At 40.7% G+C, this 57,264-nt stretch overlaps 2 protein-coding genes and 1 long non-coding RNA gene across 3 annotated transcripts; 1 reads left to right on the top strand and 2 right to left on the bottom strand.

The window, feature by feature from the left end:
- The first annotated feature begins 11,679 nt into the window (after window positions 1-11,679).
- LOC148364891 (transcription factor HES-5-like) lies at window positions 11,680-13,613 on the top strand. The gene is made up of 2 exons (XM_088337298.1): window positions 11,680-11,877; window positions 12,942-13,613. The coding sequence occupies exons 1-2, from the start codon at window positions 11,824-11,826 to the stop codon at window positions 13,296-13,298; spliced, it is 411 nt and encodes a 136-aa protein (XP_088193424.1). The 5' UTR covers window positions 11,680-11,823; the 3' UTR covers window positions 13,299-13,613.
- A 3,109-nt stretch (window positions 13,614-16,722) lies between these two features.
- On the bottom strand, window positions 16,723-18,913 carry LOC148364892 (uncharacterized). The gene is made up of 2 exons (XR_015850646.1): window positions 18,797-18,913; window positions 16,723-17,357 (listed from the first exon to the last, which is right to left on the bottom strand). It is a non-coding gene; the product is annotated as an uncharacterized LOC148364892 (long non-coding RNA).
- A 14,039-nt stretch (window positions 18,914-32,952) lies between these two features.
- On the bottom strand, window positions 32,953-34,467 carry LOC148364893 (transcription factor HES-5-like). Its single transcript, XM_088337300.1, has 2 exons — window positions 34,402-34,467; window positions 32,953-34,326 (listed from the first exon to the last, which is right to left on the bottom strand). Exons 1-2 carry the CDS (start codon window positions 34,450-34,452, stop codon window positions 34,009-34,011), a joined length of 369 nt encoding a protein of 122 aa, XP_088193426.1. The 5' UTR covers window positions 34,453-34,467; the 3' UTR covers window positions 32,953-34,008.
- Window positions 34,468-57,264: the final 22,797 nt, after the last annotated feature.

A 57,264-nucleotide genomic window follows, 5' to 3' on the forward strand; every position in this document is an offset into this window, starting at 1 on the left:
TAAATTCTTCTCACAATTACAGTAACAATCATAGTTTCATCTGAATGGTGCGACACAATTTTCTTCCCAATATCAAAAGTCTTGGTTAATCTTCGCATTTTGGTAAATAAATAAAATGACGTCACGCTTCTGCGGTTAAAAAAAAGCACAAAAATGCGCATCCTTCTAAATTTTCAAGCAATCCTCGTAGTTTGATATTAACGGTGCGACACTGCAACAGAGATGACTTGACCAATTACTGTTTCTCACAACACATTTCTCTTTTTCAAAAACCTTGTCGAAATCATCATCCAAACTGCAATTTTGAATTTCAACACTGAGTACAGAAGAATTATAATGCTGTTGAGCTTTTCTAAAACTGTTACAAAGTAAAGCCTGTAGATGGCGTTATCAGCCAGGCTCATCGTTTAATGAGAAAAATCATTTCATTCCATCCTCACAGGAAGACACAACTACTAGCAGCTGTAAACACTGATAGTATGAGTCCCGGTGTTATCTAGTTCCATTTTATGGTGGTGGTATATATATTAATGCTGAATGCCTGTTAACCTGAGCAACTTGCTCCTCTTATTATTGATTGTTATTCCCCTTATCAAGCAATCATAAACCTTACAAATACAACGTAGCACCTGTTTACTCACAGCGAGTTAGACTATGCAGAATAAAAACAAAGATAATTGGTGCGGACATCCATCCAATATCTGCACCCCTTATCCTCAGTAGGGTCGCAGGGGTGCTGGAGCCCCATCCCAGCTATCTTCGGGCACACAGGGACAGACAATTCACTCGCTCATTCACTCCTAGGGACAATTTGGACCAGCCAATGAACCTGAAACGCATGTTTTTGGAATGTGGGAAGAAACCGGAGTGCCTGAAGAAAACCCAAGCAAGCACAGGGAGAACATGCAAACTCCGCACGGGGAGGCTGCGATAGCTGGACAGTTAATTGAATTTACTAAATAAACACCACAAACAATTGTTTCAGCATCTTTCTAAGTTTTTACCCCACTTGCAGTAAATTCACTGTTGCTTATTATCACGGTACACGGCTCCCTTACCCCCTGGAGTCGTAGGAGCACACCTTTCAGTAGTGTGTCTTGGGAAAATACAGCTTGGTTGCCCCCAATCCCTCTCCCGGTCATTTTTCTGGGCGGGGGTTTGCTCCCCCACATGAAACAGGTAGTACTGGTTTCCATGGTAACCAGTCGCCAGAGAAGCCTCCTGATTTGACTCAGATACAGCACCTTCATAATCTAGTCGCCGTTATACGTAGTAGTATACTCTACACATTTTTAAAAAGAAATTCCAGCACAAAAATGGTTATATGGCCTACACAATTTGAAATGATGAAAAAAATGTACAAAAAAAACGGAAAAAAACGTATACGTTGACAGGTATGATATGGTGCATTGTCAATCAGACAAACTGAGAGGAATTTGTGTGGCTACTGAGAACTAAAAGTAGAAATTGGGTCTTAAGCAGACCTTATTTTGATTGAGGGACACATGAGTACCGTGTGAATTTGGTGACCTACTAGAGAATTCAACGTTAAGCAGTGTTGAGCTGTGAAAAGTGATGGGTCCCGGGGACTCGCATGCTCAAAAACCTATGGGTCCCAACAGAGATCTATGGCTCCCCAAAATTTAGTGTTATCCAGGTTGAAATTGTAAAGCGGCGACAAATATGTAATATAAATCTATATATTCATTCAGTTTTAATCATCACAGTTTATTGGTAAAACAAATCAGTTATCACTTCAAGATTTTTCAGTTCACAACAATACTGTACATTATACAAAATAATATTGCTGAAATAACTATAGTAATCTATATTTTCATTCAGTATTAATCATCACAGTTAATTGGAAATACAAAGCAGTTATCACTTCAGATTCTTCAGTTCACGATATTGTACATTATGCACAATAATATTGCTGAAATATTATTCTATATATATTCATGCAGTTTTAATCATCACAGTTCATTGGTAATACAAAGCAAGTTATCACTTCAGATTTTTCAGTTCATATATTCTTCGTGGTTTGCTGTCCTGCCACAGTTGTAATGCCTTCTCAAGGTCCAATCCATCATCATCCTCCTCATAGCGTCACCAGGAATATAATTGAGTCCATTTTGGCAGAAAAGTCCTTGCTAGGAGTATTCTTTTGTTTGTTTTTTTTCGTCAAATCGTTGGCTTCAACACACGTGTTTTCCTTGCCTCCGCGATCTTCCGAAGAATTGCTCTGCCGTTTTTTCGTGTCGGAATTATTGCCGTTGTTATCACTTTCTGCATTTGAATGTCTGTAGTTTGTGTTCTCCTTGTGCTTTGTAGCACTCTTTTTCAATTGTGCTACACAATGACATGTAGTAGTAAAATACTACGCAGTGTTCCTTAAAGGAACTTATTTAAAAAAACAAAAACCGAGTGATTTTTTTGTCACGAGACCGGACCAGATCGGAGGCAGGAGGCAGGAAGGATGAACTCATTCGCGTTAACGATCCGTACTTTTATTTATCAAAATAAAAGTCGTCCAACACTCAGGGACAAAACAAACAAAAACAGGCTTTACAGGCAAACAGGAACTCAGACTAAAAATACTCACAAAACAGGTTTTACTCAAAACGTGCAAACACAGGTTCCCTCCAGACAGACAGAACAGAATAATGCAGAACAGAAAACGCAATGAACCAACAGTCCGCAATACCCAAAACCCCCCTTAAGAAGCAAACGCGCAAATTAGGCGATCTGCTTCAGCTGGTGCCCAGGGGGCGGGACCAGCCGGTCGCCACGGCGACAAAACTCTTACACAATCAAAAATAAGTATATGGTGGTCAAATGAGTTGTTCAATGTGCTCTTTTTCCTACATAATAATCAGTCCCTTTTGTTGGCCAGACTCAAATATTGCTTTTTTTTTGCACTTTGCCTTGTAGACCAGCATATCCCTCAAGATGTTGACACTGGTGTTTTGCTGGTACCATTTCATGAAGCCTTTAGGTGAGGACTCGTAAGGTGTCTATTTCTCAAACTGGAGGCTCTAATGTACTTGTTCACTTGCTTGGTTGTGCCCATCTTTCAAGAATAGTTAGAGCCTGTTTTTGCTGTTTTCTGAAGGGAGTAGTACACACAATTGTAGGAGATCTTCAGTTTCTTGGCAATTTCTCTGTCGTGATTGCTGATTTGGAGCACCTGCGACGGCTGGTTTGGCGCCAACAGCCCGGACAGCTGATTGGTGGACACTCCCTTTTTAAACCCCCGGGTTCCTCTTGTTTGCTGTCAGATTGTTGCGAACTGTTGCATTCCGCTCAGTGAGCACTCCCGTCCGACTCCGTTTTTGCTACACCTTTTTCCTGACTGATCTTCGTTATTGACTTGTTTCTGGACCTGATTACACCCGTTCTGCCTGCCTCCTGTTACCTGACCCGTTTTGCCTCGTTACCTGCCTGCCTCCTGCCTACGACCACGCTTACGAACACGACATCGCCTTTGATCTCCAGCCCCGACCAACGACTCGCTATTCCCGCCTGTCTCCGTCCGACACGGAAGTGTCACTACCGCCTCGCTCGCTCCTGTTTTCCGTCAGTCCTCGGATCAAGCAAGCAAGCCTGACTCTCCCTCTCTTTTCAAATAAAAACTAAGAAACGTGCGCAGTTGAGTCCTGTGTCCGTTTCTGGTCTGTGAAATTCTCGCACGGAATAGCCTTCATTTAGTAGAAAAAGAATAGATTGTCATTCTCACAAATGCAATGCTCCAGATACTCGACGAGCAGTTTCACGGGTTACTCAGCTAGCTCTGTTAACATAATTGCACAATGGTTTCCTAATCATTCATTAGCCTTCGATTACGATTGGAGTGACGGTTGCTGGAAATATGCCTCTTTAGACCTATGTAGATATTGCATTAGAGAACAAACATTTGCAGCTAAAATTGTCATTCACCACGTTAACTATGTATGGAATATATTTCCAATGAGTTTGTCGTCTTTGTTGAAAAAAAAAAACCCCAACAATGTACCTTCAAAATAAGAATGTTTCTAAGTGACCCAAATTTTGTTGGTGTTATCTTGCTGAGTTAAATATTCATCAAAATACAACTGCTTATCATACTCGTAAATTGCATTTTTTGCCAAACTGAGGATAACAAACGCACCTTCTGTGATCAAGTCGAAATGGCTTGTAAGAGTAATTTGTCTTTTTAGTAGTCAAGGCACAACACTAAAATCCAAGCGTAAATAAGAGCATGCGAGTAGTAAAAGGGCGTCAACCAAATCTCCTTGTGAAGTGTGCCAAATCCCCTCTGGGATGGGAGGAGAGGCTGGATTGGGGGTGCCTTTAATGGCTGCTCATAATGTTAATCACACTGCATGCACTGTGACTCGGAGCTCCAGACGTTCCCACACTCCTCGCAGGATTGAGCCGGCGCCCGTTTCAGAGACATATGCCTCCTTAAATGCTAATTTGCCCTCATTCTGTGGCCCCCACACACACCATCCCCAATCCCCAGACCACTGCCATAGCTTTGACTTTTTTTAACTCATTTTAACGCTTGAGTTAAAACAAAGTCAACCTAAAGGATTTCCCAACAACCTTGTACTGTAAGGGCCCCTGTCCGTCTAAAATGACATTTAAAGAAGAATGACATTATGTTTTTAGAATTTCAGTTGAGAAGCCATACCCGCCTCTAAAAATAACATCTGAAGAAGAAGTGTTTTCATGTTACATAATAGTCTCACACGTCGTATCAGAAAGTGGACATTTTTACCACCCGCAAGCAAAGCGATGGTGGGGATAATCATTTCGTTTTGGATTTAAGTACCGTATTTTCCGCACTATAAGGCGCACCTGAAAGCCTTTATTTTTTTCAAAAGCTGACCATGCGCCTTATAATACAGTGCGCCTTATATATGGATCAATATTAAGTCACAAAGTTTTGCAACTAAGGCAAGCAGCCGCCGACTCGATTTTCCCCCGAAGGCGAAGTCGTCCGCGGTGTATGCTGGGATTTATATAACGGCGTTTCATTTCCTAACCAATGTGTCAATCATCATTTGAATCACTCACTATTGGCTAAAGTTATTCGGAGGTAAAGGGGGCGGATCCTTTTTATCATTGACAGGCTTGCATAGGCTAAAGGGGCGAAACAAAGCCTGCGATTGGCCGAAAAAGATGAATTTGAATCACAGGTTGGGTTGCACTACGGCATAGAGAAAACATTTTTTACTATTCTGTATTCGGAAATATTTAACTCTCCTGGATTTACTCCACTCACGGTTGTAAGAAGACCACGGTTACGTATCATTATTGAACGTGATGGCTGCGAGAGAACTTAGGTGAGCTATGCGGCTTTATATTTTCCCGGTATCTTGTTTTAGAACGATCTTGATGTTTCTGTAAGTATAAATAAATAAGTTGGACTGTTTTGTCGACGTTCCAATTGTAGCGCCTTATAATCCGGTACGCCTTATGTATGGAAAATATAGGACCAAAAACTATTTTTTGGGGGCGCGCCCTATAACCCGGTGCGCCTTATAGTGCGGGAAATACGCTATATGTTGTCACGTCTGGCTCGGTTGCCATGGCGCCCAGTCGGTTCCAGCCGGGTGGCGCCAGGTTCTGGCGCGGTTGCCTCGGTGCCCAGTTGGCCCCGCCCATGAACACCGGCTGAGACGCATTTGACTGAGTGCTTCTTAGAGTACTTAAACGCGTTCCTTTGAACTGTGCTTTGCTGGAGTGTTTCTTATACTTGTTAAACTTCTGTGAAACGTCTGTGAGACTTATGTGAGACTTCTGTTAAATCCTGTTAAATGCCTAGTTCTGTGAATCTGCCCATATTTGATCCTGTTTTATTTTTGGCCTGATCTTTTGTTTGGATTTCTAATCCACTCCGCGACCATGGATCCCCAGATCGAGTGTGCGCACCCTCCTCATCCTTCCCCAATAAATTGTGAGTACGTCTACGCAAATAGGTCCTTATTTCCTATTCCCCGCTCTACTACGTGACAATATGTATCTGTTTGTTTGTCTGTTTGTGTGTCCACCCAAGAAACGTGGGAATGAGTTTAGATATGACAACCATCTTTTACAGGCAGTCAGGTACGTTACCTAAGGAGTGAAACATGAAAATTGTATTGTTGACTCAGCATTTTTTCCCAGAAAGACATTCCTCTCTCCCAGGCAGAATAACATTGAATATTATCACCTCCTTTTACTCGCTGTCCACTGCAAATGGCATCAATGTTGCCTAAGACTTAGGTCGGCGAATTCAACCGTACCCCTTGTGATTTTGTTCAACTCATGATAGCTAAAATCACAACCGACATTGAAAGACATGAACTGATCTGGTTGGTTCTATGCTGTCCCAATCAGATGCAGAGGTTTTAATTTTGCGTTTATTACTTCTCTGTCAAGAGGAGGCCGGACCAGAACGGAGCCAGGAGGCAGGAAGGAAGAACTCATTTGCGTTAACGATTAGTACTTTTATTTAGCAAAATAAAAGTCGTCCAACTCTCAGGGACAAACAAAACAAAAACAGGCTTACAGGCAAACATGAACTAAGAGCAGGGAATACTCACAAAACAGGTTTTAACACAGGTTTCTTCCGACTCAAACAAAACAGGACAGAGCAAAACAGAACAGAAAATGTAATGAACCAGCCCCCGCAATACCCACAACCCACCCTTAAGTAGCACACGCAAATTAGCTGATTTACTACAGCCGGTGCCCAGGGGGCGGGGCCAGCCGGTCACCACGGCGACCATGCTGGACACAACATTCTCAGCTTGATTACTGTAATGTTTTGCTTTCTGGTCTCCCGATGTCTAGCATCGAAAGTTTGCAGCTGGTTCAGAACGCGGCAGCTAGACTTTTGACGAAGACCAAAAAGTTTGAGCTAGTACTCCTGTATTGGCCCTGCTCTCCCTCTTTATCAATAAAACTGAGTGAACGAACGCTACTGGGTCCTGTCTCTTTTTTTGGTACGTGACAAGGCGCACCTAAAATAGTAACCAGAAATGAAACATTTTACTCTGGCGGGCTTTATAGACCAGAACTACAGTGTATGTAAAAGGGTCTTAGCATTTGAGCGTACATAAGTATGCACACAGCCTTGTGAAAGGATAAGCAGGATTTCCTACGCACAGGTGATTGTAGTAAAACACCATGTTGACCATATTTTTACTATTTAATTTATATTGTTAAATGGCCAAAAGCTCCAGAAAGCTATTCAGCGACCATATTGCGATTTTACAAACTGCATCTTGACAAGCGACCAAGCAACTTGTGGTCTGGTGGACAAATGAGACCAAACTTGATTTGTCTATAACATTAGGGGGGGTTATGAAAAAAAAAAGGTTTGGGTGCGCATAATACACTGGGATTTACGGTAGTATATTAGCACATTTTCTCTGATCACTATCGCAAACCATTGGATGCAACAGGAATCAAACCTGGGTCCTGGCGGTAGGCGTGCATGCACAGTGGTACTTCATGTAGGTGTTAGATCAGGGGATAGAGCAATAATAGTCTGTAGTTTGCAATAGGCTATGATCTTTGCAGCCCTTTGAGACTCTTTGTGATTGAGGAATATACAAAACAACATGACTTGACTTGATGTGACTTCAATAAAATCAGAAATGCTTCAAAATACAGTAACCAAGATTTCCCGATATGTATGTTTCTTGATATACGTTTTTTATATGAAACCCTGTACTTTTATCCTCATGTGCCTTATAGTTAGGTGCGCCTTATACAGTATGTGAATGGAATAGCTCACAGAGGAATATTTTTAGGGTAGCCCTGTAATCAGGTGCGCCTTATTGTCTGAAAAACTACAATAAGTTAAATTGTTAACAAAGGAAATAAACGTACAAATGTAATAAAATAAGAATGATATTGAACAATATTTTTGACTCGTGTAAAGTTTAGTAGGCTCTCAAAATAAGAAGAGAAGACAGCAATTGATTTTAAACTTGCAAGGAAAAAAGGAGAGAGGAAAAACTTCAGCGAAGGAATTCCAACCTGTTTTTAAGGCCCGCCTTTTTATTAAACCACCTCGCTTACAAAAGCAGATCCACCCTATAGGGTTTCGGAATCAAATAACAGAAACATGATTGGCCAAAAGAAACAATGATGGAAATACAGTGGAACCTCTCTAGTTCGCGGTTCCACTTTTGCGGGTTCAGAGCTTCGCGTGTCTAAAAAAATATACCTTACCTTCTCAATAAAAGCATTTATTGACTTGAGCAAGCGCAAGATTATGTCACCTGATGACACAGTGTGGACACTCTTATTGTGAAGGGGAGGGGGAGGCCCTGACACAATGCTTAGTCATTGTCGCTTCCTGTATACGTTTTTTAAGCATTTTGAAGGGGCGATTTTCAGTTTTCGCGGGTGGTCTCGGTCCCCATTAACCGCGATAACTGAGGGATTACAGTAGTTTATAACAGTCAAAACAACAAACAACAGTGCGCAATCAAAATAAAGTAATAGAATCCTGTACAATTTGTTTGGCAGGTGTCAAATATTAAAACCAGACTAAACTATTCAATTGTCTTCCGAAAAGATTTTTTTTCACTCCACATAAAATTAATATCAGTAATAAAAGTCTTCCTTAGGGGTCACGGTGAATCGCTGTTATAGAACAGAAATGAGGTCTTACGCCCCCTGGCCTCCATTTTTTACATGCCGCTGGAAAAAACTGTCAGTATTGTAGGTTTCCTTGTTGTTATTGCAAAGAGGGACGCAAAGCAAAAGTATTAAAGCATGCGTCGGCGGGGAATGCGGATTATAAGGAAGGATGGGCTCGATGTAAACATCTAAAAGGGACCCCCAGACAGCCCTCCCGTTTTGTCTATTGTGCCAGGGGGGGTCTGTGAGTCTCTCTCCTGGGCTTTCCCACACTGGCTTCAATTCAGCGCACTTGTGCGGGACAAAAGAAGTGTGTCTGCTTGCACATCACATTGATGACACACAGACTCACTTTACAGCTTGACTGCCACCGTTCCTCAATGGGAGCTCCCTATTTTTTCCCCCTTTTATTGTTCGGGGCCGGCAGGAACGCAGACGTGCACGGGATTCCCAGGACTCGGCTAGCAATCCTGACCAGCGTTTACGTATTCACCCTTTCATTTACTACGAATGAGACGGCCGTCACTCCGTGTGGTTAATCATACTTTGTCATGTGTGACAAATGGCTTTTTATGATATGCACTTTCACGAGGAAATTGGTTCATTCATCTATAGGACACCAAATCCAAATTCATAGTTGAACAGGGTTGGGTAGGGTTACTTGAACTGGATTACTTTCAATGACTTTTGGATGACTCCAATACCAAATCTGCTAATAAAAGACAAAAGAAACTAAATAGGAATCAACTGATGACTCACAACACGTGGTAAGCTCTCTCTCCTGGCTTTGATCTCCGGCAAAACGTACATAAAATGCGACAGAAACAAAATAAAAATAAATCCAACATCATTTTTGCCATTCCATGTGTTCCGTTACTCCCCAAGCCTGCACAAAATGGAGTCATTTGATTCATATTTAGTTTCTTTGGTCTTTTATTAGCATATTTGGTATTGGAGTCATCCAAAAGTCATTGAAAGTAAACAAGTTAAAGTAACCCTACCCAACCCTTGTAGATGAAATATTAGATTCAGATTCAGATCTACTTTATTGTCATTCTTGTACACATGTATACAGAACAAAAAGTCAATACATCTGACCCGCACAGTTTCCTTAAATATAATGAATTAATAATGATATAAATATGTAGTATTGAGTTGGAGTATTGAAGTACTAATAATATACTAATAATTATAGCTATGTATAGTATAATACAGTAGTGCAAAGAGTGCAAGAGGAGCAGCTAACCAGATGTGCAAAATGGGCAGTCGGGTAAACAAGTCACTATACAATAACAATAACACTGGAGTACGAACAGATGTGCAAAGGAGTGGCTAGTGGAAATGTTGATACATCTGACCTGCACAGTTTCCTCAAATATCCAGATATAAATATGTAGTATTGAGTTGGAGTATTGAAAAGGGATTTCTTGTACAACAGTGCAAAAAAAAGTGAAACACGCAAGTGGGGGGTCATATAATGTCCCCAAAAAACAAAAACAAAAAACAAAAAAAATGGATGTGCAATGGTAAGTTAATAATCAAGACCAAAATTTCTATGTTAAAAACATTCCCAAACTTGTTTCTTAGTTGCTAATTTAATCCATAAAAGAAAATGATTAATGCATACTTCAGCCAATTGCTCCCCTTGTTAATGATCCCAATTCCCCTTATTATGCGATAATAAACTCTACCTTGAAAATAGCCTAACTTTATTCATGTGTAACGATATGTATGGACAGAGGTGCCTCTTTATTTGAGCACCTCTAAAGTCAAGTCAAGTCATTTTTCTTTGTGACGCCCTTAATCACAAAGAGTCTCAAAGGGCTGCACAGGTTATTACAAAGACAATTATTATGACACCATCCCCTGATCTGAAACCAACATGAGGGCAAGGAAAAACTAAAAAACCTCAACATGAGGAAAATGAAGAAACCTTGAGAAGGGACATGTGGTCATCCCCCTTTCAGGATGACCAGGCCAAAATGGATGTTGCAATTACAAATAATACAGAGATATTGTCAACAAAAATATAGATTATTCATATGCTACAGAGTAGAAGTGTGTTTTAAGCTTAGATTGAAACATTTCCACTGAGGTTGCAGATCCAATCTCAGGGGGAAGAGCATTCCACAGCCCTGGTGCCCGGATGGAGAACGCTCTCGATCCTGTGGAACTGTCAGGGCACTGGACCAGATCGAAGGCAGTAGGCAGGAAGGGAGAACTCATTCGCGTTAATGATCAGATACTTTTATTTAACAAAATAAAAGTCGTCCAACACTCTGGGACAAAACAAAACAAAAACAGGCTTACAGGCAGACAGGAACTCAGACTAGAAATACTCACAAAACAGGCTTTTACTAAGAACGGGCAAACACAGGTTTCCTCTGAATCAAACAAAACAGGACAGAGCAAAACAGAATAGACTAATGCAGAACAGAAAATTCAATGAACCATTTTTCTCTTCCTTTTGTTTCTTTTTTTCTCAGCTTTTCACTACTTTTTCATTTTGGTATTTTTTTCTTTTTTGTTCTATTCCCCACTTCTTTTAGGTCATTTTGTGCATCATTTTACATCATATTTGGTCATGTTGCGATTAAAGAAGCAAAAACAACCTGAAGAGCCGTCCAGAACCCGAAAGAAGCCGGTTCTCGAAAAACCCTACTGACATTCTACTTCGACATTGACTTCAAAATACCGCATTTACAACACAGCGTCAGGGAAGCCCGTGTATTTTTACCTTCATGCACTGTAACTTTGACTTCATTGGCTCCTTAATTAGCAATTTTGAGCCCTGATTTTTGTGAGCCGGCTAGATTTTCTTGTGCGCGGAAAAGCTATGACCAGAGCCAGACCCTCAAACTAGTGTGAATGTATGATACAGTCGGTCGATTGTAAACGGAGCCACCCGTAAGCGTGCCTAACCGCCCAAAGCAATCGATGAGAGCAGATGTGCACTCGACAGGATCACCGCTTTCCCACATTCACATCCGATGCTGCGAGACCCCCGCTTTTCAACCCCCACCCTTTAGTCCAGCTGCTCCCTTGAGATTTAGCTATTGTCTGCAAACGCTGCACACCGATTGGCCGCAAGTGTGAGAAAGTCCCGAGGCCAACGCTGACACGGAGACGCGGGACTATAAAAAGGAGACGAGAAGGTCCAGAGGAGATGGGATCGTGCTTGGACAGCACCGGCATCAAGAAATGGCACCTGTTATCTCGCTGCAGCAAGACGCTCAAGTGAATCTCACACACAAGGTATGCTCGGCGTGCTCTTCGTGTTTTTTTTAGGAATAATTTATTCCTGTGCAAACTTCGAGTTAAGCTACTTTTCTTTGGAACTGACGATTTTTCAGCTCTCTGTATTATCATATGACCTGAACCCTGTTTATCGGGACTGTTTGGTTTCAAAAATAACCTGTGAAAGGAAAATCCATAAATCGATAAACCTTTATACATATTTTTTTTACACTTATCATAGAATAAAATATTCTATAATACACTAAAACCAAAGAACACACTCTTTCTACAGGCATTTGCTTAACATTTTTATTTTTCTTATTTTTTTTCCTTTTTTACACATAACTACCAGTACTGTATCCTCAAATAATGATAATAAGGAGACTGTTTAGCCAATCATAACGCAGAACACAATGAACGATGTATTGTAAATCCGTAAAGTAAGAGAAACCATGAAAATTAATCTGGGTGATAGTGAAGGATTGCGATAGGTTTTTTTTTCTTTTGTTGGTTTTTTGTTGTTGTATTAAACTTGTTCACCTTATTTGTGCTTGTATATTAACTTTTAGGTTTGGGCTTTAAGTCACTTTTGTTTGTAGTTCCATTTTGCTCCACTTTTGTGAAAAAAAACACATTTTTTACAGGATTATATTGTATAATAATTGGAAAAATATCAAGGTTTCTAATTCGGGGATTTCGCATATTACGGGTTCTTTTTGGAACCCCACAATATATGAGGAATTACTGTACTATTATTAAATTTCCGTTTAATCCCTTCTCTCACCATCTCTACCCGGGTTCCATTACCTTTGATTACAAATGCTTTGCGACTATGGCCAGCAATGTCATCAATCAGTGCAGAAATACGGTCCACTGTAGTATGAATTTAGAATTTTAGCCACCGTATTTCGCATTATTTAAGGTGCATCTTAAATGGTGTACTTTCAAATTTCTGGCTATTTTAGCTTATTTTAGGTCTACCTTATAATCCTTCAAATATGGCAATTGTTCATTTAAAGGAATCTTGTAGGAAAAAAAAACCCTCAATTCCACACTCTCACCCCGATCTATTTCTTTTGCAGATTCGAAAGCCTCTGGTGGAAAAATTCCGTCGAGAGCGAATCAACAGCAGCATCGAGCAGCTGAAATCTTTGCTGGCAGCCGAGTTCCTCCAGCAGCAGCCCGACTCCAAGATGGAGAAGGCTGACGTTTTGGAGATGACCGTTTGCTTCCTTCGGAGACTGCAATCCGTCCGCCGAGGTTACGCCAAATGCGCCCGAGAGGCGGCGCTCTTTCTGTCGGAGGAGCCATCCGGTGCGCAACTGCTGCAGCGGCAACTTCTCTCCACGTCCTGTGATGAGAAAATGAGCGCTCACCAGAAAGATCCTCTCGGCACAGAAGGGAACTTAGAAAAGAGCGCCCCCTGGAGGCCATGGTAGATTTTGAGACTTGGGCTCGAGTTGATTTCGCCTTCTGTGAAGGCTTCCGTGTTGTTGTGTGGACACAACTTTTGCATTGTTCTTTTCGTTGAAAGAAAATCATTTTTCTTGCGTTCAAGTGCGCAAAACTGTTATCATTTGCCCTCACACCGTTGAAAGGTGTATTTGTAATTTTCCCTCCATGAAGGAGAAACGATGATCCTATTTCCAATTCAGGTTTTAGGGTTCTGTTTTGGATCTGATGAATGGAAGCACAGGCGTACACAAACGGCTTCATTGAATGTGTCACCATGAATGTATTGCTTTTAAACCAAGGCATTCGCATTAAAGCAATCATGAAAAAACAATTTCTTGCTCCTATTTTGTTTTGTCGAAGGGACATACTTACCATCACTAAGTGAACAAAAAAAACTCAATTCATTCCAAAAATAAATAGATTTAAATAAGAAGCAAAAATACATGAATTATCCAATTATTTATTGCATTTATTTGTGTATAAAACACATTTTTTAGACCTAAAAAAACACTTAATTGGGTGCACGTTATACTCAAAATTATATAGAAATATACTGTAAATTTGTGCAATGATTGATGAGTCGAAAAACATCAGCGACATCAAATTAGGAAGCAACTGAAGGAACTCGGATTGTAGTGATTAAAGCGTAGAATTTAACTATTAGACCACCAGATAACATATGAAAGGGCATTAGATTTGATTTCAACCAATCGCGCACTGCCCGCACATTCTCAGCGCACAAGAAAATCTAGCCAGTAAAAATACAAGGGTTCCCCTGACGCTGTGTTCTAAATGCGGTATTTGGAAGTCAAGGTCCAAAGTAGAACGAAGTTGAGTCAAGTCAGTAGAGTTTTTCGAGAACCGGCTTCTTCGGCTCGGCTCACTCAAAGGAACCGGCTCTTTCGGGTCCTAAACGGCTCTTCAGGTGGTTTTTGCTTCTTTCATCCCAACATGACCAAATATTGTGTAAAATTATGCACAACATGACTTAAAGGAAGGAGGGAATAGAGCAAAAAAGAAAAAAATACCAAAATGAAAAAGTAGTGAAAAGCTGAGAAAAAAAAGAAACAAAGGGAAGAGAAAAGAAGAAGGATTAAAAAAAAAAAAAAAAAAAAAAAAAAGCCAGAAAAAAAGAAAATAAAGAAACAAAGGAAAAAAGTAAATAGAGAACAAAAAGAAAAAAGTAACAGCTCGGAAAAAGTAAACACAATGAGATTTTTTTTAAAGGAATTTAAAAAAAAGTAGAAAAAAACACGGAAAAAGGAAGAAAAGGTTTGTGTTGCATTCAAATAATTTCCAATTATATCAAGTCAATCTTGTTGCCAACATTGTACTTCCACTGAAAAATGTGATTAAATACAGTTGTGTATAATAATAATAATAATTTCCTTGTATTGTCATTCTGTGTAACAATGTACACAGAACGAAATGTCGATTGCACCTGACCCGTTGTAGCGAGCCGATGCAGCCGCAGCCAACAGAGGGCGCCGCCGACCACTTTTTAAGTCTTAGGAATGACTCGGCCGGGGCGCGAATCACCGACCTCCCAGTCTCAAAGCGGGCGCCTTACCATCTAGGCTACTGAGCTGGTATCGTGCAACCTACTCAATAAGCCCCCAAAAATGATAATATTATGCGACAAATTATATCAGGGGAAAAAAGAAATGGAAATCTTGTGAAAGAATTGTAAAAACAAATGACGTTTGTAGGCTTGATTGGCACCATCCAGCCCGGACAGCTGATGGGTGGACACTCCCTTTTTAAACCCCCGGCTTCCTCTTGGTGGCTGTCAGATCGTTGCGAACTTTAATCTAGGCCACACTTATTCAACATTTATCACTTATTGGTTTGGGCTGAGAAAAAGTGAAAAACGATTTTTTGATCAAATATTAGGGGTGCGCGTTATAGACGAGTGTGCGTTATACACATATCAAAGTCAAAGGTCACAATAATGGTATTTATTCTAGGCAGTCTTATCTAGAGGAAGCTGTCATGAGCGTACCCCCGAAAACAAAACACCGTGTGAAAGACTGGGAAAATATGTTAATAAAAATGGTGTGATTTGGTCACTTTGCGTCTTTGTAGCATTCATTTTCAGTGTCAGTATTTATTACAGGGACATCTAGAGGGCAAATAATACACAGTGTCCCTTTAAGTTTTGTCCAAAGGCTATTATGGAGGACCTACCCAGGGTAACTGTTGGGGATTTTAATGTTTGGCAAAATACAATTCTTATAACTGATTAATCAGCTAATTAAATCAGATTTGGACTTATAATAATTTTGTACCAGTCGCCACCGATGTTCCCTGTCATTTTCCTTATGGGTCTGAGTGTTCACACAAAGTGGGTGAGCAACGCTTGAAACAACAGTGAGCAACAGCAATCCCAAGTGTGGCAACCAAGTCATTATCAAATATGTCCAAAACTTGACATCACGTTCCATTTTGCTGAGTTTCCGGCAATGCAAATGACTGAATTGACTCATGTATTATTGCAAAGGTTGTACGGCCTACAAACGTCATTTGTTTTTATTTACAATTCTTTCACAAGATTTCCATTTCTTTTTTTTCCTGGTATCTTTTGTCGCATCATACTAACATTTTTGGGTGGCTTATTGAGTCGGTTGCACGATACACAACTGTATGTAATCACATTTTTTTAGTGGAAGTACAATGCTGGCAACAAGATTGACTTGGTATCATTGGAAATTATTTGAATACAACACAAACTTTTTCTTCTTTTTCCCTGTTTTTTCTATTTTTTTTTATTCCTTTAAAAAAATCTCATTGTGTTTATTTTTTCCGAGCTGTTACTTTTTTCTTTTGTTTCTCTATTTATTTATTTTCCATTGTTTCTTTCTTTCCTATTTTTTCTGTTTTTTTTCTGAATTTTTCCTTCTTTTTTCTCTTCTTTTTGTTTCCTTTTTCTCAGCTTTTCTTTTTTGTTCTATTCCCCCTCCCTTTAAGTCATTTTGTGCATCATTTTACATCATATTTGGTGGTGTAGGGATGGAAGAAGCAAAAACAACCTGAAGAGCCGTTTAGGACCCGAAAGAGCCGGTTCCTTTTAGTGAGCCGAGCCGAAGGAGCCGGTTCTCAAAAAAGTCTACTGACTTTACTCAACTTCGTTCTACTTCGACTTTGATTTCAAAATACTGCATTTAGAACACAACGTCAGGGGAACCCGTATAATTTTTACCATCATGCACTGTAACTTTGACTTAATTCGCTTCTTAATAAGCAATTTTGAGCCCTGATTTTTGTAAACTGGCTAGATTTTCTTATGCGCGGAAAAGCTCTGGGTAGTGTGCAATTGCTTACACACGCAGCTTAGAGGGAACATTGCTGGTGACTTAAAATGACTCTAAAGATGTCAGCGTGTAACAGATGAAACATGTCAGGCAAACCTAGATTGTTCAATTTACATTTTTTATTATTTCATTAAAAAAAATTCTGCATAACAAAACTTAAACGCATACAATATATGCATAAACGAAATAACAACAGAGCCCTTTTAAAGAAAATAAAAGGTAAATAATGCAGGTTCGCCCTTGAAACAAGGCAAGACATATGAACATGCTGCATTTTCACATTTACTATACATAATGCACTTCAGGCAATCTGAAAAAAATAATGCAGTGTGCCGCCAAAAGTCAAGTTCATCGATGGGTTGCGAACTGGCAACCGTAAGACACGTTTGTGAAAAAAATAGCAGCAAAGTCATCAAAGGTTCCTCGTCACCGACCGCTCTCAAAACCGCTCGGCTGGGGTAACAAGTCTCTGGAGAGTCCACGAATCGCAAACGCTAGCAGCAAAGCGGCGCCAGGTCCTCGTCCGAGTCGGGAAAAAGTCGCAAAAGTTCCCTGGCAGGTTTGGAGTAACCCTGATAGGAAAGCAGCATCTTTCGAAGGGTAAGAAAGCACTTGGCCTTCTCCAGGAGCTCGGCCAGCGGGAGGCCACGCTGCAGTACCAGTTCCTCCAACAGGGAGCGCAGTTTCTCCACACCGTCGTTGCATTTGCGCTCCAGCATGTGCAGCTTGCACCTGAAAAAGAAAAAAAATTGCAGCTGTTCATTTCTTATTCTCAATATGTTTGGCGAGAAATATTTTAGAGGGAAATACATATATTTTTTGGTCTGTATTCTATGACCACTATTTTTGTTGACCTAAATTGGTCGAACTACTGTATTTGGAATGGTGTTTGGACCAATGTTCCCTCTAATTTTCCTCACGGGTCTGAGCGTTCACACAAAGTTGGTGAGCAGCGCTTGAAACAACAGTGAGCAACAGCAATCCCAAGTGTGGCAAGATAATTCATTATTAAACATGTCCAAAACTTGACATCACGTTACATATTGCTGAGTTTTCGGCAATGAAAAAATATTTTTCACTTTTGAATGCATTGACTCGTGTACTATAGCAAAGTTTGTACGGCCTACAAACGTCGTTTGTTCTTACAATTCTTTCACAAGATATCCATTTCTTTTGATTTCCTGATATATTTTGTCGCATAATATTAACATTTTTGGGGGCTTATTGAGTCGGTTGTAAGATACAGAACTGTACTTAATCACATTTTTGAGTGGAAGTACAATGTTGGCAACAAAATTCACTTGATAAAAGTGGAAATTATTTGAATGCAACACAAACTTTTTCTTATTTTTTCTGTGTTTTTTCTATTTTTTTTCCCACTTTTTTTTAAATTCCCTTAAAAAAAATCTCATTGTGTTTATTTTTTCCGAGCTGTTACTTTTTTCTTTTTGTTCTCTATTTACTTTTTTCCTACATTTCTATATTTTATTTTTTTCTGGCTTTTTAAAAAAAAAATTCCTTCTTATTTTCTCTTCCTTTTGTTTCTTTTTTTCTCAGCTTTTCACTACTTTTTCATTTTGGTATTTTTTCTCTTTTATTCTATTCCCCAGCCCCCTTCCTTTAAGTCATTTTCTGCATAATTTTACTTAATATTTGGTCATGTTGGGATTAAAGAAGCAAAAACAACCCGAAGAGCCGTTTAGGACCCGAAAGAGCCGGTTCCTTTTAGTGAGCCGAGCCGAAGAAGCCGGTTCCCTGACAAACTCTACTAACTTGTGGGGTAAACGTGTTACATTCTGATTGAAGCAACTACTAACTGTAACTAATTCATATTTTTTCAGTGACGCTGAATAGGAAAAGAAATTATTTATATTCACATTGGATTTGAACTCATGGACACGCGTCATATATTTCTGTTTGTTCGTCCTGAGGTGGAAAAAAGGGAAAGTTGTAATTTCCACTGTTTTAAATATTTTGACTTACACGCGTGGCAAAGAAATAAAACAGCAATTGAATTCAACTGGAAACGGCTAAATTTCCAAGACTGTAGACAAGACACCAAATATTTGTGAACAGACTTCAATAAAATGCTTTTTGAACTATCACTCAATATTAGGAAGAAATCTCACCGGGACTGCAAAATGAGGAGCGTTCCTAATAAAGTGACTTACCTAAAGAGCTGCTCCTTGATGGTTTCCTGAAGTTCCAGATCGGCGTACAGAGACATCACGCGTTATGCTTTGGACTCCGAATGAGTGCGATGAGATATTCGGGTCGAGCGTGGCTCATTTTATGCTCCATGGCGGCCAATCAGAGACATACTGCAGTCGGAGGTGGGGGTTAAGGCCTGAATAGAGTTTTTCGATAGAGTAGGTGGGCTGTTTGACTCAAGGTCAGTGGGAAAACACTTATCCTTGGGTGCACATGACCTAAACTCCCATGAGACCCCTGCGAGACAGATGAGGCCCGGGCGTGAGACTGAACGTGCAGCAGAATCTCACATGAGAACATTCAGGAGAATATTTAAGAATGGATGTGAATTTAGGAATAAGTTACTGATTCTAAACATTAAATTACATTTAGATCAAAGCATTTAGAACATTGTAATTACCCATTCTTGTCTTTCTTCTAGTCCTACTAAGTCATGTTAAGTCATGTTTTTTGTAAAGCCTTTCTAAGGGCTGCACAAACCAACATGACACCATCCCTAGATCTGAAACCCACATGAGGGAAAGGAAAAACTCAAAACCTCATTATGCAAAACCTATGATGACTATATTTGCACCAAATGCATATTACACAAACCCTTACGATACCAAACTGTATGTGACATCCTACATGCCGACATTTCTTGTTTAAATATTGTGTCAATTATAACTATAACCTTATCCTCCTTGTTTAAAAACCTTATCTTCTCTGTTCCTTATCTTCTTGGTTTTTTTACCTCACTGTGAATGTGTGATACTGGAGTCTCATTATTAGCTCATCTCATTAGCTGCACCGCTTATCCTGAGTAGGGTCGCGGGGGTGCTGGAGCCCATCCCAGCAATCATCAGGCAGTGGGCAGGGGACACCCTGAACTGCTTGCCAGCCAATCGCAGGGCACACGGGGACAGACGACTCACTCGCTCATTCACACCTAGGGACAATTTGGACCGGCCAATTCACCTGAAATGCATGTTTTTGGAATGTGCGAGGAAAATGGAGTGCCCGGAGGAAACCCACGCAAGCACGGGGAGAACATACAAACTCTGTACAGGAAGTTTGGAGCTGGATTTGAACCCACGCAGGAGGTTCCCATCACTTGAACTGTGCCGCACATGCGCTTAACCACTGCTCCGCCGTGCTGCCGTGATACTGGAGTGTCCTGCCCAATTTCGTTGTCACAATATGTTAACCCATTTTGTAACAATGACAATAAAGGTATATTCTATTCTTCTATTCTATGCAGAAATGAAGAAACCTTGAGAAGGGGCCGCATGTAGGGTTATACCCCTTCCAGGATGTCCATGTGGCAATGGATGTCGCAAGGGCATCAACATTACCGGGGACCCCTCTCACCCCCATCATGGACTGTTCACTCTGCTAGCCTCTGGGAAGAGGTTCTGCAGTGTGCGGTGCAGGACCACCAGGCTCCGCAATAGTCTAGTCCCCCTGGCCATTAGACTGTTAAATGGTCAATCTAACATATAGTTAACTTAAATCTAAACGGCTGCTAATCTGACTTTTTGCACTACTGGCAGTTTTTTATAGCTTGCCACTCATTGCACATTGCTCTCTGCACTATGGTAATTACAGCGTTATTGTTACAGTGTTAATGTTACTGTGTACCTGACTTGTTAACCTGACTGCCCATTTTGCACATCTGGTTAGCTACTCTTCTTGCACTATCGGCACTATGGTAAAATACTATACGTAGCCAATTACAATACAACTTTATTTATATCTGTACATTCAAGGAAACTGTGGGGGTCAGATGCATCGACATTTCGTTCTGTATACACGTGTACTAGAATGACAATAAAGTAGATCTGAATCTGAATCTGAACAGACAATACACAGACATTATCAACATGAAATACAGGAAATAATGTCCAATTGATTCCTGTTCCAAAATCTTGATGGATGCAGCAGTTTCTAGAGGATTCCATGCATCAAGTCCAAGCCAGTACGATGGCTCTAAATTCATGCCGCGTGCAACAACTAGGCTCATTTCCCCTCACTGACCAGAAGACAAGAGTAAGAGGTTGACATTATGCATAAGATATTGAATATACCGTAAATTCCGGACTATAAGCCGCTACTTTTTTCTCTAACTTTCAACCCTGCGGCTTATTCAGTGATGGGCCAATTTATGTCATTTTTTCTAACGGCCGCCAGCAGCGCTCGAGTGTTGCTACCATTAACTGCCCTGTCAAAGCTATATTATTATTATTATTAAAGCTTTGAAAACTCTCTCGGTGTACCCTCTTTCTTTGTAAATATGTGTAACCCATGTATAATATGTATTTGCAACTGTATATTGTTGTAAGGTATTTATTTTAGACACTTATTCTGATATGTTTTGCACGGGTGAACGAAAAATGAGGGGCGGAACAAACGCGGGGTGCCGAGTTTAAGTGGGGACCGCTAAAGGTGAGGGACAGACAAGGAAAGAAGAAGGGGGTAAAAAGTTGGTTAAAGAAAAAGGAGTTGCGTCAGTAAATGTGTACATCTGATATATTTCTCCCCACCCTTACCTTTGGAAATATACACTTTTTTCACGTGTATACAGAACGAAATGATACATCTGACCCGCACAGTTTCCTTGAATGTACAGATATAAGTAAAATGTTGTATTGAGTTGGAGTATTGAAGTACTAATAGTGTACTAAATAATTATAGCTATGTATAGTATTATACAGTAGTGCAAAGAGTGCAAGAGGAGCAGCTAACCAGATGTACAAAATGAGCGGTCGATTAAGTATTGCATATGATTTTTTTTTAATTGATGTAAATAAGGGTCCATTTTAAGGTCATTATCTAAATTGTTACATAAAGCAATACCTTTTTGGGTGGCACAATAGCTTTTCAATGTCGTGCGAGAATATTGGACCTGGAAGTTAGAGATTCCCCTTGGATAATAAGTGTTTGCTCTGCCGAGAAACAACTGTTGAATATTTGTCGGGAATTGGTGATTACGTGCTTTGTATAGGCCTACTAATAATATTGTCATGATTACCCAAGTGGAGCCACCTGGGGTAATCATGTGGCGCGCTGGAATGTGCTTCCTGATTGGTCAATGCTCCCTTTTTAAACGCGTTACGCGGAGAACTCTTGGTCGGAGGATTACTTCTGTACCCCGTAAGACTCTCCCGATTACATGTGCCTTCTTGTTTACCTGATTCTGCCTGCCTGCCTCCGATCCGACCTGCCTCCGATTCGACCTGCTTTCGTCCCACGCTACGATCTTCTCTTCAGTCCTGAACTGTACGAACGCTCTGGGGTCTCCTGCTCTGTTCTGGTCCTCCCTGACAAATATGGATTTCAATTTCACTATGAATACAAATTTTAACTTGTTGGCTTTTATAAAGAAAAGTTTCTTTGTATGTTATTTATACCCTGCATTATGCAGAATCTTAATCACTTTTTTTTTTTATAATCAAATAAGCGTTTCCATATTCCTCTTACAGTGGAAGCTCGGTTTTTGAACGCCTCTCAGCGCAAACAAATGGGAGTCTGACCCAAAATTTTGAGAAATTCTTGCTTCGCTGTTCGGTCCAAAAATCGGAGTTCGAATGCCGTGGGTGCGTACGCTAGGGTGTTTTAGCCCCTTATTATGCCTCCCAAGAAAGTCAGCTCAAGCAGCAAGTTGCTACGGGTGAAAAAAGAAAAGTAGTGCGTACAACTATTGCATTTAAGAAAGAAATCATAGCAAAATATGAAGGAGGTGTGCGAGTGTCTGATCTTGCTAGGGAATACCCCACCGTCCACCTGCGCCTTCTGCTGACCACCACAAAGGTAAGAAATCCTATTCATAATCCTTTTTTTTAATTTTTACACGTTCATGTTAGCGTCATCTTTCGCACGGAAGATTACGATAACGCGAACGTACGATTAGCCTGGGTTAGCTTTATGTTTACGTTGAACATTCAAGGTAAACATTGTGGGTGTTGGAACGGAGCCCCCTTTCCAATGAACCGCTCACCACTTGTTGTGGAGACCCGGGTGCTAAATGACTTGTAAACGACCTGTTTTTTTTTATTTTTACACGTTCATGTTAGCGTCATCTTTCGTAGGGAAGATTACGATAACGCGGACGTACGATTAGCCTGGGTTAGCTTTATGTTGACGTTAAACATTCAAGGTAAACATTCAGGCTGTTGGAATGGATTAAAACGATTTACATTATTTTTAATGGGAAAAATGATTTCGGTGTTCGAACAAATCGGTTTTCGAACAGGGTTCTGGAACGGATTATGGTCGAGAACCCAGGTTCCACTGTATTTGGCTTTTCCCAAATCTCATCCGTACCTAAATCAGACCTTCTTTCTTTCATCCTTTTCTTAAATTAAAATCAGTGCTACAAGACAGCTAGCCTCTATTTTACCTTTCATCCCTGTTTCTTATCTTGTGCTTTTGCTGAATGTTGTTGGGATAACAAAGCTCTGTGTGTGTGAATTAGGGCTGTGGCGTGTTTCCCACAAGCGGGAGTTGGGGCGCAAGGCAGATGGCGGCTGCAGGCCGGGCTTGGGAATTTGAGCGCCTCTTTTGTGGGAGTCGACACACTTGCCGGCTTTCATCGCTGTGGGAAGTCGTGTGCCACTGAGGCTCCCACATCCCAGCGTGGAGGGGAGGGGGAGCCCTGGGGCAAGAGGGGGACACCGGGGGCAAGAGGGGACGGCACTTGGGCATGTGCTGGGATGATAGATGGAAGACAGCTAAAATACCGTAGATATTTGTGTATAACGCACTTTTCTTTTTACACTCAATTTAAAAAATTCAAAGTTTAGGTGCGTGTCATCAGTGTTCATTTGAGCTGTGAAAAGGGATGGGTCCCGGGGACTCGCATGCTGAAAAATCGATGGGTCCCAACAGAGATCTATGGCTCCCCAAAATTTTGTGTTATCGGCGACATTTATATAAAATAAATCTATATATTCATTCAGTTCTGATCATCACAGTTTATTGGTAATACAAATCAGGTATCACTTCAAGATTTTTCACTTCACAACAATATTGTACATTATAACAAATAATATTGCTGAAATAATTATATATTCTTGGAGTTTTAATCATCACAGTTAATTGGTACTACAAAGCAATTATCACTTCAGATTTTTCAGTTCATATATTCTTTGTGGTTTGCTGTCCCGCCACAGTTGTAATGCCTTTTCAAGGTCCAATCCATTATCATCCTCCTCATAGCAGCACCAGGAAAATAATTGAGTCCATTTTGGCAGAAAAGTCCTTTTCTTGCTGGGAGTTTCCTTTTGTTTATTTTCTTTCGTCGAGTCATTCGCTTCAACACACGTGTTTTCCTTGCCTCCGCGATCTTTTCTCTGCCGTTTTTTCGTGCCGGAATTATTGCCGTTGTTATCACTTTCTGCGTTATGTTTCGACTTATTACCGACACTGAAAAAATTAGCAATTTTGTGTTGATTTTCACCTTATACTAACTATTTTTTTTAGGCATGCTTAACCTTCGCTCGACGACAACCACCACAACAATGATGTCATCTCGGAGCAACGAGATCTCCTTGGCCGAGATCGGCGTGCGGACGAAAACTTGAACCACGAGACCAAAACAACAATGGCGGATATGCCTGACGAAAAGTTTGGAGTGCGGTAAATCTTTGTTAAAAATAAAGAAATCGGGTAATAATGACAATATTTTTGTCAAAGAAGTTACGTCCCGGGGACGCAGGTTGATTTGACACGATGCGTCCCCAGCAAAAATCATGCGTGTAGGACGCGGGGACGCGGGCAAACCAGAACACTAGTGTCATGCACGATGTTCAACGGCATTTGTCCAATGATTGTTCAGTCAATATATAAAACATCTCATTATCACACTATTCATATTCATGGTACCAGAAAGGAATGTTAGAAAATGGAGAAGACAGAAAGCCCTCAGGAAAGACACAATGCAAAAAAGCACGATAAGGAAAACAACTCTTCGGTATACCTGATCATGAATCGGAATTTGAAGAACATTGAATAAATACATTCACCTTCAAGGATTGTTTTGTCTGTTTATGTGTTTGTTCATCCAAAAAAAGGAGGAATGAGTTTAGATAGGACTACCATCTTTCACAGGCAGTCAGGTAGGTTACCCTAGATGAGAAAAATAAATTCGACTCACTATTTTTTTCAGGAAAAAAAGCGAAACAGAATGACTGAAAAGCTTATTTCTAACTTCCGCTCTTTGTTTTTTTTCCTCTTTTCCATACAATATATACGTAGACAATTCCATATTTGGGCTTCTTGTACTCCCTATGGACACAGTCTTACTCTCTGGGTTTTGCATTCTCATTTGCCAATGACCACGCCAAAAAAGGAAATGACACCCAAAAATGGCTCTGCATCTCAACACACTGTACACAAAAACACACAAATCTGGATTTCCGAAGCAGTTTGGATAACATTGAATAACAAAAAATATAAACTACATAATGAAATTCAAACCTATTTATTAAGAAAAATTTACGTCCATGTCACTTTGAGTCTCTGTAGTTTAGAATAGAATAGAATAGAATAGAATAGAATAGAATAGAATATGCCTTTATTGTCATTATTACAACATGGGATATATTGTAACAACGAAATTGGACAACTCCAGTTACACATTTTACAGTGAGGATAATGAAACAAAGAGATAAAGGAACAAAGAACATCTTTTAACTGTCTTTGTTGTAAATAGGCTCTGCTTCCTCCGGAGGGGGGTGATGAGGGGGGTGAGGGACAAACAGAAATGGTGGATCGAACAGGATGTTTAATCTTACAGTACACACAGTCCAGTGTATTTTCTCGAATTGCTCAGTCCACGTATTAAAAGGATTTGGGGAGTACAGTCCCTAAACATGCCCGATTAAAGTCGCCAGCGACGATAAAAGCTCCGTTGGGGTGTGCAAGCTGCTGTTTATTGATAGCAGCGGGCAGGAGATTTAGCGAGGATGATTTAGATGTAGGATGTTACCTACAGTTTTGGGATCGTATTAGTGCAATATGCGTTAAGTGCAAAAATAGTCAACATTGTTCAAAAAATAGGCAAGATTGTGCTAAGTGTGCATAGGCATGAATACAATTTGACATCTGTATGAGGTCGTGTGTTTGCAAGAGTTTCAGTTTTTTGTGCGGTGTGTGTTAAGGGTGGTAATAGCTCTGGGAAAGAAACTGTCTCTGAGTCTGTTTTTGTTTTGTGTAAGCTGTAGCGCTTTCCGGAAGGGAGCGGGTCAAAGAGGTGGTGGCCGGGGTGAGAGAAGTCCTCAATGATGTTTTCTGCTCTGCTGAGGTAGCGAGAGCAGGCAATGTCCTCCAGACTGGGTAGAGAGCAACCAATGATTCTCTGGGCTGTGTTGATGACCCTCTGAAGCGTTTTCCCGTCTGCTGCCGTGCACCCAGCATGCCACACCGTAAGGCAGTATGTCAGAATGCTCTCCACTGTGGCTTTGTAAAAGGACACCAGCAGCTGCTGTTTCAGATGATTTTTCCTGAGCACTCTCGCGAAATGGAGTCGCTACCACCGCTCTGGTGTTTGCAGACTAGGAGAGCTCATCGGAGATGTGCACACCCAGGAATTTGAAAGAGTGGACTCTCTTACACAGTCTCCTTTTATAATGAGTGGTGCTGGGTTCCTGCCTTTCCTCATAAAGTCCAGTATGAGACATGAGTTTCTATTCTTCCTTGTAATTTGTATTTCTAATTTTTGGTTCCACTACACAATACAGCAACATCTAGTGGTCAATTAATAAACACTATTCATTTAACCTAAACAACCTAAACAAATTGCTTCATTTAGAATTTAGATGTGGTATATCTTTCTAAATTCCATTCATTCATTTTCCAGCCACTTATCTTCACCAGGGTGACAGGGTCATTATCAATGTATTTCTTGAAAATGATCACCAATGCGAAGTATATTTTTTATAACGGGAAAACCACATTTTGGGGAAAATGTTTCACAGTAAAGCGGTGAATTGATATAACATTTTAGGGCGGCGGTGGATCAGGGGGTAGAGCGCTCGGTTTGGGATCAAGAGATCGCAGTTCGAATCCCGGCTCCTCCGTGTTACATGTGGAAGTGTCCTTGGGTAAGACACTGAACCCCTAACACCCCCAATAAGCAGGTTAGCGCCTTACATGGCTGCAGGGCCGCTATTGGGAAATGTGAAGCACATTCATTTTCATTTCATTTTTAACAGTTCTTGATGCCATATTTATTTACAAACTGTGAACACAGCAAAGTGACGATACGACACACAATGGATTTGAGATGCCTCCATAAGATTTATTACATATAAGACACACGTGTTTCAAAAAATGACCACCGATAGACAGCCGAGATCAGTTTGTTCCATAACACAATCGATATATGTTTACATACGACAATAAATGAGAAGGTCTGACAAAAATCAAATACAATTGCTGAGGCAATCGGGATTTTCATGCAACGTGCACAATTACATTTCATTCAAACTGCTGTTGTTCTTTTCAAAAATAAAAATCATCCAACAACAATTCGAGCTCAGCAACATCAAAATCTTCGACATAAGATTTGAAAACAAATGAGTATTTCCGTAGGAAAAGTCAGATCAGCATGAAGTCACATTTCGCAATTATAGATTGTTAATGCAACCTACATGGAAAAATGTTATTTGATAGGTTTCCTCAATGGAAACGTCATCCTGCACAAACTTAACAGCAGAAATAACATATCCTACAAATGATATGAGAACACTTCATAGATGAATCAATATGATTGGGGTGTAACCCGATTCCTCACGCAACATGTGTGAAATAAATCGTTGGAAAACAACCATCAAGAAAAAAGATCAGTATGATCGATAACATCAAGAATTACTGTCACTGGTCACCAATCCCATATAACGCCCCATATATTGGGGCGGCAGTAGCTCAGGAGGTAGAGCGCTCGTCTTGGGATCAAGGGATCCCAGTTCGAATCCCGGCTTGTCCGTGTTACAAGTCAAAGTGTCCTTGGGTAAGACACTGAACCCCTAATGCCCCCAATAAGCAGGTTAGCGTCTTACATGGCTGCAAGGCCGCTATTGGGAAATGTGGAGCACATTGTAAAGCGCTTTGGGAAGTCATTGACTTGAAAAGCGCTATAGAAATGCAGATCATATCATTTCATAACAAATAGGGAAATGAGGTAAATCAATTGTAACTATATGTTATCCATGCAGTTTGCATGACAGTGTTCTTCCGCGAACTGTAGGAAATCAAAAAGCCTTGACGTCACATACTGACAAAGCATTCTGCCTGTCTCTACCGGGGCGCTTTCAGCCATGTTCTTGCTGTTGTGTGCACAAGAGCTGTCTGGAGACAAGTTCTCCTTTTTGGTTTCGGACGGACTGAAACCTCCCGGTGATGCCAACGCTCATCTCCACGACATCCGCCTTCTCCATCTTGGAGTCTTCAAACGGCCAGCAGAAACTTGAGCCGCTCTCACTGCTTATCGATTTGCTCTCGCTTCTCCACAAAATGCTTTTTGTCCTGCGAGGGAAGGAAATAAGTATGAAGACGCTTGTCGAGTAGTGAGTATGATAATCGTGATGGACGGCTGAAGATGTTCATACCTTGTATGTGATGGCCAAGTGAGAATACTGCAGGAACATAGTAGATGTCTGGATCCAAGTGCTGTCCTTGCTTCATCAGTTCTTTCCTGCCTTCATGCTTCCAATTTATAGTCTTACATTTCCATATCAATGTTGGCCTCCACACTTTCTCACATGAAGTAGCCAATTGGAAAGCAGCAGAGAGTAACAATAGGTATGGGCAGCTGAACGACTGTGGAGGGGCTTGTGGGAAAATGCTGACCTTCTTGAGCGCACATCTGTTGCATGTTGAAGGAGAAATTCTTCTTCAAGAAATTCTCATCTCATCTCTTTAGCTACACCGCTTATCCTCAGTAGGGTCGCGGGGGTGCTGGAGCCCATCCCGGCAATCATCGGGCAGTGGGCAGGGGACACCCTGAACTGGTTGCCAGCCAATCGCAGGGCACACAGGGACAGACAACTCGCTCATTCACACCTAGGGACAATTTGGACCGATCAATCCACCTGAAATGCATGTCTTTGGAATGTAGGAGGAAACCGGAGTGCCCAGAGGAAACCCACACAACGGAGAACATACAAACTCCGCACTGGAAGTCTGGAGCTGGATTTGAACCCACGCAGGAGGTTCCCAAGACATGAACTGTGCCGCACATGCGCTAACCACTGCCCCGCCGTGCTGCCTACATCAAGAAATTGTCCATATGAAAACAGTTACCGCACTTATTCCTGTAAAACACGTATTTCTTTCACCTAAAAAGTACTCAAAATTTGGGTGCGCAATATACACAAAGTACTACAATAGTGTGTCACCCTATTTGCCATAAAATATTGCTGATCGCGATTGTAAAACATTGTATGTGACAGGAAACAAACTCGAGTCGCGGCGGTAAGAGCACCGAAACCTAACCACTAGACCACCAGTAATAGATGTGATAAGGGAAAAATAATTCAATTTTATCTAATCATCACACTGTTTTTTAATACGATCGAATGTTAGAGAATGGAGAACACAGAAAGTGAAAGACATCAATAAACACAAAAAAAAGACACAATTCTTTGGTGTATCTGATGACAAATCGGACTTTGAAGGACATAAGAAATACATTTTAAATGTTAAAAACAAAAATATTGTGCTCATAGTTTAAGTTGACAATAAATTATTTTAATCATGCCCACATATATTCAACATTTGTCACTTAGAATCAGTGTTCTGGTTTGCCGGCGTCCCTGCGTCCTAGACGCGTCATTTTTGCCGGGGACGCATAGTCTCAAATCAACGTGCGTCCCTGGGACGCAACTTTTTCGACACAAAATTGTCATTATTACCCGATTACTTTTATTTTTAACCAAGATTTACCGCTTTCCAAACTTTTCGTCAGGCAGATCCGCCATTGTTGTTTTGGTCTCGCCGTTCGAGATTTTGTCCGCACGCCGATCTCGGCAAACGAGATGTCGTTGCTTCGAGATGACGTCATTGTTGTGGTGCTTGTCGTCGAAGGAAGGTGAAAATCAACACAAAATTGGTCATTTCTTCAGTGTCAATAATAAGTCGAAACGTAATGCAGAAATTGATAACAACGGCAATAATTCCGGCACAGAAAAAGGGCAAGGAAAACACGTGTCTTCAGCGAACGATTCGACGAAAGAAAATAAACAAAAGAATACTCCCCGCAAGAAAAGGACTTTTCTGCCAAAACGGACTCAATTATATTCCTGGTGACGCTATGAGAAGGATGATAATGGATTGGACCCTGAAAAGGCATTACAACTGTGGCGGGACAGCAAACCACAAAGAATATATGAACTGAAAAATCTGAAGTGATAACTGCTTTATATTACCAATTAACTGTGATGATTAAAAATGCATGAATATATAGACTAACATTTCAGCAATATTAATTTGTATAATGTACAATATTGTTGTGAACTTAGAAATCTTGAAGTGATAACTGATTTGTATTACCAATAAACTCTGATGATTAAAACTGAATGAATATATAGATTTATATTATATATATATATGTCGCCGATTTACCATTTCAACCTCGATAACACAAAATTTTTTGCGGAGCCATCGTTCGTTGGGGTTGTCCATCAATTCGATGATGATCATCTTCTTTTATTTGTGAGTCTGCTGATGTTTGAACAGTCCGATCCTGGATTGTGGTCTGAGACTCAGGTAAAAGAGGATACCTGCGCAACGACGGTTTTTAAAGTGGCGTAAGGGGTGCGCTTTCCCCAACGCCACTATCTTGATTGTAAAGAAGATGGTTCTAGTGGCAAGGGAGACCCTAGACGACCGGCATCTTTCTACAACTGCAGCGGCTAAAGGGATCCAGGTCTGTAGGAAACCGCTTCAAAGCGTGCCGCCACCAGCTTTTGGGATCACTCTTAGTCTGGACTCTACCCTTCGACCTGTTCGGCTTGGGTAACCCTACCAGGAGTACGAGACTCCCGCCGACATAGCTCTAGGGGTCATGGAGACGCGCAAAGTGCCCAACCACGATAAGGTGGTGATCCGTCGGGACTGGGGAGCCATAGATCTCTGTTGGGACCCATAGATTGTTGAGCATGCGAGTCCCCGGGACCCATCACTTTTCACAGCTCAAATGAGCACTGTTAGAATGTTTAATTTTAGCGAAGAAAAAGTGAAAGAAATATTTCTAAAATTTGTAAAATAAAATAAGGGGTGCACATTTTCGTATCACTATTACATTTTGGTAGTCTCTTTAAACAGGATAACGATGATGATGAAGACAACAGCGAGGGTGAGTGGACAACTCCCGCTGATAACAATGACAAGATTGAAATTCAATGTCATGCAGAGCTGTATTTAAAACCCTTTGACTCCCGGGGGATTTGGAGCCATGCCATAAGTATGGGTGCAAGTGTGCTTGGACTTTCCCACACTGACCAGCTGCTTCTACGTTGCTATGGAAACGCACCATCTGGAGGGAAAGAACGCCATTGGCTGCCTCCGCCTCTATCATCATCTTCAAGTTTAAAACTTGGAAGACATCCTGAGCAATGTTCCCTCTAAGCTGCGTGTGTGCGCAATTGCGCACTACCCAGAGCTTTTCCGCACACAAGAAAATCTAAAAATACACAGGTTCCCCTGACGTTGTGTTCTAAATATTTGGAAGTCAAGGTCGAAGTAGAACGAAGTTGAGTAAAGTCGGTAGAGTTTTCCGAGAACCGGCTTCTTCGGCTCGGCTCGCTAAAAGGAACCGGCTCTTTCGGGTCCTAAACGGCTCTTCGGGTTGTTTTTGCTTCTTTCATCCCAACATGACCAAATATTATGTAAAATTATGCACAAAATGATTTAAAGGAAGGGGGAATAGGACAAAAAAGAAAAAAATACCAAAATAAAAAAGTAGTGCAAAGCTGAGAAAAAAAGAAACAAAAGGAAGAGAAAATTTTTTACACATTGTAAATGTGTGTAACCCATGTATAATATGTATTTGCAACTGTATATTTTTGTAATGTATTTATTTGTATTTATTTTAGACACTTATTCTGATACGGGTGAACAAAAAATGCATTAACTGCCCTGTCAAAGCTATATTATTATTATTAAAGCTTTAAAACTCTCTCGGTGTAGCGTCTTTCTTTGTAAATATGTTTAACCCATGTATAATATGTATTTGCAACTGTATATTTTTGTCATGAATTTATTTGTATTTATTTTAGACAATTATTCTGATACGTTTTGCGGGGGAACGAAAAATGAGGGGCGGAACAAAAGCGGGGTGCCGAGTTTAAGTGGGGACCGCTAAAGGTGAGGGACAGACAAGGAAAGAAGAGGAGGTAAAAAGTTGGTTAAAGAAAAAGGAGTTGCGTGAGTAAATGTGTTCATCTGATATATTTTTCCCACCCTTACCTTTGGAAATATACACTTTTTTCCTTTGATTACTTTCAACGGGACCTGGACTCTGCAGATAAGTACCAGTATCATTTTCCGTCCATTTCGCCGGCTGTGATTTTTGGACTTTAATGAAGAACATTCAGTTTCAATCGCGGGACTTGAAGTCGGGTTTGGGTTAATTTTGTGTTTGTGTTACACGTTTAAATGTGGGCGCATGCGGCTTGTATACAGGTGCGGCTTGTGTATGTACAAAATCGGTTTTCCTCTTAAAACGTGGTGGGTGCGGCTTATAATCAGGTGCGCTCTATAGTCCAGAATTTACGGTAATTAAACTTTGTCCTTATGTTCATGCATTTGAAGTTTTAAAGGCACTTTCTTCAGGTTCGGGTGTGATTTTGAGGTGTTCCTGACACACATCGGCCTCCAAGGACGAGGGTCGGCATCTTTTATCCCTCTGAGACTGAATCTTCTCTGCTTTCCCACAGCAGTTAATGATACAAATGAAGTTGCTCTCAACGTGCAGAGCCTTTGAAAGGCCATTTTTTATATTGCAGACTAAGCAATATCCTGTAGCCTTTACGACAGTTTTACGACCGCTTTAATAGTGGCAGAGTGTCGGTGGGAAGAGACAAGATGACACAAAGGTGAAGAGCAACGTCATGTGTTTATTGACACAAGAAACAAGAAGTGATGATGCATCACAACAACAACTTGTAGACGTCTACAAGGCACGCGGCACTCAACAGCGAGTGGAAGAGACCTTTACTCACGCAAACACACGTGAATAGAACAACACATATGCATGAGTTTTTAAAAGCAGTTCAATAACGGACCTTGCATCAGATCCAATTAGAAAGACCATCACGTGGTGACAGAGAACATGAAATTGATCTTACAACAGATACCTTTTCATCATCAAATGTCAATAAAATAACCGGTGAACATCAAGCGCAGTGTGGCTTTACAAGATAACGAGAATTCAAACGCAATAAACATAACCGATCTTGAAGCAGATCTGAATGTAAATAAAGCAAGATGACAAAAGTCATCAAAATGTTAAAATAGTGATGCACTATATAACGTTCTTGCGAAAATGACAACATGCTATTGAAAAATAATGTCACAAATGACAACCAAATAAGATTGGGATCAATGTGATCCCTAACATCAGGAAGTGAAATTCTCATATAAAAATCTATGAACAAGCCTGAAAGGATGACCAGTTGTGTCAATGCATAAAATTGCATCGGACGTTATCATGCAAAAGAAAGAATCGCGACAATTCAAAGTAGTAATGCACAAATATTGTTCAAATACTACAACACGTTGAAAAACAATCAATATGAAAAATTACAAACAAAAAAAATTTGGATCAATGTGAACCGAACAACATTTTCATATAAAAACTCGAACGAGCCCGATGGGAAGATCAATTGTGTATAAAATGGCAAAATGAAACAAAGAAACGCAACAAATCCTCTATTTTTGTAATCATTCAATATGAATAATGTTATTTTCTCCAAAGGTCATCAACTCGCAAAATAAAAACGATCTTTGAAAAAACAATAACGAAATTAATATAACGTGTTTCCATTTCCAGATTGGAAATACTGTAAAGTCAAATGAAAGAATTGCAAATGCAATCAAAAGTGAGTCTTTCATCAGGCAAGAAAGAACATGTTCTGCTTGGATTTCCTAATATAAGAAACAAGAGAAGGTGAACTTGTTTGTCAGTCCGTCTCTACCAGGGCCTCCAAAGGGTCGAGTGAGCCGAGTTCTCCTTCTTGCTAAAGCTGCTGTAGCCAGGAGAACTGACAGGAGACAAGTTGTCCTCTCTGGTCTTCTCGTCAAAAGACACGAGCTGCCTGATGTGCATCCCGGCTACAGAGACGGACTGGAGCCTTCTTAGGACGCAAACAGCCATCTCCAGGACATCCGCTTTCTCCATTTTGGAGTCTTTTTGCTGTTGGAGGAAGTCGGCAGCCAGCAGCGACTTCAGCTCCTCGATGCTGTTGTTGATTCGCTCTCGCCGGAACTTCTCGACCAGAGGTTTTCGGACCTGAGACAAAAGTAAGCCGGTATAAGGACACTTGTCCGGCAATGATATACAACGATGAGATGAAAATGAACATACCTTGTGCGTGAGAGTCAGGTGAGAGTCTTCCGAGGAAGTGGCAGGTGCCATGTCTGGATGCGAGTGTTGCCTGATCTGATTTCTCCTGCCTCTATGCTTCCAATTTATAGTCAAACATTTCCATATCAATGCCGGGCGAAGCAGGTTCTCACACTTTCAGCCAATCGGAGAGCAGCACGGGTGAACAATAGTAATGTCTTTGGGGAGCAGCTGCACCAATTGTGGAGGATGGTTTGTAAGGGATCATTGGGGTCTGGTGGGAAAGTGCTGACCCTGTTGAGAACACATCTGTTGCTATCAATGATGTTGATCCGGCACACGCCGACATGATCCTGGGGGGATACAAGTGGACGGGTTAAAGAAGGAGGTTCAGTTGCTGCTTTTTGCTGCAATTACAGCTTCAAGTAGCTTGGTGTGTATGTCTATCAGTTTTGCACATTGAGAGACTGACATTCTATCACTCTTTCTTGCAAAACAGCTCAATTTCAGTGATGTTGGAAGGACACTTGTGAACAGCCGTCTTAAGCTCTGCTCGCAGGAGTCAGGTCTAGGCTCTGACTTGGCTGTTCTAAGCACCTGGGTACCTTCATTTGTGATTTGGCTTTATTTTTTCGGATCATGTTAGAAAATGAATCTCTTTGTACGTGACTTTTCTATGAATATATTTGAAAAAATAGCCTTCTTTTTGCCACTTCCACAAGGGCAGATGTGTGCACAACTGATTGTTGTCCTATCAACAGACTCTCAAACCCCTTAAATCCCCGCAGTTCTTCCAAATGGATCATGGGCCTTCTGGCTCCATCTCTGATTAGCCTTCAAACATAATAACTAAGAAAACATCTGGTTGGGAGATTAACAGTCATCTCTTACTCGTTCAATTTCAAAATAATTCCTAGTAGATTGTTCCTTGAGAAGTTTAAGGCTTAAGAAATGGTGTTGTATTCTAATCTGACTTTGAATTTATCCAAAAGAGTGTCTCAGACCTACCTGGTCTGTTGCTTGGTCTTTTTGACACGTTCTGCACTCTAAACAGAACCCTGATATTATCATAAAGCAGTTTTGGGGGAGACTTGATGACACACAGGTAGACATCAATGGGTCATTCAGAGATTCTGATAAGTTTATAGTGTAGTAGGTTGGTTGGTTGGGTGGCTGGTTGGTTTGTTGATTAGTTGGATCCCTAGGGTCATAGGAGCACCATTTCCTGTGGTGTGTCTTGGGCAAGTACCGCCCGGTGGTGCCCATTCCTCTCAGAGACTCCAAACACACAAAGAAGACATCAAGGAATTTGGAACTTACAAAGACCAAAACAGGAAAGGTCTGCACAAACAACCCTCACCATGCCGAATTCCAAATCGGTTCTAATCGCGCTCTCCTGAGCTCTTTTTAAGTGACATCCCCGAGGTTACTAAAAGCAAGTCCACTCCAAAGGTTGTGGTCATCAGAGAATAGCAAGTTTATTGAAGGATAATGACAACGGTGAAAAAATTGCACATGACTCAAAATAACGAACAACAGTGAAGTATAATAATACAAATTATAAGGAACCTATCCTTTGCAGGTGTCCAATATTAGAAACAGAAGAAACATAAACGGATCTTCTCTGAACCTCTGGAGTGAGTGAAAGTAAAGGGCCCAAAAAGATTGCGCACTCCCCTTGTCAGTTCATATGTTTCTATCCAAAATATGTCCCACTTGTTGTAAACCCTGATCCCCCCCAAACAAATTGCTATCATTATGTTTCAAGTCTGCCTAATAGTCAATTCAAGTCATGTCATTTTTATTTGTGACGCCCTTAATCACAAAGAGTCTCAAAGGGCTTCACAGGTTATTACACAGACTATTTTTTCAGACTATTATGACACCATCCCCTGATCTGGAACCAACATGAGGGCAAGGAAAAACTCCAAAACCTCAACATGAGGAAAATGAAGAAACCTTGAAAAGGGACCGCACATGTGGTCATCCCATATAATATTTTCCCAATGCGCTGCATCGTATGTGTAAGGCTTCTGTCCATCATTTATTGAATCAAACGTCAAAACACTCAGCTGCGGGTTGACATCGGTGGGAACTTTTTGCAAGCCAGGAGGTCAAAGTTGAGCCCACAATTGAGACGCTCCCTGTTAGCTGGGGGAGTCAAAGGGGGCGATCCAATGTGTGGCATCATGACACACTTGTATTGTTGCTGGTGTGGGAAAGAAGGACAGAGTCTCTCTCAGAGCAACTGAGGGACAATTAAAGTTGATCTTTAACCTTTAGCAATCAAGAGCACACTTTCTGGTGTAACAAAGCTCAACTCCAAAAATGTCATGCCTTTTTTAGGTGTTTTCTTTTTCTCTTTCTCTAATCAATATGATGTGACATTATTTATACTTATGATTACCTTGGGTCTGTTCACTGTGGGTTTCTTTTGTCAGCTATGCTTAGTGCTACAAATAATGTTCACCAAGTAAAGCGCGTTTTAAATAGGCTGTAGTCACCCAAGAGACACCACAGAAAACGGTGCCCCTACGACTGTATTGGTTAGGTGATACAACCAACCAACCAACCAACCAACCAACCAACCAACCAACCAACCAACCAACTAACCAACCAACCAGTCAGCCAACCAACCAACCAACCAAACAACCAACCAACCAAACAACCAAACAACCAAACAACCAACCAACTAACCAACCAACCAATCAACCAACCAACCAACCAATGAACCAACCAACCAACCAACCAACCAACTAACAGACTAACTAACCAACCAGTACACCAACCAACTAACAGACTAACTAACCAACCAGTACACCAACCAACTAACAGACTAACTAACCAACCAGTCAACCAACCAACCAACCTACCAACCTACCAACCTACCAACCTACCAACCTACCAACCTACCAACCAACCAACCAACCAACCAACCAACTAACAGACTAACTAACCAACCAGTACACCAACCAACTAACAGACTAACTAACCAACCAGTACACCAACCAACTAACAGACTAACTAACCAACCAGTCAACCAACCAACCAACCAACCAACCAACCTACCAACCTACCAACCAACCAACCAACCAACCAACCAACCAACCAACCAACCAACCAACCAACTAACATATTTGAGGCTAGTTTTGATCAATTTTGGTCTTTTTCCTATTTTACATTATTCTAAACTTATTTAAAATAAAAAAATCCGCTTTTTAAGCCCCTAATGCAGGGGTGTCAAACTCATTTGAACTCGGGGGCCACACGATAGAAGAAACATTCTGTCGGGGGCCGGACTAGTAGATTAAAGAGAAAGAAAAAGAGAGATAAAGAAATAAGAGAAAGAGGGAGGGAAAAGGAGAGAGGGCAGGACAAAGAAAGAAAAAGAGAGAGGGAGAGAGCGTGAGAAACAAAAGATAAAAAGTTGTGAGAGAGGGGGAAAAGAAAGGGAGAGGAAAAAAGAAATCCAAAGAGAAATAGAAAGACGGAAGGAAAGAAAATAGAAAAGAAAGCACGAAGGGTAGGAAGAGAGAGAGAGAGAGACAGTTCTGAGGTCATGGGTTCAAATCTAACTACCTGCCTTCCCTGTGCAAAGTTTGCGTGTTCTCCCCGTGTTTGCATGGGTTCCCTCCAGGCACTTCAGTTTCATCCAACATTCCAAAAAACATGCACGTCAGGTTAATTGGTGACTCCGAATCGTCCCTACTAAAGAAAAGCTGTGCAGATAGTGAATGGACGGATCTGTCCTTTAATGTTTTTGTGTGTGCTTTTTATGTAGGTTGCATTTGTCTTCCACGGGCATCTATCAAAGGTTCTTTTTGGCCGCTAGAGGGCAGTGTTAAGTTTGTACTATATGGTGAATTGGTTCAGGCATAAAACTGCTTTCACTAAACTATTCAAAATAAACAGTTAACCAATGCCAAACATAAAAATATGTTTTCCCCATCGCTTGTGAATAAATGTGTTGGCTTTAGAAAAGATCCCTTGTGACTATAATACGTAGGGTAGGTTACTCATGTAGGCTGAAGGATAAACCAGGATACTGAAAAACCAAGCGAAAGATTTGGCCTTGACATTCTTTTACTCATCTGAGAACACTTCTGAATTCCAGCCCAGAACCAAACAGGGTTGGGTAGGGTTACTTGAACTGGATTACTTTCAATGACTTTTGGATGACTCCAATACCAAATATGCCAATAAAAGACAAAAGAAACTAAATATGAATAAAATGATGACTCACAACACGTGGTAAGCTTTCTCTCCTGGCTTTGATCTTTTTGATCTCCGGCAAAAGTAACATCAAATGCGACAGAAACAAAATGAAAATCAATCCAAACAGCTTGCCAACATCATTTTTGCCCTTCCATGTATTCCGTTACCCCCCAAGCCTGCACAAAATGGAGTCATTTAATTCATATTTAGTTTCTTTTGTCTTTTATTAGCACATTTGCTATTGGAGTAATCCAAAAGTCATTGAAAGTAATCCAGTTCAAGTAACCCTACCCAACCCTGAACCGAACTGAGTTTGACATTTCTAAACTGTAGTGTGTGAAGTTAAAGGAGGGCGCCACCTTCAGGTCGCTAGAGTTAACACACGTACGTAAACTGACCTCAAGGTTTATGACGTTTAAGTCAAGACCTGATTCATTTTTGAACGGTAATGCCTTATTTTATGAAAAACAAATGTATTAAAAATTATTTTTAGCATGGACATGAAGTTGGAGTCCTGTATTCTTTAGGTGTACTGCAAGGGACAAACACCATCATTTCCGATTAACTTGTTCATATCTCAGATGTGAGGGAGGATTTGGACATGTCCGCCAAATGGACTAAGAAGAAAGTTAAAGGGACACTGTGTAATATTTGATCACTTGATGTTGCTGTAATGCATAGTGATACATTGCACAAAGAAAAATACAAAGTAACCAAACCAGACTATTTTTCTTCTCATGTTTATGTCCAGCCTTTCACAAGATTTTTTGTTTCTGTCAGTAACTCTAGCAGCAAGATGGCGGACAATCATGGCCACTCCTCTAGGTGAGCTTCATGGTGTGCAAAACAAATCTACATTTTCAATCTATAATTTTTTTCATCACGTTTAGACTATATGACAGCTCCTCTATTTTTAATCATTATTTAAATCAATATAGTTTTATGTAATGAACCTCGTTATCTATATATTTTTTTTGCCATTCATAGGTTCTAACTCGGGGGGCCACACGTTAGAACAAACATTCTGCCGGGGGCCAGACTAGTAGATTAAAGAGAAAGAAAAAGAGAGATCAAGAAATGAGAGAAAGAGGGAGGAAAAGGAGAGAGGGTGGGACAAAGAAAGAGAAAGAGAGAGCGTGAAAAACAAAAGATAAAAAGTCGCGAGAGAGGGGGAAAGAAAGGGAGCGGAAGAAAGAAATCCAAAGAGAAATAGAAAGACAGAAGGAGGGAAAAGATAAAAGAAAGCGCGAAGGGTAGGAAGAGAGAAAGAAAACGAGAGAAAGGGATCAAGGGAAGTTGGAGCAAAAGAAGTTAAAAAGACACATAGAGAGAAAGAGACAAAGAGCAACAAAGGAAGAGAAAAAGAGAGACACAGAGAGTGAAAGAGACAGAGAGTGGGAGAAAAGGGGTGGAAAAGAGGAAAAGAGAGAGAGAGAGAGAGAGAGAGAGAGAGAAAGAAATACAAATACAGTGTCTTTGTTCGAGGCACCTTTCTTTGGCAACATCAAATTGACATATTTCAACCTGCAGTTTGTTTTTCTTTTGTGCTTCTCTAAATGTTGTCTAACGGGCCGGATTCAATCCTGATCTGGCCCGCGTGCCCCCTCTTTGACACCTGTGTTCTAAAGAATGCAATCTCCCTTTAAAATAAGAGTCACTAACATGTGTTTTCTTTGATTTCTTTTGGTTTCTGCTTGTCGGTAAAATGAACTAAGAGATCATTGACTTCAATTTACAATTTAAAAAACATAACTTGAATCAAGTTTGCAGGATTGTGATATGTAACCAGGGTTGGGTAGGGTTACTTGAACTGGATTACTTTCAATGACTTTTGGATGACTCCAATACCAAATATGCTCATAAAAGACAAAAGAAACTAAATAAGAATAAAATGACTCCATTTTGTGCAGGCTTGGGGAGTAACGGAATACATGGAACGGCAAAAATGATGTTTGGATTGATTTTCATTTTCTTTCTGTGGCATTTGATGTTCGTTTTGCCAGAGATCAAAGAGATCAAAGCCAGGAGAGAAAGCTTACCACGTGTTGTGAGTCATCATTTGATTCCTATTTAGTTTCTTTTGTCTTTTATGAGCATATTTGGTGTTGGAGTCATCCAAAAGTCATTGAAAGTAATCCAGTTCAAGTAACCCTACCCAACCCTGTATGTAACCGACACACATTTCATTCCATGTTCAAAGATCCGCATCATTTGTCACTCTGAGAGAGACTTTTCTCTGCTGTGCCAAATCATTAACTTTCAAAAGCTTTTTTTAACGTTACACTTTTAGCCATATCCTGTCGCTTCGTCGCCTCATTTTTAAGACAGTCTTATGATGGTTAAGCATGTTTTTATAGTGACGTATCTAACAGAGTTGAAATTTGATTGTTTTGAATGTTTTTTTGAATTCTCAGAAAATCTGTGTTTTTTTTGTATTACTGTTAATATTCCGGTACCTCATTCAGTTGTTAAGTCATGGGCGTCTGCGACGGTCTTTTTCGTTTGGCACTTTATGGGCTTCAGCGCTTGCCGTAGCTTTAGTGAATTTGTAAGCGCTGAAGGTAAGATGTGCCCAATATCAGTTGGATAAAAAATGCATATTTTGCTAGACATAAGAGCTGCTTTCGCAAATTATTTTTGTATATAAAGATATATAAGTTGTGCTAAATGATGTATATTTAAAAAAAAAGCACTAAATAAGAAGTAAAGCAATACAGCTTGAAACGATGATGCAACGTGTTTTGATGCAAACACGCCACGAGGTGCGGCCTGTTGAGCGATGACCCGTTTTTTGTATCTTTAATATTTTAGATAATTGCAGTCGTGAACAGATGCCCTTGACTTTTGTGTTGTTTTGTTTACTGAATGCAGGTACGTGGGAAAGTTATGTTCATTGTTATTATCAAAGTTTCATTATTAATGTGCTCGCATGTTGTCTGCTTGCCGTAGCTGAAGTGAATTTGTAAGCGCTGAAGATAATTGCAGTCGTGAACAGATGCCCCTGACTTTTGTATTGTTTTGTTTACTGAACGCAGGCAATAAACCCAGAGACTGTGAAACCTTGTGTCGTGCATGAAAGAGGGTCGCTACATGTAGTGTTGTTTGGAAGTGGTAAAAAGATAACAAATTGGAGAGCAAAATCATGTGTTTAATGGACACAAGATACAAGACGTGATGATGCATCACAACAACATTGTAGCCTAATTCCAGGCACACGACACTCAATTATGAGTGGAGGATATTTAAACACACCGATATACATGTGAATAGGAACACACAGTGTCAGTCATTTCAAATTCATCTGATCTTACAACTGATCCACTTGAGCAAAATGATCTTCACCAGGTCACTCATCAAAATGTCAACAAAAACACAATTTGCGCATTTTGACAATCAACTTCATTATGACGTCACATAAAAATATGACAAATATGCATGCTAAAATGTAACAGATCTTAAAACAGATCTGAATATACCATAGAGCAAGATCATTAAAGATCAACACAATTAAATAGAAAAAACAAATTGACAAATGCCATCAAAATTGTTCATAACATACGTACTTTTCAACTACAGTGGAACCCGGGTTCTCGACCATAATCCGTTCCATTTCTTTGTACGAAAACCGATTTGTACGATCACCGAAGCCTTTTTTTCCCCATTAAAAGTCATGTAAAATTGTTTTAATCCGTTCCAACACCCTTAATGTTTACCTTGAATATTTAACCTAAAGCTAACCCAGGCTCATCGTACGTTCGCGTTAGCGTCATCTTCCGTACGAAAGATGACGCTAACACGAACGTGTAAAAATAAAAAAATCAGGTCGTTGACACGTCATTTAGCACCCTGGTCTCCACAACAAGTGGTGAGCGGTTAAAGGATAAAGAAAAGAATTATGAATAGGAATTCTTAACGGTCGGCAAAAGCCATGCTGTATGTATAGCAAGATCGGAAACTCGCACACCTTCTTCATATTTTGCTATTATTTCTTAAATGCAATAGTTGTACGCACTTCTCCTCTTTTTTCGCCTGTAGCAACTTTGCTGCTTGAACCGACCTTCTTCCGAGGCATCATTAGGGGTTAAAACACTCCCTTCGCCGCTTTTAAAAAACGAAAACAGAAAAGGAGTGCGCGTTGCCGTGACAACAGCTCTTCAGGAGGGGTGGGGGCAATCTACACTCGTACGCCGCTCAGCGTGGAGGTCACAAAACTCCGATTTTTTAAATGAAAAGCGAAGCAAGAATTTCTCAAAATTTTTGGTCATAAACCGATTTGTTCGAACCGAGAGGCCTTCGAAAACCGAGGTGCCACTGTAAATGTTTATGCCATAGGCATGGTAACATAGCATTGACTTTCTTATGAAAGATGACATTTCTGTTCTTTTCTTGAGAAAAGAACAATCTGCCATTGAAAATCATCAATAGGATGATCAATATCTGAAGTACAATCGTATCGTTGTTATCCACAACATAAGTAAATAGTTTCAAGCTGATTGCTCAAGTCATTCCATAGGACATCGTGAGGCAAAAAGCCAGGATCAATATGATCAACATGGGCATACATTCAAAGTATTATATGCTGTGATATAAAAACAGCTTGTTGCAAAAACAATCCATGAGTTCAATGAACCTTTTTTTTCCATTGGATTTCAACCAGCAAAAAAAAAAATCAATATGGGAAATCCCATGACAACATCATTTTTCACCATTTCCAAATAGAAAACATAACAATGAGTCAATAGCAAAGGAAATTAAAAAATGAGTCACGTTGTCAATTGTGCTTGACCAAAGTTCTTGCTTTGAGACTTCCTCATCTAGGAAAAACAAGAAGTTGTGGATGTGACATGCTAACATGTTAGTCAGTCTGTATCTACCAAGCCTCTAGAGAGCGCTGCAAGCCAATCTTCATCTTCTTGCTGATGATGGTGTTGCCAGGAAAGGACGGAAGACCAGTTCTCTTCTTGGGTCTTTACCTCAATGGAGGTCACAAGCTGCCTCAAGGGTGTACCAGCTAGCGAGGCAAACTGGAGCCACCGACAGACACACATGTTTATCTCCAAGAGGTCAGCCTTCTTCATTGTGGAATCTTGGAATTTGCTGGACAAGCTAACAGAAACTTCTTGATCCTGGAACTTCTCCACCAGTGGCTTTCAAACCTGCGAGAGAAGCATATGAGGATGAGGACACTTGTACAGCAATGAGTAGATGGTGATAAGAATAATATGGGGAGGGTGAAGAGAACATACCTTTTGCGTGAGTCAGTTGAGATTCTTGCAGAAAATGGGCAGTTGCCATGTCTGGATGCGAGGGTCGCTCCTTCACAATCTACTCTCCTGCCTCTATGCTTCCAATTTATAGTCCCACATTTCCATATCAGTGCAAGGCTTAGCACGTTCTCACACTTTCAGCCAATCGGAGAGCAGCGGGGGAGAACAACAGATACGTTTTAAGGGAGCATCTGCACCGATTGTGAATGCCGGTTTTGCGGGGGATCTTCGGGATCTGGTGGGAAAGTGCTGACCCTTTGGAGAGCACATCTGCTGCCGTCAATGACTTTCGCTTGGCACACGCCATGATGATTCTTGGGGGTCTACGTTTGGCTTGGTGGGAGCCATCTATCATGTTAAATAATTCTTATACTGGCAGCACGGCGGCGCAGTGGTTAGCGCGTGTGCGGCACAGTTCTGAGGTCGTGGGAACCTCCTGCGTGAGTTCAAATCCAGCTACCGGCCTTACTGTGCGGAGTTTGTATGTTCTCCCCGTGCTTGCGTGGGTTTCCTCCGGGCACTCCGGTTTCCTCCCACATTCCAAAGACATGCATTTCAATTGAATTGGCCGGTCCAAATTGTCCCTAGGTGTGACTGAGCGAGTGAGTTGTCTGTCCCTGTGTGCCCTGCGATTGGCTGGCAACCAGTTCAGGGTGTCCCCTGCCCACTGCCCGATGATCGCTGGGATGGGCTCCAGCACCCCCGCGACCCTACTGAGGATAAGCGGTGCAGCTGATGAGATGAGATGAGATGAGATTCTTATACTTGTCACGTGAATTTTGCTTTATTCACTCCCTCGGGTTTCACACATTGTATTGTTTTTAGAGAAATTGTGAGATGTATATCATGATCCAAACACTGTGATCATTTCTAAATGGACCAACAAATGACTGTTATAATGATGTAAGACGGGACAATGAGTTCAGTTTGGCTCTGGGACATTCAGCCTACATCAATAAACTACCCTAAAAGGGCTCTTTTCTAAACACAACGCATTTATTCGTAAACAATGGTGAAAAAATGTTTGCCATAGAATGTGTTTTACCAAACAGTTGAGTGAATGCAGTTGTACACCTGAACCTACTCAACACGCTATACAAACTCATCACTACCCTCGAGTAGCGGGAAAAGGCTTGATTTAAAAACAATTATAAAGTTTAAAGAAATGACCTAGAGACTTGCTTCTTTTTTTTAACATACTAAGAAATGTATGTACCGTATTTTCCGCACTATAAGGCGCACCGGGTTATAGGGCGCACCCCCAAAAAAATAGTTTTTGGTCCATACATAAGGCGCACCGGATTATAAGGCGCTACAATGGGAACGTGGACAAAACAGTCAGATAGTTCATTCCAACTTCTTACCCCTTTAACATTCCCAAAGCTTGCAAAGAAGCAAATACGCGTCGAGAACACGTGCGGATGCGGTGTCCGTACAATGTCACTCAAATGCATTGTTCCCTCATTCGGAAGGTTAAAGTCTTGGGATTCAAGAAATGCCAACCATTCCTTAGTTTCTATTTTCTTTTGCGCTCACAACTTTACTGTGCATATGACAATAAACACTTGGAATTGAGTTTAATTTAAAAACAGACACTCCATTCCATCCGTTATCTGCACCGCTTATCATAGAAACATCGAGTTCAGTCTGAAACAAGATACAGGGAAAATATATAGCCGGAGTAGCTCACCGAAGTCATTGTGTTCAATAATAATGTGCAACCATGGTCCTCTTATATTCGTGAGTGTAGTAAATCCAGAAGAGTAAAATATTTACAAATACAGTACAGAATAGTAAAATATTGTTTCCTCTATGCCGTAGTTCGACCTAACATGCTATTCACATTCAAATTTTTGGCCAATTACAGGCTTTTTTTGCCGCTTTAGCCTATGCGAGCCTTTAAATGATAAAAAGGATCCGCCCCCTTTACCTCCGAATAACTTTAGCCAATAGTGATCGATTCAAATGATGATTGACACATTGGTTAGCCAATGAAACGCCGGTAAATAAATCCCAGCATACACTGCGGACTACTTGGCGTTCGGGGGAAAATCGAGTCGGCGGCTGCTTGGATTAGTTGCAAGACTTTGCAACTTCATATTGATCCATATATAAGGCGCACTGTATTATAAGGCGCATGGTCAGCTTTTGAAAAAAATAAAGTTTTTTAGGTGCGCCTTATAGTGCAGAAAATACGGTATTTGACATTTTTGTTTGATAGAAAAAAACATTTAAAGTTATTTTGGGGATGGGTTTCTTATAAACCTTTGGCTTCCACCTGTCTTGTTTCTTTTCGGGTGATTTGTTCCTTTTGTGATGCGATGTTTGTTGCAACATGAATGAAAAGAAAACAGGAAATGTGGAAAAAAACAAAAAACAAATACAAAAGAATACATAACCAGCGAGAATCTATTTCTTTATGTGCTCTCTAAGAAAAATTGTTAATAAAACATAACTAGTATTGTAGAAACGAATTTACAGGCAAATGTCTTGAGTCGAGTCTAACATTAAAAGTCGCAGTTTAGAAATTGCTTCTGTGGGAACTGCTTGCAAACCAAGAGGTCAAAGTTGACTCTTCGAAGGCTCTATGTTAGATGGTCTGGGGTGGGGGGATTTAATGTGTGGAATAATGGCACGCTTGTATTGTTGCCGGTGTGGGAAAGTGCGGCAGAGTCTCTCTCAGAGCGGGCAATTCAAGATGACCTTTGCCCAGGAGCGTGCGTTCTCATCTCATCTCATTAGCCGTACTGCTTATCCTCAGTAGGGTCGCGGGGGTGCTGGAGCCCATCCCAGAAATCATCGGGCAGTGGGCAGGCGACACCCTGAACTGGTTGCCAGCTAGTTGCAGGGCACACAGGGACAGACAATTCTCACCTAAGGACAATCTGGACCGGGCAATCCACCTGAAATGCATGTCTTTGGAATGTGGGAGGAAAACGGAGTGCCCGGAGGAAACCCACACACGCACGGGGAGAACATACAAACTCCGCACAGGAAGTCCGGTAGCTGGATTTGAACCCACACGCGCTAACCACTGCGCCGCCGTGCTGCCATGCATTCTCATATCAACATGAAATCTATTATTTTAGCCTCCGTTTATTTATATTCATATGATTATGTCATTTAACCACAGTTGAAAGAACATAAAAAAACACAAACTAAAGTATCAGGCCGGCAATTCAAAGGAAAACATGATTAGGCTACTATTAAATAAGAACTAAAAATATAAGCCAATAAAATGACTCAAGGATAAAAAATGTACATTGTTTTTTTTCTTTCTGTTTTCTAACATTTTCCCGCAATTAAAATGTGTCCTCTAGATCACATATGTCAGAGTCAAGGCCCGCGGGCCACATTAGGCCCGCGAGAGGGTTTTACCTGGCCCGCGTGACGATATCAATATATTATTAGATCCGGCCCGCAAGCCGCTGCAAGCCAGCAGCCCGCAGTACCCATGAATACTACATTTCCCACAATGCAGCGGGGACGCACCGAGCGGGAGCAAAGCAGGAGGCGGTTTGATTTATTCAGCAGTCGATCAGCAGCAGTCATTAGCATAACAGCAAAAATTAGCCCACAGATACCCATCAACAATGGCTAAACGGAAGGTGGACACTGAAAACCGGGGCTTTCAAACAAGGTGGGAGTTGGAGTACATGTTCACGGAGGTAGCTGGAAAACCTGTGTGTCTGCTATGTGGAGAAAGTGTGGCGGTGATGAAAGAGTATAATATTAGACGGCATCATGAAACAAAACACACGCCTCAAACGAGTAATGTAGAGTTGTAGTAATACAGTACTGTATATAAATGTATGTAAATACAGTAATAATACAGTAATGTTTCCTGTGCAATTACACATTTGAAGTTTTTACTCCGTTCAAGTTTAAAAGTTAAATATGCACATAAAGAAGGTCTCGTTTTTTGTTGTTCCCCTCGGGAATTTTAAAGCTTTATTGTCTATGTTGACTATGTTGTTTTTGTTTGCCGACTCTGTCCCGGGAGTGTTTCTTGTTTTTCGGCTTTTCGTGGAAAATAGATCTTGATGTGGACAACGGTCTTTTGATAAAATTGTCTCCTATTTAGCAGAGAAAATGACTTTTGATTGTTATTATTTGTTAATCAGTAATTCCTTTTTTTCACACTAACCCAGAGAAAGCCCAGAAAGGAAAGTCAATGTACATTTGAGCAGGACAGATGAGGTCCAGTGTGTTGATTGCTATTGGTTTTAAGTAACAAGAGATTTTTGCACTTTATTTTATTGTATTTCAAGGCAATATTTCTTTTGAATAATTTCAGATGATTGAATGATAGAAAATGGTTATGAGTTGTTGTTATGAGATATGTTATGAGTTTTTTATATAAAGGACATTTGTATTTTGTGCCTGCTGAAATTAAAAATGACTGACAGAGTCATGAGAAAATATTGCTTTATTTATACAATCATATTGTAATATATTTGTTGTGTTTTCAGTAGGTTAAATCTTGGTTTCAGTAAAGATTGGACAGTCCGGCCCTCGGCTTGTAGCCAAATGTTTTATTTGGCCCTCCGTCCATTTGACTTTGACACCCCTGCTCTAGATAGTCGTTTTTATGTATTTACAAGTCACAGCTGCATATATTTATCAAGTTATTGATTTTTTTTTCTTTACTTGTGCAATCTTTGGAGCTTGAAAATTATATTTTGTGCTCTGTGCAGCCCTTTGAGACTTTTGGTTGATTTTGGGCTAAACAAATAAGTATGACTTGACTTGGCAAGGGGGCAGCACGGCGGCGCAATGGTTAGTGTGTGTGCGTCACAGTTTTGAGGTCATGAGATCAAACCTGCCTGTGTGGAGTTTGCATGTTCTCCCCGTGCTCGCGTGGGTTTCCTCCGGGCACTCCGGTTTCCTCCCACATTCCAAAAACATGCATGTCAAGTTAATTGGCCGGTCTAAATTGTCCCTAGTGAATGCCCTGCGATTGAGGGTGTCCCCTGCCCACTGCCCAAAGATGTCTGGGATGGGCTCCTGCACCCCCGCGACCCTACTGAGGATAAGCGGTGCAGATAATGGATGGTTGGATGGAAGATATGTACCTGGGACTTTGATATGTCACGAAAGTAAAGGATCATCACCAAAAAGGTTATTTTTCAAGAAAAATATGAAAGCCAAAGATGAAGCACTGAGTATTGTACAATGTGATACTCAAAGTTTCAGAGATAAATGTTTTTTTTCTCAGTGATTTAGGATCGCTGCTAGTCATTGCTGAGGTCTGACACTTTTCACTGAAAAACAACAGTGACCAGATGATGAAGGTGCTGTATCTGAGTCAGATTAGGAGGCTTCTGTTACTGCTATCCATGGAAACCAGTACTACCTATTTCATGTGGGGGAGAAAACCCTTAACCCCCCCAAAAAACAGCCTGCAGAGGGATGGGCACCGCCTGGCTGCACTTGCTCAAGGCACACCACAGGATATCGTGCCCTAGGACCCTGGTGTTTAAGGCATCCGCGAGCCGTTGTTGTAGAAAATTGTAGAATAGATTTGCATACATAGAAAGAAATGTAGAAAGACTTGCTTACAGTTGGGAGAAATGTTGCTTACATCTCAGGAAGGTCTCGGCGGACGAATTAGTATAAACAATCCTCCTTAAGGGAGGACAAGAGATAACGGCAAAGGGCAAGGTGACATAAACTTAAAAACACTTCCAAATAAGGACGGAACCCTGGGCATGTACGCCTTCAGGCGTGAAAAGGGACGGGGCCAAACTGGGTACACGTGCTATGTTGAAAACTATAAAGACACACGCATATCTTAGATTCGCTGAGTCTCTTGTTGAAATTGTGTATCAATAAAAAAGAACTCCCTCTTACGTCATTTGATTCCTGCATCTTCTTTGAACTCGTATGAGACGATTCAACAAATTGGTCTTATCTTCATCACCGTGAAGCTTCAGTACCACTTTTACAACTTTGTTGTTTGGTCCCACTCTAAATATTCTATGCGACAGTTTAACGACGGGTCAAATTTTGGTCAAATTTTGATTTGAAGAAGCAAGATGACACAAAAGTAGAGCACACTGTCATGGTTTATTAACATGAGCAACAAGATGTGATGATGCATCACAACAACAACTTGTAGACATCTCCAAGGCACACGGCACTCAACAGCGAGTGAAAGAGACCTTTCTACACGCAAATAAACGTGAATATATCAACACACGTGTGTCAGTAGTTTTACATCAGAACCTTGCAGCAAATGCAAGACGGCGACAGACCTTGGAACAGATCTAATGAAGGAATTGACCTTAGAACAGATCAGCTTTCATAATGTCAACAAAAAAACAAATGTTTAACATTCAACAAATAAACATGTTATGATATCACAGAAAATTGTGAAGAATACGAAGCCAACAAAAGGATAGATTTTCAAGCAAATCTGAATACACAGTAGAGGAAGATGACAAATGCCATCAGAATTTTTCAACCATTAGTAATAATGCAATTAAATGACACACATGTAACAGGCATGACAAGCTAAAATTCACTTCTTATGAAAGATGACATTGAGGAAAATTTTCAACATGATGAAGGGGCGGCAGTGGCTCAGGAGGTAGAGCGCTCGTCTTGGGATCAAGAGATCGCAGTTCGAATCCCGGCTCCTCCGTGTTACATGTGGAAGTGTCCTTGGGTAAGACACTGAACCCCTAATGCCCCCAATAAGCAGGCTAGCGCCTTACATGGCTGCAAGGCCGCTATTGGGAAATGTGGAGCACATTGTAAAGCGCTTTGGGAAGTCATTGACTTGAAAAGCGCAGATCAGTTCATTTCATGAATAACAATACATTTGTACATTTGCATCAATGTGATCCTCAACATCAACGAGCAGTCTCGAGATGATTTCGTAAGAAATTCCATAGGACATCACAAGCATAAAGTAGCAGTTCGATCAATATGATTAGCAATAGTATATGCTTTGATGTGATGTATAAAAAATAGATTGCTAAAACAATCCACTATTTTTCTTACATGGCAAGATATACGCCGTTATTTCCATAGGACTTTAACTGGCAAAATTAAAAAAAAAAGAGAAACGTGAAAAAATTAACATAAATCATCCACATAGAAAAAACATGAGGATACGAGCAAATTGCAAGAAAAGAGATTGCCTCTTGTGAGTTCCTATTGTAGGAAATAAAGCAATTTAGCGCGCATCAGGAGGGGGGCGCTTTGAGAAAAGCGCTTCTTCGTGTCTGTGAAAAACAGAAGCTCCTTGAAGTTAGTTCCAACCAGAGAGTTGTACTAGCTTTCCCCGAGGACGCAAACATCCATCTTCAGAATACTCCATTTTTGAGGCTCTGTGCTGCCGGTAGAGACTGGAGTTGCTCCATGCTGTTGTTGATTCCTTCTCAACCTTAGGTTCTCTGATCTGCAAGAGTAGCAAAACAGGATGAGAACGCTTGTCCAGCAATGAGTAGAGGGTGAAGAGGATAATGATGGGAAGATGAACAGGAACATACCTTGTGCGTGAGAGTCAGGTAAGGCGATATGTGGCAGATGTAGATGCAAGTCCTGCCCATGCACAACCTGCTCTCTGGTTCCTTCGTGGTCTTATTTATCCTTCCAAATTTCCATATTCAAGTGAGCCCTCGTACTTTCTCACACTCGCAGCCAATCAGAGAGCAGCCGGGCAAACAATAGTCACGTCCCAGGGGAAGAGCAAGACCAATTGGAAAGGGAGCTCATAGAAGTCTGTTGGGAAAGTGCTGACCCTGTACAAAGTACATCTGCTGGTATCAATGACTTGGACCGGGCAGATGCCAATATTTTTTTTCTGCTCATTTTTCATCTATGGGAGGTTTACAACATTATATAAACGGTTCCAGTAATAAGAGGAAGACCGCATGCTTGCAGTCCCCACAATTATTTTGCGCTGAGTTGATGAGGATGGAGTCAGGTATTACACTGCTACATCTACTATTCACCTCTGCAGGTTAGATAGATAGATAGATAGATAGATAGATAGATAGATAGATACTTTATTCATCCCCGTAGGGAAATTCACACTTCCAGCAGTCTACCCCGTTGTTTATTAACAGATGAACATGATGCCCTAGGGGTGCTTGTAGCGGAGTGGATGACGTCACGCCAGTCCAAAAGTTCGACATCCCTGCGGCAGATGGAAATCTTTTCTTTGTGAAAATCCAGGGATACACCACCTCGTGTTAGCAAGTCCGCCTCCTCTCCGATTCCCCCCGGCTTTCGTGTCTCTGTTTAGCGGCGTTGAAGCCGGATTGCTCCGGGTAGCTCCGGGTGGCTACACGTTAGCGTCCGGAATGCTAAACGTGAGCCACGTTTCCGCAAAACACAGCAACTGCGCTCCCCGTGCGCTTCGATGTTTTCCACCAGCACTCGATGATCTTATTTGGTCGTGAGTTCGCATTTACCATGATTACGGATGGTACCAAAGACTTATAACGCCGCTTTCGCTAGCTCCGGCTCTTCTTCCACGATAGGCCCCTTCATCACGCCGGCACGAGAATTCTTCAGGGCAAGGAGTTGAAATTCCTTGATTAGACGCATTTTTGTGCGCTAAAACCCATGTCCATAGGATAGAAGTAATCCATAGTGTAGTTGTCAAAACAGGTGGAAAAAACACCAAAGATAGGAGCAGACAATAAAACAATAGGGCAGCTGCTGGAAAAGGCAGCCGCTCGTGGCAGCGCCGCTTTGATCTTGCCAATACAAATACACAGGAATGGCGAAAATCTGACGAAAAGTCATACTGAAGAGCACGTATGCACTTGTGGTTCCAGTGATGTCATGAATTAGTATTCATACATGCAGGTTTTGTCACATACCTCACTGTCTAGAACAGGGTGTGAAACTCAATTACAGCGGAACCTGGGTTCTCGACCATAATCTGTTCCAGAACCCTGTTCGAAAACCGATTTGTTCAATCACCGAAATCGTTTTTCCCATTCAAAGTCATGTAAAATCGTTTTAATCCATTCCAACACCCTGGATGTTTACCATGAACGTAAACATGAAGCTAACTCGGGCTAATCGTACGTTCGCGCTAGCGTAATCTTCCGTACGAAAGATGACGCTAACATCAACGTGTAAAAATTAAAAAAAAAGGATTTTGAATAGGATTTCTTACCTTTGTGGTGGACGGTGGGGAGAGAAAAATCCTCAAAAGTTTTTCAACCTCTTCCGAAACTTGCGGCAGTTGCTCGCTTATAGCGCTAACTTCCTTAGCCGCATCACTCGATTTCACAGCCTCCTTATTCTTTACCATCGCACTGATAGTCGATTTAGCCACGCTGTATTCACTAGCAAGATCGGAAATTCGTACACCTCTTTCATATTTAGCTATTATGTCTTTCTTAAAGGCAATAGTTGGACGAACAACTTGTTTTTTCACCTGTCCCGCTTGCACCGACCTTCTTCGGAGGCATAACTAGGGGCTAAAACACCCGTACGCCGCTCAGCATCGCACCCTAGCGTACCGGCGTTCGTACTCCGATTTTTTGACCAAACAGCCAAGCAAGAATTTCTCGAAATTTTTGGTCGAATGCCGATTTGTCCGAACTAAGAGGCGTTCAAAAATCGAGGTTCCACTGTATACAGAGGGCCGGAACACAAACCGCACCTTTGGTCGCGGGCCAAACAGGATAAATATGTATTGAATACACTTTCCTTTTTAAAAAAAATAAAAAAATAAATATGAATTTAAAACAGTCGGAATATTATTCCAAACATTAAATGAATTAAAAATCGTTGCTCCCCATAAAACTATCTCAAAACTATAAAAATGAAAAGATGAAAAAACAGAAAATAGAAATAAAATTTGTGCTTTTCACTTAGGGAATTTGCTTTAATGAAAAACATCTTCATATTCTTCTTGAACTCTTCAACTTTCTGTATCTTTTCTCTGGATTCAAGGTTTTTCAGCTTACTCTGAAATTTTGTCTTGTCGTGCCGTTTTACATGAAATTCCTTAATGACGGCCACAAAATCTCCACAAATAAGACACACGGCTTTACCGGCAATGTCAGTTAACATCATTTTCTCGGCCATTGTGGTTTTTAGTATCCGAGTATCATTTGAAAGTTATCAGGGTTTCATAGACCCGGGCCATTATAGTAGATGTACAGTAATCTTCAAAAATGCGTAATAAAAAAAAATATTATTATTTTTCTAAAATTATTATTTTATTTTATTATAATTTTTTTTAATGGGGACCAAAAACACCCACGAAAAGTGAAAACCCGCGAAGTAGCGACGCCCCTTAAAAAATGCTTAAAAAATAAAAAATAAAACATAAATAAACATATATATATATATATATATATATATATATATATATATATATATATATATATATATATATATATATATATATATATATATATATATATATATATATATATATATATATATATATATATATATATATATATATATATATATATATATATATATATATATATATTGCAGCACGGCGGCGCAGTGGTTAGCGCTTGTGTGGCACAGTTCATGTCATGGGAACCTGTCGTGGGTTCAAATCCAGCTTCATACTTCCTGTGCGGAGTTTGTATGTTCTCCCCGTGCTTGCGTGGGTTTCCTCCGGGCACTCCGGTTTCCTCCCACATTCCAAAAACATGCATTTCAGGTGAATTGGCCGGTCCAAATTGTCCCTAGGTGTGAATGAGCGAATGAGTTGTCTGTCCCCGTGTGCCCTGCGATTGGCTGGCAACCAGTTCAGGGTGTCCCCTGCCCACTGCCCGAAGATGGCTGGGATGGGCTCCAGCCCCCCCGCGACCCTAATGAGGATAAGCGGTACGGCTGATGAGATGAGATGAGATATATATATATATATATATATTTTTTTTTTTAATCATTTTATTTTCTTCTTATTATTATTTTTTACACCCGCGAACGTGGAACCGCGAAGTAGTGAGGTCCCACTGTATATAAAAGGATTTCTCGGGCCGGATATAATTGTACGCCGGGCCGGATGTGGCCCGCGGGCCGTGGGTTTGACACCTGTGGTCTAGAAGGTGGACAAAGTAAAATCTCTGATTCTATGTTTATGAACACAAGGTACACCGATTGCTAATACAAAAAAGGGATACAAGTAAAAAAAAAGTGTTATGATTATTAAAAATAAAAATAGAAACAATTAGATTCAGATTCCGATCTACTTTATTGTCATTCTTGTACACGTGTATACAGAAGGAAATGTCGATACATCTGACCCGCACAGTTTCCTTGAATGTACAGATAGAAATAAAATGTTGTATTGAGTTGGAGTATTGAAGTACTAATAATATATTAGATATTTATAGCTATGTATAGTATTATACAGTAGTGCAAAGAGTGCAAGAGGAGCAGCTAACCAAATGTGCAAAATGGGCAGTCGGGTAAACAAGTCACTATACAATAACAATTCATCATATTGTTGATGTGTGACGCTAAGCGATGTTAAATTTGCAAGTTCCGAGTTGGAGAAACACATCAGAGGGGACAGCTTGCGAGGTCAAAGTGGACGGCACATGCCGAACGCATCTTGTTAGCCGTGGGAGTGAAAAGGGGGTTTAATTGTGCTGCATAATGACACGCTCGTATTGTTGCTGGTGTGGGAAAGCAGTGCAGAGTCTCTCTCGGAGCCTGGATTTCAAACTGATCTTTGACATTCGGGAATATCAAGATCACACCAGCTTGAGCATCCTAAAACAATGTGACAAAACTTTGCATCCTAGTATAGCATCTATTCACTTTTATGTGAGTAACAGCATTTGCATATACTTAAGTTCAATATTGGTGTTTTCAAGAGTCCATATTAAATAAAACCATGATAGTAATACAGTGGAACCTGGGTTCTCGACCATAATCCGTTCCAGAACCCCGTTCGAAAACCGATTTGTTCGATCACCGAAATCGTTTTTCCCATTAAAAGTCATGTAAAATCGTTTCAATCCGTTCCAACACTTATTCCCTGTTTTTTTTTTCAATTTTTTTATTTAAATCCTTTAAAAATATCTCATTGTGTTCATTTTTTCCTAGCTGTTACTTTTTTCTTTTTGTTCTCTATTTACTTTTTTTCCTTTGTTTCTTTCTTGCCTTTTTTTCTGGCTTTTTTTCTGAATTGTTCCTTCTTTTTTCTCTTCCTTTTGTTTCTTTTTTTTCTCAGCTTTTGACTACTTTTCATTTTGGTATTTTTTTCTTTTTTGGTTCTATTCCCCCCCCCCTTCCTTTAAGTCATTTTGTGCACAATTTTCCAGAAGATTTGGTCTTGTAGGGATGAAAGAGGCAAAAACAACCTGAAGTGCCGTTTGGGACCCGAAAGAGCCAGTTCATTTTAGTGAGCCGAGCCGAAGTAGCCGGTTCTCGAAAAACTCTACTGACTTGACTCAACTTCGTTCTACTTCGACCTTGACTTCAAAATATTGCATTCAGAACACAGCGTCATGGGAACCCTTGTATTTTGACCTTCATGCACTGTAACTTTGACTTAATTGGCTTCTTAATGAGCAATTTCGATCCCTGATTTTTGTGAGCTGGCTAGATTTTCTTGTGCGCCGAGAATGTGCGGGCAGTGCGCGATTGCTTAGAGGGAACATTGGACACGAGTGAGCGTTTGAAGTTGCATCTCTAAGGTTCTAAGGTTTATGATACAAAACTTTTGTCCCAAGAGAGAATCCTCAAGGAAGTAACTCTTTCTCTGCTTCTCAGACTTCAGCAACAATGCAAGTGCGTCTCATCAGGTCGGTGCCATAAGCAGAGACGCCGTGATATACAAACTTGAATTTCAAGATACAAATCGTCCGTGTTTCTGGTGAATTTCGTGCACCGAATGTGCTCGGAAGACCAGACAAATGGAGGACATAACGACCGATGGGTACTGTGAGTAAAAGACTCGTGAGTCTTTCCCACTCACGCTCATTCACAAGCACAAAGGATATGCATGGGCCATCGGGCCGTTATGTTACACGCGTATAAAAAGGGACATCTGGAGCTAAAGGAAGACTTTTGCCAAATGGGTGGCAGATGTTTCCTGAAGTGTGGCAAATCCCCTTGGAGTTTGAAGAATTGAAGACTGCTAGTGGAACCTTCCATGCTTTTCACTCACACACTTGACAGTTTCCACTTGCTCATTACCACCCATACAGTCCACTGTGAGGATTAGCCCATTTTATAGCCAATGTCAAAAATAGAATAGAATAGAATCTACCTTTATTGTCATTGTTACAAAACGGGTTAACGTATTGTGACAACGAAATTGGGCATGACACTCCAGTTTTACACATTCACAGTGAGGTATGAGCCAGAAAATAAAGGAACAGAGGAGATAAGGTTATAAAACAAGGGGGATAAGGCTATAGTTATAATATACATGGTATTTACACAAGAAATG

The sequence above is a fragment of the Urocampus carinirostris genome, chromosome 6, assembly GCF_059441175.1.
Source record: "Urocampus carinirostris isolate Australia breed hairy pipefish chromosome 6, RoL_Ucar_1.0, whole genome shotgun sequence".
Taxonomy (NCBI): Eukaryota; Metazoa; Chordata; class Actinopteri; order Syngnathiformes; family Syngnathidae; genus Urocampus; species Urocampus carinirostris.

What these genes read in the sequence shown, in the direction of transcription:
- LOC148364891 (XM_088337298.1), top strand. Translation starts at nt 11,824, where the DNA reads ATGGCACCTGTTATCTCGCTGCAGCAAGACGCTCAAGTGAATCTCACA. An exon ending in AAGTGAATCTCACACACAAG is followed by an intron (nt 11,878 to 12,941) that starts GTATGCTCGGCG and finishes TTTCTTTTGCAG; the next exon opens with ATTCGAAAGCCTCTGGTGGA.
- LOC148364893 (XM_088337300.1), bottom strand. Translation starts at nt 34,452, where the DNA reads ATGGCACCTGCCACTTCCTCGGAAGACTCTCACCTGACTCTCACGCAC. An exon ending in ACCTGACTCTCACGCACAAG is followed by an intron (nt 34,327 to 34,401) that starts GTATGTTCATTT and finishes CTTTTGTCTCAG; the next exon opens with GTCCGAAAACCTCTGGTCGA.